Below are 59492 nucleotides of genomic sequence, written 5' to 3'. Positions count from 1 at the left end.
TTTAATCAATTTTTTCTTTCCTTTTATGCTTTTGTTGTCAAGTTGAAGAACTCTTTGCCTAACCCTAAACCCAAAGATGTTATCCTGTTTTCTTCTAAGAATGTTTATAGTTTCAAGTTTTACATTTAATTCTGTGATCTATTTTGAGTTAATTATTGCATAAGGTATGAGACTTATATCAGAGTTTTGTTTGTTTGTGTTTGCCAGTGGATGTCCTTTTGCTCCATCACCATTTGTTGAAAAGGATATTTTTCCTCCAATGAATTACTTTTGCACCTTTTGTCAAAAATTGGTTGGGTATATTTATGTTGGTCATATTTATGTTGGTCTATTTCTAGGTTTTTAAATTCTGTTCTATCAGTCTTTGCATCTATCCCTCCACCAATACCACACAGTCTTTATTACTGTAGCTATGTAATAAGTCTTAAAATCAGGTAATCTGATTCATCCCACTTTATCCTCCTTTTACAAAATTATTTTAGCTATTCTGGTTTCTATGCCTTTCCATATAAATTCTAAAATAATTTTGTCTATATCTACAAAAAAGCTTTGCTTAGATTTCAATAAAAATTGCATTAAACCTGTGTATCAGTTTAGGACAAATTGACAACTTTACAATGCTGAATCTTCCAATCCATGAACATAGTATGTCTCTCCATTTATTTAGATCTTCATTGATTTCTTTCATCAACCTTGCGTAGTTAATATAGTTTGGATATTTGTCCTCTTCAAATCTCATGTCACCTTAATGTTAGAGATGGGGCTTAGTGGGAGGTGTTTGGGTCCTGGGGGTGGATACCTCAAGAATGGGTTGGTGCCATCCTCATGGTAATGAGTGAGTTCTCACTTTATTAGTTACCACAAGATCTGGTTTTTAAACAGTGTGGCACCTCCCCACCCCCTTGTTTTCTCTCTCACCTTATGACACTCCTGCTCCTCCCTCACCTTCCACTATGATGGTAAGGTACCTGAGGGCTTCACCAGAAGCAGATGCTGGCACATGCTTGTTGCACAGGCTGCAGCATCATGAGCCAAACAAACCTCTTTTCTTTATAAATTATCCAGTTTCAGGTATTTCTTTATAGCAACACAAAATAGACTAATACAGAAGTTTTCAGCATATAGATTCTGTAAATTTTTATTAGATTTATAAAAAAGTATTTCATTTTTGAGTGGGCTGCATATGGTATTGTACTGTTAATTTTGGTGTACATGTGTTTACTGCTAATATATAGAAATGCAATTGATTTTTGCATATTTATCTTGTATCCTATGATTCTTATTGAACTAAATCACTTGTTCCACAAGTTTTTTTGTTTTGTTTTCATTTTTATAGATTTCTTAGGATTTTCTATGTAGACAGTTATGTTATCTGCAAACAGGGACGATTTTTTTTCTGACCTGTATGTCTTTTGTTTCTTTTACTTGCGTGTTGCACTAGCTAGAACTTCCAGCACTGGATTGAATAAGAGTGGTAAGAGAGGATATCCTTACCTTGTTCCCAGTCTTAGGGGAAGTGCATTCAATCTCTCACCATTAAGTACAATATTAGCTGTAGATTTTGTGTAGACACCCTTTGTCAAGTTGAGGAAACCCCCCTCCACTTCTATTTTCCTAAGAGTTATTAACGTAAATGGATGTTGAATTTTGTCAGATGCATTTTCTGTGTCAATTGATAGGATCATGTGATTTTTTTAACTTGTTGACATGGTGGATTACCATAATTGATTTTTAAATACTGAAACAGCTTTTCATCTCTAATAAATTCCACATGATCATGATATATAATTTTTTCTATATTGATGAATTATATTTGCTAATATTTTGTTAAAGATTTCTTGCATCTATATTCAGGAGAGATGCTAGTCTTTAGATTTTTGGGGAGGGAATTATTTTTGTCTGGTCTTGATATCACAGGAATACTAGCTTCATAAAGTTCATTAGGAAGTATTCCCTCCTCTTCTATTTCTGGAAAAGGTTGTGTAAAATTGGTAGCAATTCTTATTTAAATATTTAGTAAAATTCTTCAGTCAAACCATCTCGGCCTGGAAATTTGGGGGCAGGGTAGGTGAGGAGGAGTTTTAAATTAAGAAATTAGCTTTCGTAATCATTATAGGGCTATTCAAATTGTCTCTTTTTTTTTTAAGAAACAGGGTCTCACTCTGTCACCCAGACTGGAGTGCAGTGGCTTGATCACAGCTCACTGCAGCCTTAAACTCCTAGACTTCCTAGACTGCAGTGATCCTCCCATCTCAGCCTCCTGAGCGGCAGAGATTACAGGCACAAGCCATGGTGCCCAGCTTCAAATTAGCTCTTTTATATAGAGTGAGTTGTGGTCATTTGTGGTTTTTTGAGAAATGGTCTATTTCATCTAGGTTGCCAAATTTATGTGTGCAAACTTATTCATAGTATTCACTTATCAGTCTTTTGATATCTGCAATGTCTTTAGTGATATCCCATTTCTTTCTTTTTTTTTTTTTTTTTTGAGACGGAGTCTCACTCTGTCACTGAAACCTCTGTGTCCCAGGTTTAAGGAATTCTTGTGCCTCAGCCTCCCAAGTAGCTGGGATTACAGGCATGTACTACTATGCCCAGCTAATTTTTGTATTGTTAGTAGAGATGGGGTTTCACCACATTGGCCAGGCTGGTCTCAAACTCCTAACCTCAGGTGATCCACCTGCCTTGGCCTCCCAAAGTGCTGGGATTACAGGCATGAGCCACTGCAGCCGGCCTGTTTCATTCTTGATGTTGGCAATATGTGTCTTCCTTTTTGTCAGTCTTGCTAGAGATTTGTCAGTTTTATTGACCTTTTCAAAGAACAAATTCTTTGTTTCATTGATTTTCTCTATTGTTTTTCTGTTTTCAATTTTGCTCATATCTACTCTTATCTTTATTATTTCCTTCCTTCCATTCACTTTGGGCTTAGTTTGCTTATCTTTTCTAGGTTCTTGAGGTGGGAGCTTAGATTATTAGTTTGAAACTTCTCCTCTTTTCTAATGTACACATTTAATGCTATATATTTCCCTCTCAGCATTGCTTTGGCTGTGTCCCACAAATTTTGATGTGCTATATTTTAGTTTTCATGTAGTTCAATAATTTTTTTTTTTTTTTGAGACGGAGTCTCGCTCTGTCTCCCAGGCTGGAGTGCAGTGGCGCAATCTCGGCTCACTGCAAGCTCCGCCTCCCGGGTTCACGCCATTCTCCTGCCTCAGCCTCTCCGAGTAGCTGGGACTACAGGCGCCCGCCACCACACCTGGCTAATTTTTTGTATTTTTTAGTAGAGACGGGGTTTCACCATAGTCTCGACCTCCTGACCTCGTGATCCACCCGCCTCGGCCTCCCAAAGTGCTGGGATTACAAGCGTGAGCCACCGCGCCCAGCCGTAGTTCAATAATTTTTTAAATTTTCCTTGAGTCTTCCCTTTTGAATCATTAATTACTTAAAATATGTTGGTTTAGTTTCCAAGTGTTTGGAGATTTTCCTATTGTTTTTCTGTTATTCTAGTTTAATTCCATTGTGGTCAGAAAACTCTATATTATGTTAATTCTCTTAAGTTTGTTGCAATTTGTTTTATAGCCCAGAATAGGGTCTATCTTGGTATATGTCCCATGACCATGCAAAAAGAACGTGTATTCTGATGGTTTAGCCTTAGTGTTCTATAAATGTCAATTAAATCCTCTCAGTTGACGTTGAGTTCTTCTATATCCTTGCCGACTTTAGCTATCAATTGTTCTAGCAATTGTTGAGAGAGGGGTGTTGAAGTCTCCAGTTACAATTGTGATTTGTCTGTTTCTCCTTTCAGTTCAACTGATTTTTGCTTCTCCTATTTTGCAGCTCTGTTGTTTGGTACATGTACATTTAGGATTGATTGCTATGTCTTCTTGGTGAATTGACTATTTTATCGTTATATAGCGTCCCTCTATGTCTCTTACTGCTGAATGATTACAAAGGTTCAGACTCCCCACTAGGCATCCTCTGACACCATCCAGTGGTGCTGAGACCAGCTCGGTGGGGGAGACCCTAACCCAGTGGCGCTAGAGGAATTAAAGACACACACACAGAAATATAGAAGTGTGAAGTGGGAAATCAGGGGTCTCACAGCCTTCAGAGCTGAGAGCCCTGAACAGTGATTTACCCACGTATTTATTAACAGCAAACCAGTCATTAGCATTGTTTCTATAGATACTAAATTAACTAAAAGTATCCCTTATGGGAAACAAAGGGATGGGCGGAATTAATTGCAGCAGGAACACACCTTAAGACACAGATCCCTCATGCTTTTGTTTGTGGCTTAAGAATGCCTTTAAGCGGTTTTCCGCCCTGGGTGGGCCAGGTGTTCCTTGCCCTCATTCCCGTAAACCCACAACCTTCCAGCTTGGGCGTTAGGGCCATTATGGACATGTTACAGTGCTGCAGAGATTTTATTTATGGCCAGTTTTGGGGCCAGTTTATGGCCAGATTTTGGGGGGTTTGCTCCCAAACAGTGGGAAGGAGGAAGGGTGCCTTATTACTGTGAGGTGGGGCTGGAAGTCCAGGCTCTACTTGGTCTCCTATGACATCACTTCATCATGAGTATTGAGGTGCCTTGACAGTGTCTCAAGGTTGGAAGTATAAGCTGCCAATTTAGCCTTTGTTAGCCTGAGTTGGGATGGGGAGATCACAGATTTTTCTGCTGCATTTGGCTATTAGTGTCTGAAAGTTTTCTGTCTTGCTCTGTTTCTTCTTTCCTACCCCTTTGACTAGAGAGAGCAGACTTTGGTTGGGGCTTTTTGCCTACACCTATTGGCATTTCTGCATTGCCAGCTTCTTCAGTTCCAAGTCTGGGATATATGACACAAAAAGAAAATACAAGGAACTCAGTAATGTATTATTCCTTGGGTCCCAAGGTCCCTAGCTGGTCTGCCTTCTTCTTGCCTCCATTCAGAGTCTCATATTTCTTTTATACTTTGTGAGAGGAATAGAGACAGTATATCTACTATAATTTACTTTTTAATAATGACTATGTTTAACAACCAGTTCACAAGTCCCTGAAATTTTTACAAGCAGCTCTTGTAAACTAGCTCCAACACATCGCTACTGAGTGTCAGAGCCAGAGCTGCCTCCCACCACAGAAGCTGAAATGCCACAAGCCTCTTTCCCAGCCTTCTAGCAACTTGGACACAGGCACATGACATAAGCCAGTCAGGAACATCCACCTGAGACCTTGTGATGGATGCAGGTATTAGTGATGGATGCAGAGAAGAGGGACAGTGCAGAATCCTCCTAGTGGCCATTCCAGGGGTGATATCCCCAACCAGGGGCTCAACTGTGGCATCTCATGTTCCACAGCAACAGCTGCATGGCCACCGGATGTTTTCTGTGGCATGTCTGTGACCATGGTTCTGACCAACACTGCTTCTGAGTTGGAGTCTCCTACCTTCCCAGTGATTCTGTGAATGGCTTTTTAACAGCCCTGTTTCTGCTTAAATCAGATGGAGCTGGCTTCTGTTTGGTGCAAATAAGAATTTTGACTGATACACATTCCCACTGGCTCTCAGCAGCAAACCCCCTGGGAAACAAAAACCTCAGCCTCTACCACAGAATGTCTTTATTCTCGCTCAGGGGAAATTATCTGAGGAATAATTAACAGCAAATAAAACAGTAGAATGTAACTTAGAAGGGCTTACTGAGAGGGACTGCGAAGACCCCAAAGCCATCACGACTTAACCTGCTTTCTTAGTTGCTAAATACCCTCCTCAGCAATTCTGATCCCCCGCACAGTGAACGTGTGTTTAATTACAGTCTCCTGTGAGATGAGCAATTTGGCATGGTGCAGAATATACCATCTAGCCTGACCTTGGGAACAAGACAATCCAAAGACACTAAAATCTTACTTTCCTTTCTCCCTTTCCCATTCCGCTCTCTCCTCCTGCACTGCTGAAGACTCACTGGTTAGGAAAGTATTTTACGTCCTTGAGGGTGGCTTTTGTGCACTGAAAAGACCACTCTGAGATTTACTTGGGTTTTGAAAATCAGTATTCGATTTATTAAATTTATAGATTTAGAAATTTATAGCTCTTCCTTACGCTTTTAAAATCACCTTAGGAATCTTATTATCCTATTTATAAGTCTAGCAAATATTAACAATCACTTTAAGAGGGTTTTGATTAATGCTTAGCCCCATTTACACACTTAGTTAATTAAGTGTCTTTAACATTTTAAATGGCACTTAATAAATTTAATAAATTCAATTCCTTTTTAAGTATTTCATCTGACTGACAAACCTTCCCAAGTACAAAAGTAATTCTTACAGATTTAATAAATTCAGCATACAAGACAGAGTGAACCTTAAATTCTCTTAAATGTCCAAACTGTATGCAAACTTGGAAATATTTCAACTTATCACAAATTTCAATCAATTATTCAAGTACATATATTAAAATGAAATGTTGAAGGTGGTCTAATATTCCAATAGGCCAAATTCTCTAAAATTATGCCTACACAAATATTATATATGCACAAATTCTTTAACTTGAAAATATGAAAACTATAGTTTTGATTCCCCTAAATATTTGTGTGCTTAATTTTAAATTTTCCCAGGGCTAAAAAAATTAAATGAGATGAAAATAAATTTTCCCAGGGCTACTAAAATGTCTATCCACAAGAGAGGTATTCCCTTCTCAGCCACCTGAGGTTGCTAATCAACCAGAGATTCTGGGTGGGATGCTGACTGCATCCTAGCTGCTGACTCTATGGACCTATCAAGCCCTATTTCCAGTTTCTAACTTTCTAACTTAAAGATGGAGGTGGCTGAGTAGACTAGTCCCTTGATTACAAGTGATCAGTTACTAAAGGTCAAGCCAGAGTGGAGTCCATAACTCCCTATCCAGGTTCTATACCTGACTGTGTATTTATGTGGCCATTAAGGCTTATAACTATATATTTGTCCATCTATCTCTACAGAATCCTGCATCCTTTTCATGTGCTTCTTATCTCATAGGACCACACACCTCTTACAGATGTTTAAACGTCACCTAATTGAATTCTAGTGATCTCTCACAGCTTTGTCCAATATCCTGAGATCATTCTCCAAGTCACTGCTCACCCCCACCCCCTCACCCTGCCCATCCCACCCTCTGTGGTCTCTGAGTTTCTGATTCCCCTAGGAATGCAAAAATGGACTCCCCCAGGATCTACACACCTTTTGACCTGGCGAAACTAAAGGAGAAATTTCCTAAGCCTAGTAACTCTGCTGAGAGATTATGTGGGGATTCCTATAGCACTACGGCCACTGTTTCCCCGCTCCTGAACCCCCTGCTTCCTGAGCAAGCACTGCAGTGATCAGGGTCTGTTGAAAGAACACGGTCTATGAAGGAGGTGCTGGAGCCAAATTCCTAATCTCTCAGAAAGATGAGGCAACTTAACCAAAGTCCAGCTAGTGCCTGAGGTGAGGCCAGAACCGAGGATTCCCGACTGCCAGTCCCCATGTTCTGGCCACTCAACTGCAATGCCATCAACAACAGCAAAGCCAGCAGAGCAAGAGAGGTGCTCACAGATCACAGCCCCAACCAAGCAGCCTAAACATTAGAATGTGCTACGTTCAGCCCTTTCTTTTTTTTTTTTTTTTTAACTTTAAGTTTCAGAATACATGTGCAGAATATGCAGGTTTTTTACATAGGTATACATGTGTCATGGTGGTCTGCTGCACCTGTCAACCCGTCACCTAATGCATTAGCTATTTGTCCTGATGCTCTCCCTCCCCTCACCCACCACCAGCCCAACAGGCCCCGGTGTGTATTGTTCCCATTCCTGAGACCATGCATTTATGTGCAGCCCTTTCTGTTGCTTGATAAACAGAATAGAAATAGGCATGGGTCCTGCCCTCAAGCTTACTTTCTAAAATAAATATTCATATTGTGTATTTGCATTTCCATACCAAGGAGAAGCAATAATAAGAAATAACTTTCAACCACAGTGGAAAGTGTAGTGGAAATCAACCATAGGAAAGAATATACTGGTTTAGGACAATGGTTCTCAAACCTGACTCCATATTAGAATCTCTGGGGTTTTGAGGGGATGTCAGGGGGAGGGGAATGTTTAATAAAATACCAGTGTGAGCCTGACATGGTGGCTCACACCTGTAATCCCTGCACTTTGGGAGGCCAAGGCTGGAGAATCAGTTGAGCTCAGTTCAAGACCAGCCTGGACAACATAGCGAGACCCTATTTCTACAAAAAATAAAAATTAATTAATGTAATTTAATGCCAGTGTGAACCTGTAGAGATGAGGTTCAGACACTGATATGTTTTGAAACACTCCAGGTGATTCCAGCGCTTAACCAGAGCTAAGATCCTCTGGCTTGAAGCAATGATTTCTGACATTTTAGTCCTTTCCCTGGCATTGTCACAATTTCTTGCTGTGTATGCTGTATTAGTCCATTTTTGCAAGGCTATAAAGAAATACCTGAAACTGGGGCCAGGTGCAGTGGCTCATGCCTGTAATCCTAGCACTTTGGGAGGCCAAGGTGGGTGGATCACTTGAGGTCAGGAGTTCAAAACCAGCCTGGCCAACATGGCGAAACCCCATCTCTACTAAAAGTACAAAAATTAGCCCGGCGTGGTGGTGCACAGCTGTAATCCCAGCTACTCTGGAGGCTGAGACATGAGAATTGCTTGAATCCAGGAGGTAGAGGTTGCAGTGAGCCAAGGTGGCACCACTGCACTCCAGCCTGGGTGACAGAGTGAGACTCTGTCTTGAAAAAAAAAAAAGAAAAGAGAAGAAAAGAAAAAAAAGAAAGAAATACCTGGAACTGGGTAATTTATAAAGAAAAGAGGTTTAATTGGCTCATGGTTCTGCAGGTTGTACAGGAAACACAGTGGCTTTTCTTCTGGGGAGACCTCAGGAAACTTACAATCATAGCAGAAGGTGAAGGAGAAGCAGACACGTCTTAGATGGCCAGAGCAGGGGCAGGAGAGAGAGGGGGGAGGTGCAACACACTTTTAAATGACCAGATCTCATGAAACCTCACTCACTATCACAAGAGCACCAAGGGGGAATCTGTCCCCATCATCCAATCACCTCTCACTAGGCCCCACCTCCAACACTGGGGATTGCAATTCAACATGAGATTTGGGCAGGAACACAGATCCAAACCATATCATATGCCTACTAACTGTACAGTTATAAACTTAGCACTTTTCCTTTAAATCAATTCACTGTTTTTAACATATGTATTTAGACTTATCCTACACAATACTGTCTGCAAAATTATGGGGCTCAAGTACTCATTGTATTTTTTTCTAAAACACATGAAAATATATAACTGTGACAGCTAAACTATCAAAACCACATCTAAAATCATCTCACGCGCCACTACTGGTATCCTTCCCCACTTGGGGAAACATTGCCTAAGGACTCCTCTGATCTCAGAGAAATGTTCCCCACTTCTGGGCTCTTTTCAGTAGTTTTGAGGACTTGCTGCTTTGTATTCGTTGACACAACTTGGTTATTTTAAAATGTTGTTTGCTGATTGGGTACAGTGTATACTGCTCGGGTGATGGGTGCACCAAAAGCTCAGGAATCACACTCAAGAAGTTATCCATGTAACCAAACACCACCTGTTCCCCCAAAACCTATTGCAATAAAAATAATTTTTAAAATTAAATTTAAAATGTTGTTTGCTGTGTGGGCCACATTCGCAGAAAAAATCCACTATCTCAAGAGCCTGATATCCTGACCAGCTGCTCCGGACCTTATAGTCTAGGCTGGTTGTCCCTGGAAGAGACACCACTTCCTGAGAGTGTGTCCTTCCTAAGCTCCCCCGACCCACCTTCTCTCTCCCAAGCCTGGAAAAGCTGCATGAGCTCCCTGGTGGCCCTGGAGCCAAGGACCGCTATGGTCTCTCTTATGATAACCAGTTAACACAGACAAGGATGTACTGCTCACTGGATCTAAATGTGGTGGAGTCTGTGACCTCTTAGTCCTTCTTTCTCTGCCACCTGCTCACCCCCTTACCCTCCATGCACCCCTGTGGCCAGGCACTGTGGGAGGCATTAGGAGTACAAAGGAGACTCAGGCCAGGTCTCTGCCCATCTCACAGCCTATAGGAGACAGACAAGAACACGCAATGCGTGTACAGTGAGAAAGGAGGCGTGGCAGGGGATGCTTAGGGACTCACAAATGAAAGTCCAGTTTTGCACCCTCCTCCATGCTCCCCTCACTCCCACCTTCCCACCAGCTCTGAGCCCTTGCTCCCAGCCCCTTTCTCATCTCCAGCTGTGCCCCACCCCCTGTTTGTCCCTCCTCTCCCATGGTCCTAAGCCCTGTCCCTGGAATTGCAGGCATTAAAGAGCTCTCTGCTCCTCACCTCATCTCCCAAACCCAACTGTGACTCATCCACCATCCAGAGAACAACCCAGTGGCTGTCCGCTTAGTCAGCACTTAATAAAGCATTGTTCAGTAAAAAGAAGCAGTTCCAACAAAATTAAAAATAATCTCAGCAGCAGGCTCAAATATTAAATCTTCCTTCCAGAACATAAATCCTACAAACACTGGAGTCTGCTCTTTGCACAAGTGGTGAATCACAATTATATAATTTATTTATCTGGAAACCACATTCCTCACTTTGTATTTCCTTTTTTGCCACACTGGATTCAATCCACCATTCCCTGCTTGCCCAAAATCTGTTTTATTGTTGTTTTCGGCAATGGCTTAATCACCAGCTGCATGGGCAGCGCTCAGCGCAAGTGCCCTTGAGTTCTGTGTCACCTTTCCTTTGCTGCTCAGAATTCCCTTTGAGAGCTCCAAGTGTCAACAGGCATGATCATTATTTGAGTCACCTGATAAGATACAAGAAGAAATGTCACACAGGCTGCCAAATGGGACACATTATTGCCACGTTCTGTGCCCTAAAGGAGGGGCCTAGGGCAATCCCAGCAGATGGTCTACGAGCTCTGACAGCCAGACGCTGTCACAAGGGCATCAGATATCTTGAGCGAGCTGAATCCTCACCATGAACAAGAAAGTGACAGCCGCCCTCTTTGCCCAAAGTAAAAGAATGAGCTAGCACTCCTCAGGGCCTGAAGTGGGCCTGAACTTGTCCAGGGATAATGAAAGCTTTGGGCAGCTGCCCAAGATGTGGCCATAACCCCACTCAGAAAGCAGGAAGGGGCGGGGGAAATGGCGACAGGCCGGATGTCCTTACTGAAGGGCCAGTGCACGTGCACGTTCCCAAAGCCGCTTCCAGTCCAGAGCAGATGGCAGAGAGGCCGGATGTTCAAAAATACAATGGTCTTTGTCCCCTTTTTAGTAACTGTCCTGTCCTACCCCCCAGAGCTGGGCCATCAGGGCCGGCTGGGGCTCCCCTCCACTAACTCTCCTCTGCACCTTGAAGAGGACCTGAGTTGAGGGCCCCAGCACTCCAAGAGGAGAAGGTCAGAAGCCCAGTGAAGAGAAAGTCAGAGGAAACACTGGGGCTACAAAGGGCTTCAGGACAAACTCTGAATGTCCCCAAATGACATGCTGTCTGACCAGCCAGGCCCCAGGCCAGGCCTGGTTGCCTTTCTATGGGTTTGCCGTGTATCTTGTCATCCGCTGTGTCACACACCCAAGCTGAGTCTCTCTTTCCTCTCCTATCCCCCTGGGTCTCCATCCCTGGCAGCCATTTTGGTTGCTGCAGCGTCCTGGGTCTTCTCAACCCTCCATGGTCCCCCTGAATGTGTTGGGTGTGTTGGGTGAGCTCAGAATGTTAGCTAACCCTGGCCTCCTGCCCTTCCTAAACTACGGCTGCCCTCCCTTGGCATGGATGGGGTCGTCTTTAAATGAGTAAGGCTGCCAGGGTGACAAGCGGTTATCACTGGCTGTCACTGAAGCTTTTTCGCCTACTGCTCTGAGGCCTCAAGGCCTAGCTTTGCTGGAGTCCACCCTGACCCACCAACCGCGACCAGGACTCATTCCCCATGTCAGAAGGCCCCGCCCCTCTTTTCATTTTGCAGTGGAGGAACACCCACAGTTCGCAGCTATTTGCCAAGCAGAGATGACTGACACCAACTGTGTCCAATGAGGAATCCACCTTTCTGGGCCCAAACTGGCATTTCCTTGCAGGGGCTGGAAAAAGTGCAGTTCCTTCCTGTGGGGTCTAGGAATCCCCAAGACCAAACAGGGGAGCCTGCCCGCATCCAGGCCCGCAAGGAGAAGCAGGACTCTAGGAAGGAACCAGGGTTTTCATGTGCAAAGCCTCTCAACCAAACTTGTCTGAGTGGCCCCTGCCATCTGTGTTTGGAAGCTCCTCTGCACATGTCCCTTCTAGGTTTTGCGTTTGACCTTGACTTTGTTCCTTGGCAAAGTTCTTTTGAAATTCCACCCAGCCTTGGCCAATCTAAAGGAAAAGGAATCTTGTCCTCACATACACATACAAAGGAGAGGCTAAATGTAGTTAGAGGCCACATGGCACCAGAGACCCAGGGAGCCGAGGTGGACTGGAATAAAATGCTTACACCTGGACAATAATCCAGGGCAGCTGGAGGGCTCTTCTCTTCTTTAGGAACACAACAAACAGCCTCACGGTGGCCTGTCCCTTCTCTCCTGACCAGTTTCGGGGCACCAGCTGTTGGCCTGAACACCTGGGAGTGTATGGTAACTGCACCTGATCGTAGGAACTTAAGCACAGGCTGAGAATGGCCATGTGTGGCAGGCACACCTGAATGTATCTTCCAAGCTAGGGAAGCCAGGAGTCGCCAACCTGGAGAGTCCTTCCTTGTCTATGAGAAACATCTGAGCCCCCAGGCTGTGAAACACGGGCCATAAAGGGAAAGGTCCAGGCCCAAGTCTGGGTTAAATGAAGATCCCCAGGTGGAGGGTGTTAGGGGGAAGGTGCTAAGTGGAAATGCTATAGAAACTGCTTTTTGCAAGCGGTTGTGGTTTCTCCTGCTGCCGCTCACCACCACTGGACTCTCTCCCCTGTATGTAAGCCCCAGTAAAACCCCATGTCTCGTTTGCTAGTCTGGGTCTCTTCTTCCACCTCTTGAGTCTGGTGCCTTCCCCACTGGAGTTGATAGGAGTTAGGCACATCGGGGAGCAAAATTGGAAAAGGAGAAGAAAGCAGCAGCACCAGCTCCGGAGGAAACTGCTAATGTGGGGCTGAGGGATCCCCAGCCTCAGAAGCTCTGAGCTGCCCAGAGCTGCAGAACACGGAACCTGCCTGACCGGGCTTGGTCTCCCCGGGAAGAACTGAATGGGCTCGCTGAGCGCCGCGGATCCACCAGGTGGCAGTGCTGCTATTCCTCAGTCAGGACAGAGCCTGCAGCATGCGAGAGCGGCCACCGGAGGGCAACGGGGGACGATGCGCTCCTTTAGGCTGGGGGTTGCCTAGCAACTATGACGCAATGGGCTCCCGCTCCCCTCAAGTCCCCCAGGTTATTTCTGGCAAAACTGAGACGGTTGCACAAGGAGTGGCCTCAGGAATCCCAGAACTGCCTCTCTAAGCCAGCAGAATCTAAAATGGTCCAGGGTCCCCAAATCCGGCATCACCCTGGCGTCTAAGGGATTGGGTTGCTATCTCTGCTCCTCGGAAGGCCAGAGATCAAGAAAAGAAGAGAGACATTTTCCATTCCCTCTGTGGCCCCACAGCCTCTGATTTCTTCAGTGGCTACAATGGAGCAACTTTCTCCCTCTCCCCTCCCCTGTTCTCCGTCCTGCTAAGCAGGGGCTGGATTCATGGGCATGTGACCTTGAGCAGACCTTGAGTGCCCCCACCCCCACCGCCCGCTCCTCGGCTGCACTTGAGGGGGCCTGGGGGATGATGATAAGGCCCAGCTCTGGCCTTCTGTAGTCTTGATTCTCTCTTTTTCTCCCAAGGACTCTCCTTGACTCAAACCTCTCCCTGGTTTTGATGACCCTGAAAATAGAATTCTTCCAATTCCAAATGGATAAGTATGACCTGAGAAACCAAAGATGGAACCAAGAAAGTGAGGCAGACATGAGACAAGGAGTGTGGTTATAATGAGCTCAAGGCCTGTGCCGGTCTGGTCTGTGAAAGGTGAGGTGAGGTCAACACCCCGGGCAGAAGTCATGGGGGCCACTCTAGTCATGGCATCAGGAGTGGTTCCAGGCACATCTCTGGGTCCTGAGGAGCCCCCCAGCCCAGGGCTGGGCTCTGCCTGAGGCCCAGGTGTCAATCCCTAAGGTCCTGGGGTCTCTGAGGGGCACTGTCTTCAAGGGTCACACTGGCATGTGCAGCTCATTGTACTCATCCTGGCCATCCTCATCGAAGTTTGGTTCAGCATCTTCCGAGTCCAGCTGCAGAGGGAACAGAAGGTTGGGGAAGGCAGGGAAGCAGGCTCATCCCCTCCCATTCTCCAACTCCTCCTCCAACCTGCAGCCCTCCCTGCTCCCTGACCTTTCCTGAGCCTCTCTGCAAGTACCATGACCCTGGGTAGCAGCATTACCCTTGGCCAAAGCCTTAGGTCACCTCCCAGACCAGATACCTGGCCCCTCCTGGTGATAATAATAATGATTATTATTAGGAAGCTCTTTCCTGAGGCCACTTCTAGTTGCTGTGGTACCTTTGTACACCACGTTTGAGTATGGATAAATTGCAAAAAGATGTCTTTTCCTCTAGTTGACAAAAACAGGGCTCAGGGTGGACACCAGTGCCACATCAACCCTGTAGCCTCTCAGCTGGATGTTTTTGGTCAGGCACCACCTGCACAGCTGTGTGCAGCAGCCCCGTGCCAACTCCCTTACAAAACCACCATCCTAAGGCCTTTACCTGGACTTGCACTTGACCCTCCCAACAGTCCTATAAGGTAGGGTCTATGATTACCCCTATTATACAGGTGAAAATAAGATTTTGGAAGGTGAGATAACTTGCAACACAAGTTACACAAGTTTCACAACTAACACAACTAGTGGGTGGCCAGAGATTGGAACCCAGTGCCCATTTGCCCTAATACTGTTTCCCCAGACCACCACCCCCTTACCGCCTGCAGCTCCCTGTCCTGGAAGAGCCGGGGCAGAAGGCAATGCCTCAGAGGCACCGTGAGCAGCAGCAGGAAGGGAAAGGCGAGTGAGGCCGCCGTGGACTTGACCACCCAGAGCAGTGCGATGCAGCCCAGCTGGATGCAGGTGAACAGATGCATCCGCCACGTCTTTACCTAGGGGAGCAGCCAGTGGGCCTCAGTGCACAGCGTCCCGGCCTGCTCCCACCCACATCGTGGGGAATTTGGCTCCCAGGTCCCAGCTTCTCCTTCATATTCATCCCGTCCATCGATGCTCCCAGATCCCTCTGGATCCCCTTCCCGTCACCCCACTGCCCTACTCCCATGCTTCCCGGCCCTACCTTGGTCACATAGGGCTGCTCAGGATGGTGTTTTGCCGGCATGAGGATGAGCAACAAACGCTGGGACAGCTGGATACCAGACAGGGACGTGACCCCCATGTACAGGAAGATCCCAAAGAGCACAGCCAATGGGATCCGACGCAGCACAGCCCCCATGACGATGGACAGGCCTGGAGGAGGTGACACAGACCAGCCTGACCCTCAGACAGCCCCCGGGAGGATGGACAGGCCTGGGGGGAGGCGACATGGACCCACAGGACCAATCAGCTTGGCCTTATCACCATGAACAAGAGAAGGGGGGGGCGGGCGCATTGGCTCACGCCTGTAATCCCAGCACTTTGGGAGGCCGAGGTGGGTGGATCCCGAGGTCAGGAGATAAGACCATCATGGCTAACATGGTGAAACCCAGAGAAGAGGGGGCAGGACAGAGAGCCAGGAAAGGACTCCGGGAGTAAGGGGTAAGGGGCTAGAGGAGTGTTGGGAAGCAGGTTTGGGGGTCAGATCGAGGGCAACACACAGCACATTGGGAGATTCAGGGTCAAGCCTGGGATAGTGAAGATGTAAGGCCATGGGGCCCAAGGAAGGGGGTGTGCAGGGTGGAGGCGGGCTCTCACCCACGAGGCTGGCGATGAGCACACCAGTGACCCGCTGCTCCCGCACCTCCTGGATCTGGGGCTTGTCACCAGGCGCGATGGCAGTACGCATCACTGTCAACGCATTGACATGGGTGACAGAGCGGACTGTGGCAGCTGTGAGCCAGGGCAACCCAAACAGCCCACAGAGCCCCCCTAAGGAGCCAATGAGGAGCAGGTCCAGGTGGAAACCGGAGCCCTTGAGCAGCCTCCGCGCCTTCTGGCTGACGATAAGCCTGCAGGGAGAAGGTGGGGAGTGGGGTGTGGCTGGCCTGGCAGGGGCAGGGGACAAAGACAGGCATGCACACAGAGACGAGATGGTGGGGGGAGGACGTGCAGACAACAGTTCTCCCCAGGACTGCCAGCTTCTTCTTTCAAGTTCCCAAATTGAAGTTCTCACATTGAAGCAAATGTGAGCCAAATTCTCATACTGTGAATATTTAAAACACCACAAAAGCCAGATGCCAGATCTTACCACGTTATTGTGGTTTAACCAAAATTAGATACATGTGAGCATCTCTGGGTGCAAGCTTAGACTGCTAGAGTGTTCTGAGCACTGTCAAGTGCCACCCTGCAAACAGTGGTGGCAACAGATGTCATGTCAAACCATCACGGGGAAACCATGCCCCTGCCCCGGATGCCACTGCTCTCTGCTCCTCCCCCACCTCCTCCCCACCCCTGCCAGCTCCTCCACACACACTCTCTTCCTCAAGACTTGCCACCAGCTCCCACTCACCCAGCACCCCAATACTGATAATGATGTCCCTGCCATAACCCTGAAACCAAGCCAAGGAGCCAAGGAGCTTGGCCTCGTCCCTCCCACCTCCTCCTCCCATCTCTCTCACGCCGTGATCTGTGTCTCCATGAAGATCAGGATGAGGACGAGGAGGGCGGGGACAGCGGCTGCCACCATCATCCAGGGCGGGAAAGGACGGGCACTGCCCAGGGGTGGAATGAACCAGGAGCGCTTATCGGGAGAGGTCACTGAGAGCCCTGTAGGCACCGTCAGCTTCTGCATGGCAGGAAAACAGGGTTCAGGGACACAACCTCCCCATGCTAGGAAGCCCACCAAGCTGCGTCCCCATTTCAGGACTTCAGGGAGCTGGGGTGTGAACAGGTTAGGGGGAAATTAGTTTTGCATCCTCCAAAAGTCACTGTCCTTTCAAGGATCCAATAGAGGGCAGGGAAATGAAGCGACTCCTCCCTGAGCCCCAGAGCTTCAGGGGACCTGTGTGGGATACCTGTCATTCTGCTCCCAGCCCCACACCTGCTTCTCTCGGATTCATCACTCAGGCTCCCTGGGGAAGGCCCTCAGCCCCCAGGGCGGCCACTCCACTGGGAAAGCTGAGTTCAGGCCTGATCCCAATCCCAGGGCCCATGGAGGTGTGTCGTGGGCTCCCTCTCCTGGCCTGGGGGTGAGAGCAGCTGCCACAGGCTGGGGCTCCCTCACCTGCGTGTAGGTGTCTGTGATGGAGTAATCCACCAGGACCATCACCAGGATGGAGATGGGGATGCCAAAGTCCCCGATGATTCGACGAGCCTTGAGAGGGGCAGGTCGGGGAAGGGAGCAAAAGGTGGAGGCAAGGTCAGCAGGCTAACACGGGGCTTGCCATCTCTGGCCCTGCCTGGGTCCAAGCTGGAGCCAGAAGGCCCCCCCAACTGCCTCTCAACCCCACAAGTGCCAGCGCGGCCTGGGAGGCTGTTGTCTTGATTAGACTTCTCTGAGCAAAGGGCAAAGAAGACACCCAGGGAAGAGGCTTCCGAAGGGGTGAGGGGCTGCCCGGGCTGGGTTTTGGTCCATGGGCTGATCGGGGAAGGGGTGCAGCCTCTCTGGGGAGCTCCCACAACAGGAATTGTGGGACTCTTGGGGGCTCCACACCCAGCAGCCATGCACCTTGCCCCCCAGGAAGCGGCTGTTCCTGAACTTGCGCAGGAAGAAGGCGATGAAGAAGGTCCCGAGCATGAGGATGAGTGAGAGCAGTGCCGTATTGGGCTGGTTCCTCGGGCTGGGTGGGCCCTCGGTGGGGGGCAGTGCACTGCCATTCGGCTCCAGACCAGAATCCAGGGCCCCCTCAGGGGGGTAGAACGGCAGCAGTGGGTGCTCTGTGAATACCTGTGTGTGGATAACAAGGAGGCCTTGTCACTCACCTGGCAGGTGACCTGATTTCATCGTCATCAGCACACCTGTGAGAGAGAGGGTGGCCCCTCAATACCTGGTCAGACAACAGTAATGCACAGACATCCAGCTGCACCACACACACAACACACAACACACATACAACACACACAACACATACACACACAACACGCACAACACAAAAAAACAACATACCACATACACACCACACACACAACATACATCCACACAACACACACAACATGCACACACACGCACACACGTGCACACACACACCACACACAACATACAACACACACATCACACACACAACACACAACACACCATACTCACAACACACACACACACACACACACTCCTCTACAAAAGGTGACCCAAGGACACCCAGCCCCTTAGCACTGACAGCTCCCTCCCCATCACATACCTGTGCAGGAGAGTCCTTATTACTAAGCCTCCAACCAGGTGTAACCTGGCACCCACCCCCTGGGTCTGACTCCCTCCCCTTCAGCTCAGACCTAGCCTAGGGTGTCCCTAGAACCCCTCACTCCCAACACAGTCCCTCTCCTTGTCTCCCAGTTCTCCATACCTCCCCCTCCCATGCTGTCCTCCCCAGGGCAATGTCCACCTCCATCTCTGCCACCCCCAAGACCTCTCTGGACCTCCACCTTGTAGAGCTTGTAGAAGGTCTCATAGATGAAAATGAGTGAGATGAGAAAGGCAAAGATCTCCTGGGTGAAAGGCGAGATGTAGCGGACCAGGAAGCTGCCTTCGGCGGCCACCAGGGCAAGGACGAAGACCACCAGCCAGAGGCCAACCCATACCCGGCCAGTGAGGTACTCCAGGTCCTGGGCTCGGCAGAACTAGGCGGGGGTGGGAGCAGTCATTACCCACAGGTTGCCTGCCCTGGGTGTCAGTGCCCCCTGGAATAGGCAGTGGATGAACTCCGAGGAAGAGGGAGAATGCAGGGACCCATCCCCTAGGTAAGGAAGAGTGTGGGGCAGGATGTAGGTAAGGAAGAGTGTGGGGCAGGATGTAGGTAAGGAAAAGTGTGGGGCAGGATGGATGGAGCAGGGCAAGGCTTCGCCTCACCTTGAAGAAGGCTTCCTCAAACACGAGCAGCGGCCCAGAGAAGCCAACCACGAGCAGCGGCTGAGCCCCCAGCAGAGAGAAGAGGACGCCGAGCACAGCAGTGGACACGATTAGCTCGGACACGCCCATCAGTCCCTCGGTCTTCTCTCCTGCGGCAGCACGGGCAGGATGGCCCTAGCCTGGCTCTGTCTATCTGCCCCCTTCCTCGTCTAGCTTGTCCTAAACTGGGGCCCCCAACAAAAGCAGAGCAGCCCCTTAGAGCGACACACAGGGTCGCTTCCATACCCCATTGCTCCCAGACCCTCCCCACTAGCCCCCAATGGTGATCACAGGATCCCCCATCCCTTACACCTCTCCCACACCCTCACTTTATAGCCCCCCAAAGGTGATCTCTGGGATTCCCTGATCCAGCATCTCTGTAAGGTGCTTACACCTTTGCTAGCACGTCTAACCATTGGCCCCCTAATGTGATCACACCCAGACCCAGAATCCTGCAAGTGACACTGGGACCAGAAGTGACTAGAGGAGCCCCTCAACTCCCCAAGCCCCAGGCCCTTACCCAGCAGTCCCCCAAAGGTGATGGCAGGGCTGAGGGCTGCGAAGTAGATGAAGAGCACAGCGGCCACACACTGGGAGTGCAGCGCATCTCGCAGGTCACTGGGGTAGTGCGGGTACCGGCGCCTCACATCCCGCACAAGCCCCCCAAATACCAAGCCCGTCCGCAGCAAGGGGTCATCTTCAGGGGTTGCCTCAGAGCCCCCCAACTCCAAAGACAGTTCTGGGGGAACAAGGGGCTGCTGGGGCACAGACCACTCCCTCTGGCTTGGAGGCCCCGGGCTTTTGGGATCAGGGATGCAAAGGACTCCAGGAGTCAGGACGGGGCTGGGGTCACAGCCTTAGGGCCCTGGGATGGGGGAGTGTGTATTGCGGGCACTCAGCCCCCAAGGGTCTGACCTTTCCCAGGGGCCGTGTAGCCACCCCGTGTGGTCATCTCGACTTTGGTCTGTTCACGCTCTCGCCGCTTCCTAAGCAGCTCTCGCTGGAAAGCAGCCACGGAGCGCAGCAGGTCACGGCCCTCCACCTCGGACGGGGGGATCACAATGCTGCCATCCAGGAACTCGCTGATGGCGCTCAGGAGGTCTTGCCGGTCATCTGCCTGGTAGGCAGCCTCATGAAACAGCTGGGGGCAATGAGAGGGCCAGGACCCTCAGGGACGGCCAAGGGAACCTCCAGGAGGGAGACTTGAGGCGGGTGTTGGGTCACTGAGCTACAGGCAGGGTGGACATTCAGTCGTAGATATTGGGCCAGTCCAACAGTGTTGGCTGTTGGAACACTGACACCCATCCCTGCAGGCCAGCAAGCCACTGCCCCAAAGCCCCAGGTGCCCTCCATTCCCCCAGGAGATGCCAGACTTCCACATGCAGCAACTAAAGGGATAACGCCTGGCAGAGCAGGGGCTTCCAGAGCCATTCCAATTGGACCAGCTACACCTTACAGGCTGATAAATATTGTGAATGTTGCCCCTGGCTAAAGGACGCTCCTATCTAATCCCAGGAGAAGCCACAGCAAAGACCAGCGCATCCAGCCCTCCTGATCAAGTCTCACGTCACATCCAAAGCTCTGGGGTCTGGGCTTTTCCCATTATGTCACCATCCCCTCCCACAGCCACAGCCCAGGGCTCTCTCTTCTCCCCTGAGCCAACAGCTCCCCCCACCACCCTCCAGGGCACGGCCTCCACCCAGGGGCCTCTAGCACCCTTGCCTCTATGGGCACCACTGTGGACAACGAGAGGGACAGGGGTAAGCAGGGCCTAGGAGAAGAGGCCTTGAGAGCCAGCATGCGCCCAACCTTGTCAGACATAAGGGTGGCAATGGAGCGCCCAAGCTCGTGGTAGTCAGTGCTGGTGTGGCTGGGCCCCAGCATCACGAAGAGGAAGCGGACTGGGACAGGGACCTCAAGCACAGACTCCAGGAGTACAGCCTCATTCAGCCGCACAAAGGCTGCTGCAGGCTGCTCCAAGAAAGGCACACAACCTAGGGCAAGAGGAAAGCACAGGGCGCTGGGCAAAGAGGAGCAGTCAAGGCGAGCCCTGGGGCAGCTATCTAGGGCTATCATGGACAGTTGAGCAGGTTGTAAACTGTGCAAAGAAACCCCAGTCTAAAAGGGCACTATTCGCTTATGTGTCTACACATTGAGTACAATTCGCCAACAGATGGAAACTCAGGGTATTAAAGAAGTGTTGCTTTTTTTTCTAACTCCAACTCCAAGATAGCAGAAAACTGGACAGGAAGCAGGCAGGGGACTATAAAAGAAAGGGCTGGGCTAAGACAGGTTGTGAGGAAGAGTAGGGACCAGGTGGGAGCCTGGAGGGAGATGGAAGAGGTGGCCTCCAGGCCAGAGCTCAGACAAGCAGGCCCCCAGGAGAGGCACACACATGCTGCAGACCCTGCCCCCAGCGCCCGGCCCTCCTCACCCACAAGCACAACAGTGGCCTCAGCATCTTCAGGGATCTTCTCCAGCAGCTTCAGGCTTTTCCCCCGATGACCATCTCCCCCAGCCATGTGGAGGGGCTTCTGAGGACGCAGAACTGGAATAGGGCTGGGACCCAGACCGGAGGCCATGGCAGGCCCTCCCAGCCCTGGCTCCAGCCCTGGCTCTGAGACCTCCCTCTCCCTCCCAGAGTAGGCAGGTACTGCACTGTGGCCCCACCAGCTGGGATGTGGACCCTGCCTCGACGTCCCTAACTACCACCTCAGCCTTATCTTGTTTAAACAGCTCCTGTGGGTCTGCCACATCATCACATTCAAACCTCCTGCGTCTCAGGGCAGGGACCCCTCATGCGGGTCTCCTCTAGGTCCCCCAATGCCCAGCATGATGCCAGCAATCCAACCTTCCCAACCCGCTCAGTGAAGTCGTCGATGACCTCGACTGAAACTAGATACCCTCTCAGTCCCCTGGCCCAAGCCAAAGCAAGGACACTGACCTCCTTGGCGTCAGGGTCATGTGGCCAGAGTGGGGCTGGCTCCCCCAGGTCATCAGCCATGGTAGGCACCGCCCCATCAGGGCCATGGCTGGGAGTTGGGTGATGATTCCCCAGAACTGAGTTCATGCTGGAGCTCGATGGGTTTCGGGGAAAGAAGCCACTGTCCTTGTCATCGTTGGGATGGCTGGAAGGGGCAGGGTGAGGCAGGTGAGGAGGAGAGGCTCATGGTAGACTGAGGTCATGAAGTGAGTAGTGGAGGGTCAGGGCCTCCATCCCTCTGCCTCAGTGTAAAAAGAAACTTTCTAATGATTGAAAGTGTCAAAAGATAGAAATGAGCTCTCTGTCACTTGTGGTATTCAAGCAGAGGCTGGGAGCCACTCGGAAGAGGCTGTGCTCCCAGAAGGGCAGCTGAGCCGGACAGGCCCCTCCCAGGGACCCACCCCGGCACCTGTGCTTCAGTAGCAGGGTACGTAGGACGCTGGCCCTGTCCTCCGGCCGGATCTGGTCGGACACAATCATGGTCTCCACCACGAGGTGCGCAATGCCTGGCAGGGTGGTTTGCTCCAGGTCCAGGAGGGCAGCTCCTAGGGGGACAGTCAGGCACAGAGAGGGCACAGTCCCATCAGACAGGAGAAATCTCCTCCCACTCTGCCTTGCCCCCCAAAAGCATGCAAATGTGCTGGAGGGGCCCAATGTACCCAGGTAGATACACAGCTCCATATTGCCACAGGCCAGTCAGAGAGGGGCCGTGAAAATGGAGCATGGAAACGAGGGCAAGGCCCCTCCCCACCAAGGAAGGGGAAGCCATTTGTTGACTGACCGCATGCACCAGATACAGCCCTGCCCCTCGGGGCTCACGGGCCACCCAGGCAAATGGACCCCATAGTCCTAGGTGGCAGCTGATCTTGCCTGTGCCCAGGACTCTGGAGAGTGTTCCTGGGAGCTGAGCAGCCTGGCACAGACTGAAGAGGACATGCAGCCTCAGGCCAGGCCTGGGGGTCCCTACCATGGGCGATGGTCCTTCTGAGCTCCAGAAGGCTACGGAAGGAGAGCGAGGCAACATGGGGCTTCCCCCAGCGCTCCGTCTCCTCCTCCACGTCCTCCTCAAACTTGATCCAGCGGGCCGTCTCCCGCCAGTGGGGCTCCTGGCTGCGGTCCAGCATCAGCTCGTTCAGCTCCACAAACACCTGGGGGTGTGCCAAAGGTAAGGGCCCGGGGGCCAACAGGTGTGGGGAACACCGCGATGGGGCAAGACGGGGGGGCAAAGAGAGGAGGGCTCCAGGGCCGAGGGGCATGAGGAAGCCACAGGCCCACCCACTCAGCATTCCGACCTCATGAGGCCTCCGGTCCAGCTTTTTCTTCTTCTTCTTCCTTCGAAGGATGGGGGCCAGGCCGCTGGGACTGCCCCTCCCGCCCTGCGTCCGGGACGGCTTTTTCACTAAGTGTCGCCGCACACCAGGGTTGTCCTCCAGTCGGTGACCTGCAGAGAAGATGGGCTTGGGGGTCCCACAGGTCCAGCTGGGGGCCTCGGGGTCACGGCCCAGCTCCTTCTGCCCAACCCATCTACTTGGTAAGCTCTAGAGTCACCAATAGGCCATGCCGACGGAAACCACATAATCCCATGTGGCCATTTCATTGATAAGAAGACTGAAGCTCAGAAAGAGGGAAGGACCTCCCCATGGTCACCTGGGACCACCGGCCAAGGTGCAATCCAAAGGTAGACCCAGCTCAGTCCACAGCCCCAGCCAGACCCTCCAGCCCCTGCCATGGCCACTGCCCCTCCCTCTCCGTCTGGGTCCCATGACAGGCACTGAGTCAGAGTCCCCAGGCACTGAGCCCCCAACACTTTCCGTGCACTCTATCTCAACACCCGCGTCTCCTCCCCGAAGGTACACAGCCCAGTAGACTCAGGCAGGGCTTCGCTCCCTTCCTCCTGTCTGCCCCACCCAGGCCAGCAGCAGTCGGGGAAAGGCCAGCAGCCCCGTTACTCACAAGTTGGTGGCCCTGCCATGGGGCCCAGCTGGCCCCTGATGGACTCCCACAGGTCACCATCCTCAAAGTCCAGCACAAACATCTCTAAGTCTTCTGGGGCCAGTGAGTCTCGAGGACTGGGGGCTGGATCCCTCCCAAAGCCCCAGCTATTGGTATCCCCAGACCCAGGGCTCAGTGCCCCATTGGGCTCAGGGTCCTCCTCCAGTGGGCTCGTCATTCTCCCGGTGGCCGAGACCTCGGCCCCCGCTCCCTACCAGACCCCTCGGCTCTCCTACAAGGTGGGAGCCTGGACAGGGTGGCTTCTGTCCAACCAGAGCTGAAGGTGGCACAGCCTCCCGACCCCAACTCCCCACGTCCACAAGCCTGCTCCCTGCGGCATCCAGCCCCCACCCTGGGTCTGTAAATACGCCCTCCCCCACCCCCCATCCTGCTGCTACTGCTGCCATCGGATTGTTCCTGTCCCTGTCCTCAGGCCCTGGCAACTTTCCATGACGTATTGAGCTCAAAGCCCTACCCTTCCCCCCACCCCGCCCACACACTGTGGCTCAGAGGAGGGGGAGGGATCAGTGATGCCCCTGGCCTGGGCACAGAGCCCCATGGGTGATGACAGGTGGCACAGAAACCAGGGCACTGATAAGATGGAAGGAATGTGCCGAGATCACAGCCAGGCCCCCCCACCAAGGGTAGTGGGATGGGAGTGAGGGGTCCTGACACAGGGAGAGGCAGGGGTCTGGGGCAATGGCTCAGACTCAGGGCCTGGTTTGGAGGGGATCAAAGAGCTAGGAGACAAAGAGTTCACCCTGAGAAGAGGGGCCTTGGGGAGGGATACAATGATGTGAAAAAGAGAGCTGCCTTTTTCTAGGGGTGACTCAGAGGACAGAATCAGGACTGAGGCGTGAGGTGTCAGGAAAGGAAATCTCAGCTCTGGCCATCAGAGAGGGTGGCTGGGTGAGGTAGTGAGGTCCCCATCACTGGCCACATCCCAGCAGACAGGGATTCAGAGAGGACTCAGCCCTGAGCAGGGGACAGCTCAGAACCTCTCCAAGGTCACTCGCAGGCTGGGAGTACATCGCAGTGGACCATGGGGGCTGCCACAAGGTCTCACTCACTCTTCATGTCGTCCAGGTCTGCAGAACCCAGCATCTGGGCCTCCGCCTCATCTGTGGGCACCTGCTGCTCTGGACCACCTGGGTTTCCCAGGGCACTGCCTGGGCACAGTCGCTCCCGCAGGTCATAACTGGCTGATGGGCTCCAGGGCCGGCTTTTCTCCCCAGTGAGTCGGGAGGCCCGGGCCAGGGGGCTGGGGGAGCTGGGGAGGCAACACAGCAGCCTTGGACTTGACAGGGCCAGGTCGGTGGTTCCATCACCGTCCCTCAGCTCACAGCAGGGCCTGGAGTAGACCCTGAGCATGAGATCCAGGCCCCTCCTGGGCAGAAAAGGATGCTGACCCAGGCCCCCTTCCCCATCGCGTGGCTCCCCCTTTCCTCCACCTTTCTCCTCACCCTCTCTACTCTGTCACTCTCTCCCGGGGAACTCCTAACCTCTTCACTCTGCTCTTCTCTGTTTTTCTCCCTCCTTGTTCTCTCCTCCTTGTAAATCACGAGGACAGAGAAGGATCCCCACCCCCCTCCCACACCCTGCTCCTCTTTTCTCAGGGTCAGAGCTGGGGACACTCCCCAGGGTCAGGAAGGAGGTGACTGCCAGGAGCTCTGGACCCTGCGGCTCTGGGCTGGGCCCTGCTGAGTAGAGGCTGCAGCCAGTACCTGCTGGAGTGCTGGGGGCTCTTGTCAGTGTGTGGGCCCACCGAGGGCAGGGGCTTGGTGACAGCAGCCCTCCCTCGGAGGCCTGGACTGTCATCCTCGTCACTTCCAATGGAGAACTGCAGACATAGAATGTGCCCTGGGGCCTTGCCCCGACCTACCATGCAGCCCCCAACCCCACCCAGCTTCACACAGGCCCCCAACACGCGCTCATCTCCTCCTCTCTGCACCCCTCCCTGACCCCTGACCTGCCACCCCTCCAAAGGGAAGCCCCTACCTTTGCCTTCTGTGGGGTCCCTGAGGGTGGGGGTTCCACAGGTTCTGCCTCAGATTCTCCTTCCTCTTCCTCCTCTTCCTCCTCTTCCTCATCCACTCCGGCTCCCCCCTCCTCCTGGATGGGAGGGGTCCCCTCGGAGGGGGGAGCAGAGGTTTTCTCCTTCTTCCTCTTTCTCCTGGTGTGCCGGGCAGAGGTGGGGGGCAGCCGCCGCAGCTTGTGGGGTGGAGGCAGGCGCGCTGAGAGCGGGTGGTGGGTGTGGTGGGATGTGTGCCGGTGAACTGGGGGTGCAGGAGATCCAGTTGAGGCCCCCACAGCAGAAACAGGGGCCCTCCCCACCCGAGGGCACACACCTTCCAGCTCAAGGCCGCAAACAAGGGCACCCTAGTCCTTCCTCCAGGGCCATGACCCCCCAACACCTGTGTCCACGTGCCTGTCATTGATGAGGTCTGGTGGTGTGGGAGGAGAGGGTGGATGGACAGGGAAGGTCATGAAGGGGGCTGGGAGGGGAGACGTGATACAGCAAGGAGGGGAAAGGCGGAGTTGGACTAGCCGAGGTGGGACAAGGAGGGAGTGAGTGGGGACGAAGGGGAAGGGGAAGGTCACCGTGGAAGGGCCCAGGCCCAGCTCCCTAGATCTCCCCTGGTCTGGGGCCCACCTCCCCTGGCAGGCGGACAGGCGATGGGTGGGGGAGGCAGGATGACTGAACACGGCATGTGGCCCAGCACAGAGTCCAGCACAGTGTCCGGCACAGGATGGCACTGGGTGACCAAGCCGGAGGTGAGCGCGGTGATGGTGGCGATGAAGGTGATGGTGGCGAGGGCGGCCGCACTAGGGGTCCCCAGGCTACCCACACTCAAAGTCCCGCTCGCTGTAGCTGCGGCTGGGCTTCTCGGGGTCCCAGGCCGGGGGCTTGCTGATGAGGTCCCCAAACCTGCTCACAGCCAAGGTCTTGCCCAAGTCATCGTCCTCCTCCTCCACGTCTGGACTTAGAGGGGGCTCCTCCAAGGGCACCCGAACCTGCAGGCCCAGACAGCCTCTGCTAAGGACCCCTGACCCATGAAGGCCCCACACCCACCCCAACTCCAAGCCCTAGTTTGGAGAGCTCAGCAGGCTCTCGCACCATCGGGCCCCCTCCCCTTGCTCCCAGGCCTGTGTCAGCATCCCAGAAACCACCCTCTCTGGGCTCCCAGAGCTTGTAAAGAGAGAGGGCTATGGATCTGGAAAATACCAAAAACCCCCCTCTTTCTCCATAACCCCCAGCCCAGCTCATCCCTGGATCTGGGGGGTCCCGAGGTCGGCCAGAGGACTCCTCTGCCCACCCTAAAGTCCCTCCCCTCTCCTCCCCCATCTCTCCACCGCCCCCGCGCGCGCCGATCACCTGGGGTAGGGGGGAGGCGCCCCCGGGCGGCGGGATCACTCCGTTGGCCATCGCCAGGTAGGCGGCTGGGGACGCTCTCTCTCATTAAGGGACCCGAGAACCGGGTGAGAAGGAGGGACCACTGAGGAGGCCTAGCGGGGAGCCCTGGGGGAGGAGGGCGGGGTCAGGTTCCTTGCGCTGGCGCCCCCCACCCGGGAGCCGGATTCACGCTCCCGGCCCAAGCTCCCCTCCGAGGCCCAGCCACGCCCGGGACAGCCCGGGTCCCCCGCCCTGCCCGGCGCGCCCCGCCCCGCGGTACCTCGGGGCTCCGGAGCCTGCGAGGCCCAGGCGGGCCGCCGCGCCCCATGTCCCCCGCGCTCGCTCCGGAGCGCAGCCGCGACTGCAGTCCGGCCTCTCGCAGCGCAGAGCCGGGCTGGCCGGGCGGACGCAGGCGCCGGAGCCCGCAGCCCGCGGCTCCACCTCCTCGCGCTCCGCTCCGCACCTCCGCCGCCGCCGCCGCCGCCGGGCCGCACAATGGGAGCGGGCGGGCCGTGACTCACCCCGCCCCGGCCGGCGCGGCCCCCACGCGCGGGCCCCGCAGCACCCCACCTGCCCGTGCGCCTTCTCCAGGTGCCCCACGCATGGCTGGGGGCGGGGGCGCGGCCCGAAATTCCCACAACCCCCCAGATTCGCTCCCCCACCCTGCTTTTAGCCTCCCCTACCCTCCAGAGCCCAGGAAGCAACCCCCTCCGCAGACACAGGCCCCTCCAGTCTTGGGAACAGAGCTCACAGACCCCTGGAAGCACCCACCACCTCCCCTTTCATGTCCACCACAGCCTTGCCCCTCAAAGGCCTGGCTTCTGTCGCCTGGCACCACCCAACGTTTGACCTTGACACAGTACCTCCCCTCCTCCCGCCTCAGCTTCCCCAGCTGTAGCGAGAGGGGCCTGCAATAGGGGTGTTCCAAAGTTCTATCCAACTCTAAGACTGTGTGGCTCCGCTTCCACATTTCCTCCCTTCTCCCCCTATCCCTTCGGTCACATCTCATTTTCCAAGGGCAAAAGGTCTTTCGAAGGAGCTACCGGACCCCAATCGGCCCCTATCCCGAGATCAATGAAACTGGACTTCTACACAGTGCGATGCCCATAACAGCCCTGTGACCTTGGTACTTCACCCTGTCTGACCCCTGGCCTCATCTAGATCTCAGCTCAACCCAAGGAAAGATTTTCTGTGTGCATAGCCTTCCAAGGGGAAGGGAACTAGGATCTGTTGGACGCCCACATTATCTTGTGTGTGCTCACAGTCCTGTGCTAGGTAGGCCCTCTCCAGACTGGCTGCCTCGTCTCAGGCATAATAATAAGAGGAGATGTTATGATTCCCATTTGGTCAGCAGAGGACAGTGGAGACTCAGGGAGGCTCGTTACCTGCCATGGTCACAGCTGGAAAGCAGGCTGCCGACAGGTTTGGGCATCATTATCCATGTATTGAAGTGACTTTCCAAGCCACAAACAAAATTTTTAACTGAAAGAGATGTGCCGTTCTCCTAAGTCTCACAGGGTGAGTCCCAAGGTGGGAATTCCTAGAGTATCACAAGACTTGTCCCTCTGAGGTTCTACCCACCCCAGAGAGGATGCTGAGCACAGGTCCTCAACTTTTGGGAGCCCCAGACCCCCATCCTTTCAGTTGGAGACCCACATCCCACCCAGAGTCTGAAGCTTCGTTCTCTACCCTTACAGACCTTCCTGTCTCCTCCATCCCTCTGAGATGATGGAGTAAAATCTCCCCTTGAAGAGCCTCTAGACGCCCATGTTTATCTCTTTCTTTCCAGGCTGGGGGGAGTAAGATGATGCTGACACCCACCAACTCATTTGATGAGTTGGTATTTCGTACCAACTCATCCTATTCGACATAAACGCATGCTTTCATTAGGCCCGCTCTCGTCTTTGACATCCTGCCTGCGGCGCACCTGTAATTGTCAGTCCCCTACAGTGCGTTCCCGATAGGGTCTTCATTTCTGTGACAAAAGAGCACTCCTTGCATGCACAAAGGATGGCCACTCTGGGTATGTGTCAGCGTCTAGCTTACAGCCTGTAGACATTGAAATGGTGACAGGAAAGGTGACAGCAAAGGCTGAAGCCAGCGACAGGCCAGCTCAGAGCATTAGCCAACTGTCACACCCTTCCCCACAGTCCAGTCTCACAGGAACGTCCCCACGCTGCATGCTGGCACCCCAGGACACTTGCCTGCACATGCAGCAGCACCACAGCCTGTCCCTTAAGTCCGAGGGAGCAGGAGCCATCCCGCCACGCCACCCAGATTTGGAGGCAAAGCACACCGTTCTCTGGGCTCCCCATGAATGGGCCAGAAGCCCTCGGGTGGATTCCTCTCATGCTATTCCCTGAAATCACTCTGTGGGTCCAGCATGCTGGGAACTAGACCAGTATGGCAGATATTTGTCATCTGTGGCCACCCAAATCTTTGAAAACCCACTTTTACATTTTGATCATTTCTCATAAGTCCTCTCTTGCCAAGATAGAAGCCAGAAAACCCTCGCAGCCAGGGCGCAGATACTGACCTCAGTTCCACCAGTCAGACTCACCTGTGTAAGACCTGAATTTAGAAGTGAGCAATGTGCACAGGAGACTCAGACTTCTGCAGGCATGGAAGGCAGAGAAGTTCTCATGTTGTAGCTGGTCATTAGTCCTTGCTCTCTATTCCTCCCGAGAATACACTCTAATCCTCATTATTTTTTAGTAAATTCCTTTTCAGCTTAAACTGGCTGTTATTTGCAACTTAACATCCTGACTGCTAGAATCAGGGGAATGGGCTCTAAGTCTAGGTCATGGGATGAGCAGGCACCAGACATTAGCGATGCCAACATCAAGGAGATGGCAGAGAGGATGTGAGGGAATGGCCCTCCTGTTAACAGGCCTGGGTAGCCCCTGCCTGTCTTATGATTACTATGTCATTCGCCATCATCTCCATCCAGTACTCTTAAGGATAACCACGATGATAACTTCATTATTTTAAATGCAGGTAGTGCTTTCCGGCTTACAAGCCACTTTAATATTCATATTCTCATTGGTTCCTCACAACAACTCTCTGTGGTAGAGCATCTTAACCCCATTTGACAAGTGAGAAAAATGAGGCTTGGTAAGTTTAATTGGCTTGCCCAAGGTCTAAGGCTTACAGGCAACATGGCCAGAAGCAGATGCGAGGGCTTCTGGCTTTATGTCTTGTATTTATCCTCCTATATCACATACCACAGTACCTCCCCGCACCATGTCTTTTTTTTTTTTTTTTTTTTTTTTGAGACAGAGTATCACTCTGTCACCCAGGCTGGAGTGCAATGGCACTGCAACCTCCGCCTCCCGGGCTCAAGCGATTCTCCTGCCTCAGCCTCCCGAGGATCTGGGACTACAGACGGGCACCACACCCAGCTAATTTTTGCAATTTTAGTAGAGATGGGGTTTCACCATGTTGGCCAGGCTGGTCTCGAGCTCCTGACCTCAAGTGATCCACCCATCTCGACCTCCCAGAGTGCTGTGATTACAGGCATGAGCCACCATGCCCAGCCTCCCCCACCACGTCTTGATGCCCTCCCACAACTGTTAGACCTTCCATGCCATGGGCACAAACTGAAATAGATCACTAACTTCCCAGATCGACTTTTCAAGGAGACTGCATCTATGTGACTAGTGTCTGTATAGGGGAATAGTTAAATGTGAGACCTCTAGAGCCAAGCTGCCTAAGTTCATAGCACAGTTCTGCCACCTGACAGTTGTGTGACTTTGATCAAGTTATTTGCCCTCTCTGGGACTGAGATTGCCTATCTGTCAAATGGCTATAATAACAGGGTTCTCGAGAGGATGAAATGAGTTCATTTGTATAAAAGGGTGACTGGCCTATAGTAAGTGCTCAACACTGTTAGCTAGTTTCAATACTACTACAAATCTAAGAGACAAAAGTACCAAAAAGTCCTCAAATAACTTGCATTGTGAAAAATGGTGACATGTACACATGTAAAATAAGCAAAAGCTTGTCCTTACCAGAGTAATAATTCTAAGGGCCATATTAAAGATGACAGTTGCAAACTCTAAGAAGGTGGGGAGACCCAGAATGACTTTTATCCCCACCAGGGTAGATTGTGACACTCTTTGGTCATGGACCAATCTTTGCCTTGGAAACCCTAACTTGGCAGGCTGGAGAGTTTCTGGAATAGAGCAGGGTATGGGTTGAGCTAGCCCCAGTTTCACTTAGACTCTTGCCAAAAGTATCTCCCCGCTCACCAGAGCACAGCACCCAGTACCATTTGCTGCTGACTGGCCTGGTGGTGAGTAAGATCTTATTTTTACACAAGAAATAACATGGCATTGAGAAAGAGCCCAGACTCTGGAGTTACAGATGCTATATATAAAATGCCAGTTCAATGCTTGGCACAAAGTAGGTGCTCAGTAAATGACATTCTTATTATTTACTATTGTTGTTACTCTGCGGTGGTTTATCCCATCATAATTCATGGGTTGCTTGGTAAATTTGGACTCAGCTTTGAAATAAACCCAATCTCAGGACAGCACCAATGTCCCTGAAGTTTCTCCCACCCCTGCAGAATCCACCTTCCAGCTCTCGTCTTCACTGATGTATTTGGCTAACATAGAATTTTGAAATATGGATCTATGTCCTTGCATGCTCCTCTTCTGCCCCTACCCAAGCAGGTAACCTGTTTTAAGTTTTGTTATTTGGGGCGAATGGGTGGGACAGAAAGCAGAAATCGCCTATGAGCCCTTCTGCCTTTTGTTCTTCCAGGGCCAATGCTTTAGGGAACCAAGGGAGGTTTGTGAAGGAAGAAAGAGGAAGAGGGTTAGCAAGAGAGACAGTGTCTTGGCTGGAAGATGGGGAAGGAGTGGAGGAGCAGACCCTTTGACCTCCCCCATCAGCAAAGCAGGAGGGTCCCCAAGATGCAGAGAGGGGAGAAAGTGAAGTTGGTGTGTCCTGCTAACCCTGTGGGATGGGGGCTTGAAATAAAATTAGGCTGTTTTGCAAATGTTGTAAAGTAACATTTCACGCACCCAGTGTGTAAACTGAAGCTCACACACTCACTCAGAACTCCATGCCATGTTGCGTATATATTGGTGAAAAAATCCTGGTCCCTGTTCTTGGGCACCTTAAAGACAACAAACAAGCAAACACAATTTATAATTAAGAAACATGGCAAAGGCCATGAAGGGAAAGGCCAGTTACAGTGAACATTCAGGAAGTAGGATTAGGGACATCCTCTGTAAGAAGGTGACAAGGAGGAAAAACCTGAAGGGAATGAAAGAACTGGCCATGCTATGAAGGGTGAGTTGGAGAAGTGGGGAGAGAAGAACATTCTAGGCAGAAGGAAGAGCCCGGAAAGGCCCTATGGCAGGAAAGAACAGTCTGCCTGGATATTTAGATGATCTGGTTTGTGTTTTCCTGGAAGAATGTGGTTTCCCTGGAAGTTGGTGCCACAAGGAGATGAATAGAAAAGGACTGAAGGTCAGGTACGGTGGCTCACGCCTATAATCCCACCACTTTGGCAGGCCAAGGCAGGTGGATCACCTGAGGTCAGGAATTCAAGACCAGCCTGACCAACATGGTGAGACCCCATCTCTACTAAAAATACAAAAATTAGCTGGGCCTGGGGCACACGCCTATAATTCCAGCTACTCGGGAGGCTGAGGCAGGAGAATCTCTTGAACCCGGGAAGCGGAGATTGCAGTGAGCCAAGGTTGTGCCGCTACACTCCAGCCTGGGCAACAGAATGAGACTCCAGTCAAAAAAAAGGAAAGGGACTGAAGGGTGAAGTAGGGTGGGCACTCTGGAAGGCCTGAGAGGACACAGTTGAGAGGAAAGGGCACAGATTCCAGACAGATGGCCCAAGCTTGACATCTAGTATCCCCTTGGTGAGATTCCCTGTATTTAACCTGAGCCTCAGCTTCCTCACCTGTGAAATAGAGATCACACTTTTCATTCCGGGTGGTCATACTGAGTGAAATAACGTGAACAAAATTATTAGAGCAGGTGATCAGCAACAGTCACTATCACAGTATTCTCCTATTGTAACCTTACCCAGCCTTCGCGACCACCTCCAGGGCACCTTTCCCCATTCTCTCCCTGGACCATAAGCTCCTTGAAGGCAGGAGCATGTCTGATTCATCCTTGGATCCCTGCCCCCATCTTTTCACATACAGCCTGGCACATTTTTTTTTTTTTTTTTTTTTTTTTTTTTTTTGAGACGGAGTCTCGCTCTGTCGCCCAGGCTGGAGTGCAGTGGCGCAATCTTGGCTCACTGCAAGCTCTGCCTCCCGGGTTCACGCCATTCTCCTGCCTCAGCCTCTCCGAGTAGCTGGGACTACAGGCGCCCGCCACCACGCCCGGCTAATTTTTTTTGTATTTTTAGTAGAGACGGGGTTTCACCGTGGTCTCGATCTCCTGACCTCGTGATCCGCCCGCCTCGGCCTCCCAAAGTGCTGGGATTACAAATGTGAGCCACCGCGCCCAGCCCAGCCTGGCACATTTTAAGAGCTCAATAAACGTCTGTGGAATTGAAAGCAAGTGTACAAGTAATTATAGTAACTAATAAACTGAAGAATGTTTTTGTGGAGAATGGAGAAGTCACTGAGTCCAAAACAATCAAATGACAAAGATGGGCCAAAAGAACAACAACTATGCTATGGTTCACTCCTGTCCCCAGAAGCGTCTGAAGACATATCTACTTAGAAACACATGGGCAATAAAATGCAGGCTTTTTTTTTTTTTTTTTTGAGACAGAGTCTTGCTCTATTGCCCAGGCTGGAGTGCAATGGCATAATCTCAGCTCACTGCAACCCACTTTCCAGGTTCAAGCAATTCTCCTGCCTCAGCCTCTTGAGTAGCTGGGATTTCAGGCACCCGCCACCATGCCCGGCTAATTTTTGTATTTTTAGAGATGGGGTTTCACCATCTTGGTCAGGCTGGTCTCAAACTCCTGACCTCAGGTGATTCACCCGCCTCAGCCTCCCAAAGTGCTGGGATTACAGGCATGAGCCACCGTGCCTGGCCCTTCCCTCTTTTGATTACAAATAGTATTTCCAGGCAACAAAGCAGCTTGTGATAAGTAATAGGCAGGTTTTTGTTTGTTTCTTTGTTTTTTGAGACGGAGTCTCGCTCTGTTGTCCATGTTGGAGCGCAATGGCGCGATCTCAGCTTGCTGCAACCTCTGCCTCCCAGGTTCAAGCAATTCTCCCTGCCTCAGCCTCCCAAGTAGCTGGGATTACAGGCACCCATCACCATGCCCAGCTAATTTTTTGTATTTTTAGTAGAGACAGGGTTTCACCATGTTGGCCAGGCTGGTCTTGAACTCCTGACCTCAGGCAATCCACCCGCCTCACCATCCCAAAGTGCTGGGATTACAGGCATGAGCCACCGCGCCCCGCCTAGGCAGGTTTTTAACCAGCACTTATTTCATGTTTTATGGACCACATAGTACTTCCATATACATGATTACACACAACAATTTTGTGAACTAGGTAAGTTACTGATCAGTCTCATCCCCATGCAGTAGATGAGGGAACAAGAGTGAGCACTTTTGTGATTAAATATGGAGCCACAAAACTAAGGCATAACCCTGGATGTTTTAGAGCTAAATCCACCATGTCTTTTCCTATACCACAACCACACCACACCACCCCTTGAGTAGATGAATAGATAGATGTGAAATAGTGCGTGTACTCAGTGATGGGCAAAACATAACACAGAACCATGGCTGAATTTTCAACCACAGCCAAGCAATCTGGGTAGGGTCTCTTCAGAAGCTACCGCAGCATCTTGACAAGGGTGGAGGATGTCACCTCCACGTGGCAAAGACGGACCATCTCCTACAGAGAAAAAGAGACGGGTCTGTCGAGCTGGCCTGCTCCCTGCTTCTGAAGTCTTAATCATTGATTTTTCTATCACTTAGTTAAGTCACTAACCCCCATAGGGTCTTATATAAATTTTTAAATATAATTTTTGAATTTGTAATGCAGAGGGTTTTTAATTTTTCTAAGTACAAAAAAAAAACCCTCAATACCACCTCTGTGCCCCTCCCTCCTCATCCTCATCTTCATTCACCACCACTGATTTCCTGCTTCTCCTTTGGATTTAGTTTCAGGTGAGAGGATCCCTTCTCTCGACTGCTTTCCAGGAGCCAAAGGTCTGTGTCCTTCATGCCAGCAAGCCCAAGGCCAAACAGAGGCCAGGCGATCAATAAGCACTTGCTGGAGGGAAAAGGCCAGACTGAATGGAGGAATCGATCTCTGGGAGTTGTCCAGGGTGGAGGGCCTCCTACTGACACCTGTGCTGAGCGCCAGTGGGAAAGCAGTCACCTTTGCTCAGAAGGCGGAAGGGTCAGAGGGGCAGGTGCACCTGGGGCACCTGCTCCTAGTGAGGTGCAGAACTAAAGGGATAGACACCTCCAGGAGTGGTGATGACCTCACCCTTTACCTCTGTCTTCTGCGTCACCGAAAAAAGAACACTTTTGCATAAAGACTGCAGAAGACTCCACTGCACTGTTCTAGAAAACAAGGTGTTCACAGAGATGGTAAGCACAAAAAAATGGAAGGAACTCCTCTTCCAACTCCCTGCCTCGCACTTCTCTACCAATCACCCTGAATGACTGGAGATTATTCTGCCCCATCTGCACCATGGCCTGATTTGACCCGGCTTCTGGGGAAGTGCCTGCCAACAGGCCTGGTGTGAAGGGCAGCCTCTGGCCAGGGAAAGGCCTTCCTCAGGACCAGTACCAGCTCCTGTTTGCAGATGGTCCAAAATCACTGACCGAGAAGGGGGTGTGCATGTTGCCAAGAAAGTGGACTAATATTTTTGGGAAGTTTTAATTTGTTTCAATTAAAAATTGAGGGCAGTTCTGAGCAAAACAGAAGTAGGTGAATTTATTTTCTGGGCCTCTGCACAGATCTCTCTGGGCCCTCAGCCTCTGCAGGTGTTTCCAAGGGGTCTCTACCCCAGCCACCATTTCCCAACTAGCTGGTTCCATAACTCCTACCATTTCCCCCCCACTCTCCCGCCAAAGCAGGCCAGACCTGCCAGGGAGAAACTAATCTTAGAAATCATCTTTTTTTTTTTCTTTGAGACGGAGTCTTGCTCTATCGCCCAGGCTGGAGTGCAGTGGCACGATCTCGGCTCACTGCAAGCTCTGCCTCCCGGGTTCACACCATTCTCCTGCCTTAGCCTCCAGAGTAGCTGGAACTACAGGCGCCCGCCACCACCACTAATTTTCTGTATTTTTAGTAGAGGCGAAGTTTTGCCGTGTTAGCCAGGAAGGTCTCGATCTCCTGACCTCGTGATCCGCCCGCCTCGGCCTCCCAAAGTGCTGGGATTACAGGCGTGAGCCACCGCGCCTGGCCAATCTTTTTTTTTTTTTTTTAATGGAATTGAGTGGCTTAATTACCCTTTTCTGGGGAAAATTGTGTACATGCATTGAGATTTCTGAGCAGACACACAAAAAATAGGTAAGAATGCTTGAATCTAGAGTTAGGGGGTCAGGCATATATGAGAGCAACTCACTTTACGTTCTTAAGTACAGTGTACATTTTTTTCCTGTATACATTCTTTTAAATAAATTTTAAATAATTTTAAATAAATGTAAAAGTACAGGATTTTCAATGACCCTTTTTCATTTTTAAAAAGTTTGCCCCATGGGTTTAGAGATGTAGTGGGCTGGTTAGGCCAGGCAACCCTTCCCACATCCTTTCCAGGTGGAAGGCCCCAGTGATACAGCCCCAGTCCTGCTGTCCCACCAAGCAGTCGGGTCACAAAGTGGTCAAGGCCATAGGCCTGACACAAAAAGTGAGCTGGATTAATCATTCTGCCTCACTTCAGAATCAGAACCAAGAACCAGGGCCTCTCTGCACAACTGCGTGGCTGTAATGATTTCCATGTGTTCATTCTTGGGTACAAGAAACAGATCTCAGGCCAGCTCAAGTTGGAGTCGGGGTTTGTTTAGTTGGGACTCTTGGTAGCTCATACTTGCTTTGAATTAGCTTAAGCCATAGAAACAGGGAGGGGAGGGCTTCCTTTTTAGATCATGTTACCTAAAGTCACAGGGGTTTCTGTCTTCGGGCACTAGACCCCGGGGCTCCAAAGATATCCCCAGGGTCTGGCCCTGCTCTCTCCACCCGGGCCATCTTCTTCTCTCTCATGGTTCCACTTTAGGAAAGCGCCTCCCCACAGCCAGCAGCTCCAGGCTTATCCTCTCAGCAACCCTGAGAGGAAACTTGCCTCTTTCTTGGTTGCTCTAGTCAAATGCCTGCGCTGGGCCTTCATAAGCCAAACCAATTCACATGAGGATTCCTGAACCAATCACTGGGGCCAGACTTGGAGGCTAGAGGTGAGGGAGTGGGGCTGACCATCCAGGCCTCCAGGCTGAGTGAGGCGGTGCTGAGAAGGCAATGGCAGGAAGCATCAGAGGTCACCACTCAACTCCACACACCCTCTCCCCAGACACCCTCTGCGACGGCCTGAAGTCCTCACTACTTCCCATGTAAAGTTCAAGAGAGCAGGACCATATCTGGCCCAGCTATTTGTTTGGCAGCAGTTCCATGCCAGGCCACATGACAAGTCACTGCCAGCTTGGGGCTGTGTGCCTGTGGGTCAGGAGCGCTACTTGATCCCCCACGCTGGGACCACAGTTGGGTTGGAGATGGGGTCTCATGGCGCAAACAAGGCTGCTTGGAGCTGCCCATTCAGGAAAGGTGATGGGTGGGATAGCTTCTGTCAGAAGAGGTTAGGGGAACTGCAGACCTTACAAGTGACTCTAAGTACCACACATGAGCTATGAGTTGGAAACAACTTTATTGATACCTGAGAAAAAGTGCAGGAAAAATATTCCTCCTGACCAGGTGGCCTGTCCCCTGAGGCCAGATCATTCTCTCGCCTCTCCCTTAAGCCCTGGGTCATTTGGGGCCTCACTGGCCAGCACCCAGAGGCTGAAGATGTCCACAGCCAGAGCCTGGAAGCCAGACCCAGAGACCAGGAGAGGGAACGTCTACAGAGTGGCTCCTGAGGTCAGGGCCAAGGTCAGCGTGGGACCCTCATCGGTCAAGGGCCAGCGCCTCTTGGATCACCGTCCGGAGTCCGATGGAAAACAGCTCCTCCCACGGTTCCCGGATCCAGGCAAGCAGGGCTGTCAGCTGCTCCTGACACACCACACGGAGTGCCCAAAAGCTCTCCAGCCGGGACACCTGGCAGACCGAGCAGTTAGCAAGGCAAGGCTCATGGGGACCACGCCAAGGTGGGTACAGGGGAGGTCTCCGGGAAGGCCTCACTGTCTCCACCTTGGCTCAGTGCCTCTCCCCTTCTCCAGGCCCGTGTCACTCCCCATAAAAGATCCTGACTCTGAGCTTTGTAAACAGAATCCAGTCAACATTTACTGAAAGCCTCCAGAGGACCTGTCTTTTTCATCTTCCCTGTTGTACAGAAAATGCGGACTCAATTTCAGGGAACTGTGGATTCAACTCCCGGCTCCACCACTTAGGCCTGGGCAAACTGACGAACATCCCCAAGCCTCAGCTTCCTCACCTGTAAATGGGACCAGTAACAGTATCTCCTCAGGTGGTGGTCACAAAGGCCAAACGACTGGCATATAACCGGCCCAATCCTGCCAACTCAAAGCTGCCGGAAACCTCACTGAAAGCCTTGTGGCCCAGGTAAATGCCTGGGCTCCCAGTCCAGGTGTCTCCCCGGCCTACAGCTGCCTCCCTCTCTGACTTGGTACTCATCCAAGCCTAGAGTCCCCCAGTTTCTCCAACCCTAGTTCTCTCATCTGTAAATGCCATCCTGCCACCAATGCCCAGGGTTCCTAGACCCATTTCCCACCCTGCCCTCATGGCCCCAACCTGTGCTCACCATCTCCTCTCCCCCCTCTCACTGGAGACACACACACACACCTCATCGTAGAAGAGCAGCCGCAAGTCCTCAGGGGCTGAGCGGTAGAGCAGCACGGAGCTCAGGCTGCTGAGTGGCTGCTGCTCCCTGACACGCACAGCAGGGCCCGGCCCTGAGGGAGGCACCTTCTCAGAGGCTTCACCAGATGCTGCTGGAGGAGGGGGCTCTGCCGGGGACCCCGCAGCATCCTCCTCTAACAGGAACAGGGTGGATGGAGTCAGCAACAGGGATACGAGGCAGGTGGAAGGGCCTGTAGGGAAAGAGGCACCCAGTGTGGAAGGTCGTGGAAGGGCCCAGATTCCTGGGGCCAGCATCCCAGTGCTGCTGGGGAGAAGAGGTGTGAACCACACTCTGAGGTGGGTCACAAAGCAGCCTGTGCCCCTGGGGCCAAGACCCTCCCTTTCCCAAGCTCCAGGAATCTCTAGTCTGGAACACCTCCGAGGCCTACTGCCCCCCACTGCCCCACACCCACCCTACTCAGAAACAAGGCTCCACCCTCTCCTTCTCTGACTGATGAGGCAGGGCCCACTCAGCCACGCTGTTCCACTTCATAGAAAGCCCAGGCCTGAGAGCAAAGGCTCTGGGTAACTGAGGATCCTGGGTGCCTCGTGACCCCACCCAGAGGGTCAGGGCACACTGAGGCTGTTACTCAGCTATGCCCTCGAGTGAGAGGTTCTCCAGGTTCCAGGAACTGACAGTTGCTACAAGGGTACTGTACAGGTGCTGGGCGTGGGCCAGTGCCTGTGACAAGGTGGGGTACAGAGACCAGGGAAGCATCAGCTGCACAGAGGCCTCACCTTCAACCAGGAATGCCCGAAGGTAGAAGAACTGGGGAGCCTCCAAGGATGAGTCTTTTTCCAGCAATGGCCTAGGAGGAACATGGCAGGCATAGGAAGATCAGCTAGGGGATGGGAAGGACTTGGAGAGAGGGGAGTGGGAAGAAAGCCCTGCAGGGGGTTGGGAGGAGACACTAGGGGCCCATAAGGGGCATGGCATGAGGACAGGTGGCTGCCCAGGACCTACTCAGCACAGGGCCATGTCTGGGGCTCTGTGGAAAGAGGACTGGGCAGCAACCCCAGCCTCTGCCTCCTATCGACTCACCAGAGCCGGTGCTGGGGGGTGACCTCCTCCTCTGTGGCACTGACACAGTTCCTCCAGGCAGGGGGCAGAGACTGCAGGACATCTAGACAGAGCCAGTCCAGGGAACTTTAGAAGGCTCTGCTCTCCTCCAGCCTAAACTCACCACCTCTCAATCCCTTCCTATTCTCCACATTTCTGGATTTCAGAAACTTCTACAAGGGACAAGTCGTGTTACCTCTCTGTCTCCGCTACTGGGTACCAGGTGGGGAGCTCGGCCCCAGGGCCCTGCCCACCCTCCTGCCTTCCCCTCCCCTCTCACCAAGGAGCTCCTCTAGGAAGGCCCGGCAACGCCTGGCATCTCGGGGCAGCAGCACACAGCGGCCCGCCCCAGCTGCCCACTCTAGCCGCAGGCTCTGGCCTGCCAGGCCTAGCTCTATGCCACTCAGATCCTGCAGGGGAACGGCCAGGGTCAGCTGCAGCCAGCTAGCTGGAGGCTCACTGTGGAGAGAGAGGACAGAGCGATGGAGAAGCGTGAGGGTGGAGTGAGAATCCCAGAGAGGCCCTGCCCCAGCTGCACCTGCCTCACTCACTGCATCACCCCCGTGTGCTCACCGCACCCCATCTTCCCCCTCATTCCATCTCCTCACTCACCCCATCTCTCCACCTCATTCACTCGATCTCCCCCCTCACCCCATCTCCCCCCTCACTCATCTCCCCCCATCACTCACCCCATCCCCCCCACTCACCCCATCTCCCCCCTCACTCCATCTCCCCCCAATCACCCCATCTCCCCCCTCACTCCATCTCCCCCCACTCACCTCATCTCCCCACCTGACTCACCCCATCTCCCCACCTCACTCACCCCATCTCCCCCCTCACTCACCCCATCTCCCCCCTCACTCACCCCATCTCCCCCCTCACTCACCCCATCTCCCCACCTCACTCACCCCATCTCCCCCCTCACTCACCCCATCTCCACCCTCACTCACCCCATCTCCCCCCTCACCCCATCTCCCCCCTAATTACCCCATCTCCCCCCTCACTCACCCCATCTCCCCCCACTCACCTCATCTCCCCACGTCACTCACCCCATCTCCCCCCTCACTCACCCCATCTCCCCCCTCACTCACCCCATCTCCCCCCTCAACACCCCATCTCCCCCCTCACTCACCCCATCTCCCCCCTCACTCCCCCATCTCCCCGCTCACTCCATCTCCCAACTCACCCCATTTCTCCCCTCACTCACCCCATCTCCCCCCTCACTCACCCCATCTCCCCCCACTCACCCCATCTCCCCCCTCACTCATCCCATCTCCCCCCACTCACCCCATCTCCCCCCTCACTCACCCCATCTCCCCCCACTCACCCCATCTCCCCACCTCACTCACCCCATCTCCCCCCTCACTCACCCCATCTCCCCCCTCACTCCATCTCCCCCCACTCACCCCATCTCCCCCCTCACTCACCCCATCTCCCCCCTCACTCACCCCATCTCCCCCCTCACTCACCCCATCTCCCCCCTCACTCATCCCATCTCCCCCCTCAATCACCCCATCTCCCCCCTCACTCACCCCATCTCCCCCCACTCACCCCATCTCCCCACCTCACTCACCCCATCTCCCCCCTCACTCACCCCATCTCCCCCCTCACTCCATCTCCCCCCACTCACCCCATCTCCCCCCTCACTCACCCCATCTCCCCCCTCACTCACCCCATCTCCCCCCTCACTCCATCTCCCCCCACTCACCCCATCTCCCCCCTCACTCACCCCATCTCCCCCCTAATCACCCCATCTCCCCCCTCACTCACCCCATCTCCCCCCTCACTCCATCTCCCCCACTCACTCCATCTCCCCACCTCACTCACCCCATCTCCCCCCTCACTCACCCCATCTCCCCCCTCACTCACCCCATCTCCCCCCTCACTCACCCCATCTCCCCCCTCAATACCCCATCTCCCCCCTCACTCCCCCATCTCCCCGCTCACTCCCCCATCTCCCCCCAACCCACCCCATCTCCCCCTCACTCACCCCATCTCCCCCCCTCACCCCATCTCCCCACCTCACCCCATCTCCCCCCTCACTCACCCCATCTCCCCCCTCACTCACCCCATCTCCCCCCTCACCCCATCTCCCCTCTTACTCACCCCATCTCCCCCCTCACTCACCCCATCTCCCCCCTCACTCCCCCATCTGCCCCCTCACTCCCCCATCTCCCCCCAACTCACCCCATCTCCCCACTCACTCACTCCATCTCCCCTCTCACTCACCGCATCTCCCCAGTCACCTTCAACAGGTACAGCCTGTGGTCAGACACAACCACAAGGCACATGAACTCCCCAGTGTGGCCTGCCAATGCCACTGGCACCTGGGGGAAGAGGAAGTTGGTGAGAAACCTGATGAGAGGCCTGGGGAGGTGGGGCCAGTCTGAAAGCCGAGTTCCTGGTGACAACACCCTCGGCCTGACCCTCCCGCTGCCCACCCACCAGTCTATGGAGCTTCCCTCACACTCGACAGCCTCTTCATCCACCACTGCTCTCTGCCTTGCAGCCCCTGCCCACTCAGAGCCTCGGCAGCTGGCTTCCCTGCCTGTCGCCTCACCCCCTCCACACTCCACCAGACTAACTGTTCTAAGGCACAAAACTGACCGTCACTGCCCCATTTCAAATCCTTCAGTGGCTCCCGGTGGCCCTCAGAACCAAGTCCAAACTCCTTGGCAGACACAGGAGGCAGCTCCTGACCTGGCCCCTGCCGGCCCCCCAGAGTCCTCTCAGGACTGCTGCCCCTCGCCCTGCACGTCCAGGTGCCCTCATCCTGAGCAGTTCTCCCCACCAGCGACACTCTCGGGACTCCATGCATTTGCTGCTTCCTTTACCTAAGACATTCTTTTCCTCTCTACTCCTTAACTTATCCTTCAAGACTTAGCTTAGACATCACCTCCCAGGAAGGCTCCTTGACCCACTCAAGCTGGACTAGACACCCCTTCAAGGGCCTTAGCCCGATTACAGCATTTGCATATTGCACAATCATTGTCAATTTCTCACACCAGACCGTAAGGGATCAAGGGCAAGATTGATCTGTAGATCCTCAGTGTCTAGCACAACAGGTGCTCAACAAAGGCCTCACAACATCATGTGTTTATAATAATGCTAGGAGGCCCCATTGATGAGTGCCAGGTGCTGGGCTGGGCAGCTTCAACATGAGCTCTGACGCACACCACTGTGTAAGGGAGGCATCGTTATCTCCATTGCAGACAGGCAACAACTGGGACTCAAATACCAGGGAATGTGTTCCCGGCCACACAGCAAGAAGCTGCTGGGGTTGAAACCAGAAGCCAGATCAGGTGACTCCAGAGTGCTTGATCTGACTCAGTTGGCTGTGATGGAAACGAGTGGGCACCCTGGCCAGCTGGGGGCATGGGCAGTGTCAGGGAGCACAGACCTTGAGGCAGCACTGGAACTCTTCCTGGGCATCGCTGAACACCTCAACATCCAGGAAGAGCCGGAGTCGGTGGTCCACAGAGCGGAGGCCACAGCGCTCAGGGGCTGAGGGCAATGAGGGGGCATCAGCCTGCCCGTGGCAGCCCCTGGGCTCCATCTCCACCTCCCCATCAGTGCCCCTTCCCTTCCCCAAACTCATCTATGTCTTGTTTTGCCTATACTCACGGGGACTGAGGCTCCAACTACTGTGGTCACGGGTGCTCGGTGCCTGAGGTGGGCTGTTCTTGGCCCTGTCAAGGTGGTCACCATGGCCAGGAGGGTCGCAGACAGGGCTGGCAGATGGACAGGGAGCCAGAGACTGCTCTCCCTGTTTCCGCTCCCTGTTGGGGGTTCCCCGAGACACAGCGAGGAGAACCACGTGGTCACTACCACAGTTAGGACACACAGCAGGAGATTCTGGAGGGAGGATGGACACGGTCCCCATGAGCCTCCCCCACACAGTGCCACAACTCCCACCATGCTCACAATGCTCCTTCCCCACGCTCAGGTCTCCCCTGAGCCCAAGTCTCCAGCTTCATACACAACCACCGCGCCCCAGCCCACCAGCTCCCTCTCCCAGCACAGCTGCCAACTGATCACTCCCCACCCCAGGGAGGGATGAGCTAACCCTGGCCCACAACCTCCTCAAAGTGCACTCTACCTTCTAACTCTAGGCCCTCTCAGACTGGACCAAACACAACCAGGACCTGCTCTTATGCCCTCCTACAGACTTGGGCTGATCAAGTACTTCAGGGCTCTCCTAGCAACGTCTGAAAGACCAAAATCAACAGGTCTGGAAAGGCAGAGAGAACTCTGTTGCCAAATTTGGGTCCAATTCCAGGCTCCATCAATTAATGGCTCCGTAATCATGGGCAAGTCATCTAAGCTCTGTGAGCCTGGTTCCTCGTCTACAAAATAGGGATGACAATAGCATCTATCTTATACTCATCCTTAGTGTCAGGAAGCTGGAATGGAATCAGGACATGGATCAGCAATGAGAGAGGCAGCACTCTGAGCAGCTATACTGTGCTGGGCATGTGCTACCTCCTATGCCAGTATGATCACATTTCATCACCAGAGAAACTCTCCCTATCCCATTTTGCAAAGAAGAAAGAAAAGATTAAATCATTTACACACACTGCCCAGGACCATATAGCTGGGGGCAACGGCAGCAGCTACCATTTACAGGGGACCTTTGTGTTGTACCAGGCCCTCTGCTTGGTGCCTTACTGTCACATTTAAATAGCGTAACAGCACCACGGGGTGAGTTCATTCCCTTCTTTGTTCAGAGGAGGTAACTGAGGTGCAAGTGAAAGGAGAACGGTTGGCCAGGCGTGGTGGCTCACGCCTGTAATCGCAGCACTTTGGGAGGCTGAAGCGGGCAGATCACGAGGTCAGGAGATTGAGACCATCCTGGCTAACATGGTGAAACCCCGTCTCTACTAAAAATACAAAAAATTAGCTGAGTGTGGTGGCAGGCGCCTGTAGTCCCAGCTACTTGGGAGGCTGAGGCAGGAGAATGGCGTGAACCCGGGAGGCAGAGCTTGCAGTGAGCCGAGGTTGTGCCACTGTACTCCAGCCTGGGCGACAGAGTGAGACTCCGTCTCAAAAAAAAAAAAAAAAAATTAAAGGAGAACAGAGCCCACAGTAATGTTCATTAATAACGCCACCATGGAATAGGCTCCAGAGGTCACAGCACCTCATGGTGTACAGCCAGGGTCCGGGAGGGGCTGGGGGCTGTTTCTGTTTGCACTGTGTCGCTAAGGCCGCATGCCCAGGCCAGTTCACAGTGGAGAATGCAGCATCCATTTTCTGAATAAAATATAAACCCCTGCTCCAGCTGCCGCCAAGAAGAGAAAACCGTCTAATAAAATTCTGGCATTTCCACAGAGCTGTTATCAAGAATATTTATTTCTTCTTCAATGTCTTCTTCAAAGGTAGTGCTGACTGGTCTACAATGGAAACAATTCTTGTTTTAAGGACTAGCGCATGAAGAAATGCCACAGGACATTATGCACCTTCCAAGGTCAGCCGGGAAGGATAAACCAAGCCAACTCCCCGAGCATCTCACTCAACAGCTACACTTGCTGGCAGAGGCAGCACCACAATCCAATACTGCAGTGAGGGCTCATTAGGTTTTATGTAGTGTCTGAAATATCAGCCAAAAAAACCCCAACACAACAAGCCTTCAAGTTATGAAAAAATAATGAGTATGTTTAAGCACAGTTACAGAGATTGCATTTCCTGACTTTTAGAGTTAAAAAAAAAAAAACAGGATATAGTTTCTTCTTTTTTTCTGTTTTCCTTTTTGTAAATGCAGCAGGCAGGCGGTTTTCTTTTTCCTCCAGGCAGAACAACTGGTCTCTACTCTAGCCCCTTCTCCCTGGGGCTCCCCCTTCACACTCCCCTACACAGAGCCACTTTCCCTGGAACAGGGGAGGCGCGTGGGCAGAGGTCAAGGGCAGGACTTGTACCTGTCTTTTGGAACAGAGGCCTCCAGCCTTCCTCACTGTCCAATCCCAGCCTGGGCTCCTCTGGCTTGAACTCATGGCCACAGCGTAGACACTGGAATCTACCCAGCAGGAGGTCCCTGGCCTCCCCAAGCTGTTCCCGAGCCACCTTGGTGACTGGGGTCAACACGGCAAGCAGCTCCTGACAGAGGGTGGATCAGAGGCAGCTGTGAACAGGCGGACCCCAGACAGACACCTCCCACAGGCCTCTGGCCCTCAGGCCTGCTGCCACTCCCCTCTGGCTCTCTTAATCCCCACAGCCTCCTGGGACCCCACTCTAGGCGCCATCACCTGGACAGCTGCGTGGGCATCAGGCTCCAGCACCAAATAGCGACGCAACTGCCGGTCAGGGCAGATGTAGGAGAAGCGCAGACTAAGGATGGGGGCTCCAGGGAGCAGATCTGAGCCCTGCGCAGGAAGAGGGGACCAGGTGAAAAACAGCAGGGGCGGTGATCAGAGGGATGAGGGGATGCCGAGAGCATGGAGGATGGCAGGAGCTCTGAAGACTGTCAAAGGCCTATGCTGACGTCCAGGCTCCAGCACAGAAACCCTGCTCCTCAGCCCAGCTTCCCGAGTGCTTGCAACCTCTGAGGCTCCCCTCCTCGGCTCCTAGTGCCAAGGAGAGACTGTAGGAAATGCCCAGCCCAGTGCAGGGCACACAACAGCCATGTTCCCATAACTGGCTCCTCCAGAGCCCCTGCCACCCCCAACTCACCGTGGGCCCAGGAGACCTCTGGGCCTGGGCCTCCGGCTCTATCTCAGCTGCCTCCAGACTCTGGAGCTCCAGTCGCTCCAAGGTGCGAGCTGCTTGGAGTTCCACCTCAAACACGTGGGCAGAAGTGACCCTGAGAAAGCATTCCCTGCCCAGCACGCCCTCAGGCCCCTCCAGGGGACACACCAACATGGGGCGACAGAGTTCCGCTGTGGAAAGACCAAGAGAGAAGGCCTGCAGGGAGGGAAAGTACCCACACTCCGCCCTCCCCCGAACTGGCCCTCCACCCGCTAGACCCCACCACTCACAAACATCCCAAGGGCCCCTGGCCTCAGCTCGCCCCAGCCCACAGAGGGCTCACCTTCCACTTCCTTCTGGTCCTGCTCCTCTTCTTCCTCCTCTCTTGCCTCCTCTTCTCCCTGTTCCACCATCTCCCCCTCCTCCTTCTCCTCCTCCCCCTCCTTCTTCTCCTCCTCCTCCTGTGGCTCCGCCCTGACCTCCTCTGACATTTTCTGTGGTGACTCCCGGGGGCCTCTGGCTTCCTCCTGCGGGGGTGAAGGTCTGGGTGCAGTGTCGGGGCCCTGGGAGCTGGCTGGAGGTGCACTGGGGGCAGGAGTGGTGGGGGTGGCCGGCAGAGGGTTTCCGGAGGGCTCCAGGTGACTCCTGTACTGCAGCCAGTTGCAGCCGAACCGTTCCCGGAAGCTGCTCATGAGCTCCAGCTCGCGGTGCTGCTGCACGAACCATCCTGGGCAGAAAGGGAACCCGGAAGTGAGCAAGCCCACCCCACACAGATGGCCCCAAATCCTTCAATGGTGCTCCTCAGTGATGAGGGGGCGATGGGCTGTGTATGGGGACGGGGCAAGGGAGGCTACAGGCGTCCCCTCCACGGCATGTACTAAAGCGTGTCCTATGGAACACTGTGGTCACATGCAATCCAAGCTGCGCATCCTATGCTACTTCTGAAAGCTCAGCATGCATGACAGCATCCTGAAGGGCCCGAGACAGCCGGCAGCTGACACACCTATTTCTCTTCAACCTCACATTTCCCAAACTTCTCTGGCCACAATCCTATTATTTTATATATACCCATATACTTTCTCTTGTTTTGGGGTTTTTTACTTTTTTTTTTAAGAGATAAGGTCTTATGCTGTCACCAGGTTAGAGTGCAGTGGCATGATCACAGCTCACTGCAACTTTGAACTATCAGGCTCTGGCGATCCTCCTGCCTCAGCCTCAAAGTAGCTAGGACTACAGGCGCACACCACCACGTCAGGCTAATTTAAAAATTTTTTTGTAGAAATGGACGTCTCTCTATGTTGCCCAGGCTGGTCTCAAACTCCTGGGCTCAGGCAATCCTCCCACCTCAGCCTCCCAAAGTGCTGGGATTACAGATGTAAGCCACTGCACCGGCCTACATGATCTCTTGACACCCCACAAAATTAACGTTCCTCGAAAAGTTTTCAAAATGCTCCCAGAAGCAGTCTTCTCCTTTCCCTAAACTAAAAGAAGAAAGACTAAGAAGCCCTCTATACTACTCTACCCCAACAAAAAATAACATTTCTTCCAGCAGATCTTCACTGTAACTTAAAAATTAGAGTGAGCTGGATGGGGACGAGAGAGGTTAGTGGGGTGAAGCTGACTTACCAGCCGGAGAGGGGTTCAGAGTTCGGGGCTCCGGGTCCGTATCACTGGGTTCAGAGATGCTTGCCCGCCTCACACGGACTCGGCTCTGAGGTTGGTGGAGGGAAGAAGTTCTGTGAAAGCCAAGCCTCCAGCCCTGCCATCCACGGCTGGCCATCCAACCTATCAAAGAAACCCCGACCACGTGCAAGCACAGTTCCTACCATTCCCTGCCCACTGTAGCCCAGAGTCCCCAGAGAGACACCCAACCCCAGGCACGAGGCAGCGGAGGACGCTGCTTACCTTAACCTTATGAAGCAGGGGCTGGGCCACAACACCCCCTGAGGAGAGGCTGTCACTCAGGTCAGGGCCACCTGAGGTTTCAGGAGTACTCCCCACTGGCCAGGGCAAAGGTGGGCCCATGGGGCTGAGCCCCAAGGATGTGTGAGTCTGGCACATGACGACAGGAAGGAGAGAGAGGCTGGAGCCTGGGAGCACCTCTGCCTTGCCCAAGCCAGCCAAAAGGCAGGACCCTACTTTCCACTGACCAGGAAGACCCTGTCACCAGCCAGCCCTCTGTTCTCTCCCCAGCGCCCTCCCTTCATGTCTTCCCCCAACAGTCCTCGCCCCCTGACCACACCGACCTGAAAATCTGTCAGCAACAAGACCTTGCCATCGAGAAGGAACTGAGCAAAGACAAAAAGTGGTGGGGGAGGGAGTATGTGGTGGGCCCATCATGCTGAGTTCCAGGTATTAACAACACAGTAAGCAGGGTCCAGGTCCTCCGCCCCCCACCCAGGGATGGCAAGAGGGTGCAAGGTGGGGGAGGACTGGGCAGGAAAGGGGAAGCAGAGTGGACACACGACGATCACTCACGCCAGTAGCAGCATCCCTGGCCCGGGGTGACAAGTACTGGGCAGTGGCTGCTCGGTGCTCAGGGTGGAACCAAAGAGGGTTCCCCTCCAGGTAGAGCTGAGGGGCAGGAAGGGGAGAATGAGGAGGGCCTAGGGCCCTGGCCCTCCCTGTGTGAAGAAGGCACTGACCAAACCAGCATGGTGGGTAGGCGCAAGGGTGGTTCCCAGGCCCCTAATGCACTCCCATCTCACCTTGCGGAGCTCAGCCAGCAGCCACAGTGGTGACAGCTCCCGGTGTCCTTCCAGCAGGTTGTATGCCAAATCCAGGTGCCGCAGATTCCTCAGCTGCTCCAGGCCTGGGGTGGAGGCAAGAAGGAAGGAAGAGCATGCGGATGAGTACACACAAGTGAATGTGGTGCGTACACTGGGGGAGGGTGCAGCAGAAAGACCGGCCGGAACACCCCTGCACTCCCCCTAAGCCCTCTCAAGGCTCTAGAGGCACATGGTCCCCAGGCCAGCCCCAGCCTCACTCTCCCCCTTCCCCTCCATGCTGGCCCCATCACACACCCCCACTCACCATGCAGGCTCCGAAGCTCGTTGCCTCGCAGTATCAGGACCCCCAGAGCAGCCCCTGAGGGTCCCATTCTTGGCACCAAATGCAGGCGATTATAGGAGATGTCCAGATGGTGGAGCTCACACAAATCCTGGCAGGGGTATGGGGGAGAAAAAGATTCTCTCGTTGACCAAACTCTAGCCAGGGTCCTCTGAGACCTCTTCTGGACTAGGCCTCGACCTTGGCCTATATAAAACTGCACACGCTCAGCACGAATGATTTCATCCACCCCTACTCCCACGTTAAAAGACTTGAACAACACCAGCACTGTTCCTAACAGTTCAAGGCCACACCCTGAGCATGGTGACTCCAACCCCCTTAAATTCCTGCCTGGGAAAAGTCAAAGCTGCCAAAAGAATTTCCCATTTGTTTCAGCCAACTCCTGAAGATAGGGCCCCGTCTCCCAGTGTCTGTGAAAGGGTAAGGGCCTTATTTTGGTAAGTGCCAGTTAGTTAGCAAACTCAGGTGGGTTTCATGTGGACCAATCTGATTTCCACTCCCCCAGCTCTGCTCAAGGCCCTACCATTCCCCTGCCCACTCCCCCCCAACTCCCCCCCGACCCCCTTTTAAAATGCCCAGCCAGCCAGGCACAGTGGCTCACGCCTGTAATCCTAGCACTCTGGGAGGCCAAAGAGGGCGGATCACTTGAGGCCAGGAGTTCGAGACTCACCTGGCCAACATGGTGAAACCCCATCTCTACTAAAAATACAAAAATTAGCTGGGCGTGGTGGCGCACACTTGTAATCCCAGCTACTTGGGAGGCTGAGGCAGGAGAATCGCTTGAATCCAGGAGGCAGAGGTTACGTGAGCCAAGATCATGCCATTGCACTCCAGCCTGGGCAACAAGAGAGAAACTCCGTCTCATTAAAAAAAAAAAAAAAAAAAAGGAAAAAAAGAAAGTGCACTGACACTTCTGTATCTTCCAGGCTCTGTTCAGGGAAATAACTGTGACTGCAACACTGTCTGTGCCGTCATCACAAACATTCAAACTACAAACCAAGAAAGCCATCAGTTGCCACTGCTATCCTCGTTCCACCATCTAAAGAAACATAGAGCTCGACACCTAGAAATCTCAACTGGCTGCCCTCTGGACTCGGAAAATGGATTTATAGTCTGCTCCAACCATTCATCTTTGTTTCCCTTTTTGTTTCCGTAGAAATGTCCCCTATTAAATGCCTGGTCACTCTCACCATCCAGCAAAACTCATCCACTACCAAGTCCCAATAAATGGCTCAGTTGGTTTTTAGTGAACAAAAGGTGATCAAGGAAGAAATTCAGGGGAAAGAGGAGTGTCTCTTCTTTCCCTGAATTAGGGGAGGTTCTCACCTTGATCAAACCCTACTCAGGCTCCTCTGGGCCTTCTTTTTGACTAGGCCTCAACTTTGGCCTGTTAAGAACTGCAGACTTGTTCAGCACAAGTTCAACAAAATTCAACACAAATTATTTTTGTTGACTCCTCCAACCCCCACAGTAAAAAACTTGAACAAAAACAGCAAAGTTCTAAGATCTCAAGGATGCATCCCTAGAATGGTGACTCTAGCTCCCTTAAGTTCCTGCCTGGGAAAAGTCAAGGCTGCCAAAAGAATTTCCCATTTGTTCCAGCCAACACCTGAAGACAGGGCTCCCGTCTCCCAGTCTCTGTGGGAAGGTAGGAGCCTGACTTTCAGCAAACCCAGAAGGGCTTCATGTGAACCAACCTCCACTTCTGCTTTTCGTACATTTCCACTTCCCTTACTCTGCTCAAGCCCTCACAGTTCCCCTTCCTATTCCCTTGCTCTCCTTTTAAAATGCCCAGTCACCTCTGCACAAATTGAAGTGGCGTTCAGTTCAGGTTGCACCCTCTTCCCCGCTGCAATAGTTTATCATTGATAAAAAATCTGTCCTTACTTGGTCGGGCACAGTGGCTCACGCCTGTAATCCCAGCACTTTGGGAGGCCGAGGTGGGTGGATCATGAGGTCAGGAGTTCAAGACCAGCCTGGCCAAGATGGTGAAATCCCATCTCTACTAAAAAATACAAAAATTAGCTGGGCACGGTGGCGGGCACCTGTAATCCCAGCTACTCAGGAGACTGAGGCAGGAGAATTGCTTGAACCCAGGAGGCGGAGTTTGCAGTGAGCCAAGATTGCGCCACTGCACTTTAGCCTGGGTGACAGAGCAAGACTCTGCCTCAAAAAAAAAAAAAAAAAAAAAAAGAAAAACAGAAAAAAAAAAATCTGTCCTTACCACTTTAACTAGTTTGGCTTTATCTCTGACAGGTAGATGGGAGGACCCAGAAGAAAGGTTCTTTGTCATGATCACAAAAGCTACCAGTTTCTGAGCTAGGCACTAGACTAAGCAACATTGGGTACTTCTTCACAATCATTTTAATACTATAAAAGCAGGTATTTGGCCGGGCGTGGTGGCTCACGCCTGTAATCTCAGCATTTTGGGGGGCCGAGGCAGGTGAATTGCTTGAGGTCAGCAGTTCAAGACCAGCCTGACCAACATGGTGAAATCCCGTCTCTAGTAAAAATACAAAAATTAGCCAGGTGTGTTGGCACATGCCTGTAATCCCAGCTACTTGGGAGGCTGAAGCAGGAGAATTGCTTGAACCTGGGAGGCAGAGGTTGCAGTGAGCTGAGATTGCGCCACTGCACTCCAGCCTGGGTGACAGAGCGAGACTCCGTCTCAAAAAAAAAAAAAAGCGGGTACTCTTGTGATTCCTACTTTACAGGTAAAGAAACCAAGAGGTAACTAACTTGCTCCAAGTTGCACAGGTATTAGAAGTTGAGATTTGAACTCTGGTTTGTCTGATGCTAGTGTCTAAGCAGTGCTATCTCCCAGAATGCAGCTCCACCCTCATGGCAAGAGCAAGGTGGGAGTAAAAGCTGGTCAAGGAGAGAGAGTGAAAGCAGAGCAATGAGAGACCCATGGTGTGCCAGCGGCCAAACTGCCCATACTCACCATCAGGAATCCCTGGCAGTCCTGGACTTGATTGTGGCTTAGGTTCAAGAAACGCAGAGCTGACAAGAGGCGCTGAGAGAGACGGGGAGGAGGCAGAGAATCGATGTTCACTACAGTACTATCTGGTCAACCAGCTGGCCCTCCTCCCCAAAGGCCTGGCCGTGCCCTTCCTTGAAACCCTCTTCCCTCTGGGGCACTCACCAGGGAGCTGTCTAAGGCGGTCAGTGCATTGTAGCTGAAGTTGGCAGAAAGCAGAGCCAGCCAAGGGAGGGCAGAGCAGAAGTCGCCGCCGCAGGCTGAGAGGAGCTCCTGAGTGGACAGATGGGTGCTTCATTACCCCACCCTCCCCTTCCTCCCCATGCCAAGGCCAAGCTCTACCGCCCAGTCACTCATTCATTTTTCATACGCTGAACTCCATCTGAAGATACAGGCTTAAAGCCCAGGTCCCTGACCCAAGAACTCACTGTGGGGACAGTGGGAAGATAGACACTAGAATATATAATACAATATGGTAGGCATGACTATAAATATATAGGCAGTTACAGAGTGCTGCGGGAACACAGAGAGGGAGTGAGGACACTGTCTAGAGGGAAGCAGGAGGCAGGGAGAGCTGCAGAGAGGGGAGAACATCAGAGCTTGGTCGTCTACATCTCTCAGGTTGAGGCGTCTGAGCTCACCCCTCACTCTCCTTACCTCTAATGCCTGGAGGCTCCTGCTGCAAATCAGGGTCTCCAGCTGGGAGTAGATAACTCGGAGGCCATGCAGACAGTGGAGGGGAACACCTCGGAGCTGGGACAAGGAAAGGGGAGGGAGGAAGGCAGAACCTCACGGAAGACAAAGACCTCATCCCCATCCCCTAGTTGGGAGGAGGGAGAAGACCAGAAAGCCCAGCTGTGGTTTAGGGAAGCAGTAAATGGAAAGACAGTGGATATCACATGACTGCAGAGCAATGGATATACTCAGGCCTGGACTCCTCACCAAAGAGGCCCTTGTCTTTCCCATCCCCAAGGGGCTGCCTCAAGTTGGGTGCTGTGCACCAACATCCCCCCATGTCCCCATACCTCCAGGTGCCGAAGGGATTTGAAGGGGAAAATCTTGATGGGCCCTGGGGGGCCAGGACCAGCAACATGGACAAGCTGGAAAAAAAAAAAATAACTCCATCTCCTGAAGCACAGCAGATCTCCCTGTCCTCAACATTCCTTCCTTAGCACAACCACTGGCACCTCTGACACCCTCTGGATCCTGGCACTGCAGACTTCTGCACCCCTACCCTACCCCCAACTTCCATCATTCTCTTGGGCTCCTTGCACATCCTGCCTCTTCCCCACACCCAGAACCTTGAGTGAAAGCGTTTTCTGCAGCACATCGAAGAGAAACTGAAGCTGAAGAATGACTGGGGAGTCGGCAGGATGGGAGGGCAGAGCCACAAAGCCTGTCTGGCCAGGGCCCCATGGCCCCAGGTGCAGCTCAAATACGTGGTTCAGCTGTTGCAGTGTGGGAGTCAGAAGGCTCAGGGTGCTACAGCCAGACAGGACCACATCCCCTGCAGAAAGAGGGGCAGACAGGAGGGAAGACACAGTGAAAAGATTTTTCTCTTTATTCTAAGGCTCTATTATGCCAAAATATACCCACTCCAATCCACATTGTAGATCTTCTATTGCAGGATCAAATTTTCTATCTCCTTCTCAGCTCAAAAGCATTCAGTGGCTCCCCTCATCTTCGAAAAAAGTCCTAACATTTCATTCAGCCTGATGAGACTGCTTGGCTACACAACTCCAACCAACTCTTCCAAATTTTCTTTCACCTTCTGCTCAAAAGAGCCTCATCTACTGACAGTGCTGGAAATACAGCCAGCTTGGTTCACAGTTCTCTCATGTTATGAGACACCCCCTTCCACCGCCCAGCTTGAGACCAGCCTCCTCCAGGAAGCCGCCTCAAGAAGTAATACTGCTGAATTTTCACATTGCAGTCACTCATTATTACATAAAAGTTAATTGGAAGTTTTATCTTTATTTCTTTTTCTGATTGCAAAGCACATCTGTAGAAACTTTCAAACAATACTAAAAAATATGTCATAGAATAAGTATTCGTTATAGCACTAAGGCATTGTTATTGCTGTCTGTTAAAACTGCTCTCTCTAATGAGACTTTCATCCTTGAGGGCATCTTTTGATCACTCTGGTATTCATCACTGCACCTAAAAGAGTGCAGCTACAAGCTAGGCATGAAGGAATGTTTTTTTGGCTTAAAAAATATAATAAGTATAGAGTCAAAGAATGTTGCAGAAATAGTACAGAAAGGTCCCCTATATCCTTTACTCAGTTTTCCCTAATCGTTACATTTTATATAGCTATAGTACAATATCAAAGTCAGGACACTGAGCTGGGCGCCGTGACTCAGGCCTGTAATCCCAGCACTTTGGGAGGCCAAGGCAGGTTAATCACTTGAGGTCAGGAGTTCAGGACCAACCTGGCCAACATGGTGAAACCCCGTCTCCACTAAAAACACAAAAAATTATTCTACGACTCTAACCTCGTCTCTACTAAAAATACAAATATTCTAACCTGGGCATGGTGACATGCGCGTGTAATCCCAGCTACTCGAGGGGGCTGAGGCAAGAGAACAACTGGAAGCCAGGAGGCAGAGGTTGCAGTGAGCCGAGATTGAGCCATCGCACTCCAGCCTGGGCGACAGAGGTAGACTCCGTCTCAAAAAAAAAAAAAAAAAAAAAAAACAAAGGGCAGGCGTGGCGGCTCACGCCTGTAATCCCAGCACTTTGGGAGGCCAAGGCAGGCGGATCACGAGGTCCGGAGTTAAAGACCAGCCTGGCCAATATGGTGAAACCCCGTCTCTACTAAACATACAAAAATTAGCAGGGCATGGTGGCGCACGCCTGTAGTCCCAGCTACTCGGGAGGCTGAGGCAGAAGAATCACTTGAACCTGGGAGGCGGGGGTTACAGTGAGCCGAGATCCTACCACTGCACTCCAGCCTGGGTGACAGAGCAAGACTCCGTCTCAAAAAAAAAAAAAAAAAAAAAAAAATCAGGACACTGATGTTGGTACAATATGTATATATAGCTATATGTTGTTTATATAAATGCCTGCAGCCACGCAATCAAGATACAAAACTATTCTGCTGCCACAAAGCTCTTCTCCTGCTACCTCCTTGTAGTCACACATTCACACACCCACTATTCATCACTGAATAAATTAACAAGTCCTACAACCTGACATGAAGGATTCTGTATGTACAGACATGGTTCAAGGACTCTTCCCACGCTCAAAGGGCCCCCTAGTTGTCTCCTCCCAGAGAAGGATATAAAACATTTGCAAAGTTATCAATCCAAGCCAGGAAATAAAACTGCTACTGGCCAGGTGCCGTGGCTCACGACTTTAATCCTAGCACTTTGGGAGGCCAAGGCAGGTTAATCACTTGAGGTCAGGAGTTCAAGACCAACCTGGCCGACATAGTGAAACCCCGTCTCTACTAAAAATACAAAAATTAGCCGGTCATGATGGTGCACACATGTAGTCCCAGCTACTCAGGAGGCTGAGGCAGAAGAATCACTTCGTCCCGGGAGGTGGAGGTTGCAGTGAGCTGAGATTGCGCCACTGCACTCCAGCCTGGGTGACACAGCAAGACTCTGTCTCAAAAAAAGGAAAAGAAAGAAAAGAAAACTGCTATAAAGAGAGCTTCCACAGATATCATCAGTAGGAGCATGGAGTGATGGAGGACAGCTAACATTAACTGTAGTATGTACCAGATGACTTTGATATCTCATTCAAACCTTCTCAGAATCTCTCAAAGAGAAGCACTATTAACCCCATCTTACAGATATGAAAATTGAGGTTCAAAAAAGTGAAAAATCTTGACTGAGCTCATATAATTGGTAGGAAGTTACTTCTCCTATCTGATCTCAAAGCCAAGGCTTTTTCTACCACAACTAATGCCAACCAAGTACTCAACAACTACTGTGGCTCCACTGTGCCCAGGCACAGTGCCAAGCATCAGGGAAATCATTACAATAACAATAGCTCCCAACTGTAAGCAGTTACTATACTTGCAGGCATTGTACTAAACACATGAATTAAAACGAATCCCCACAAATGTTAAGTACAATCATTATGCCAATCTGTGAGGAAAACTGAGCCTCAGGAAACAGTATGGCAAGTTTGAAAGAGGGTTTTTATTCCAACCCAAGTGGGTCCGACTCCAAATCTCGTGCTTCTATCTACTGTACTTAGTACCTTGCTACACAATAATGATTATGATGGAGATCAGTCCCTGGTCCTGAGGGGCTTTTAGTCAGGTAATGATCACTTCCTTCTGACAGTGTCAGAGAAGGCACGGAGGGAGGGATACCGGAGTTTGGCCTCAAAGGACGGCTAGAGTTTAGGCTATCACAGGCAAAGGACACTGTAAGGGCGTACAAACCTGGGAAAAGTAAAGAAATTGAACTCTGACACCTGATGACCCTACCAGTCGCAACTCCATGACTCTCAGGGCGTGTCTCCAGAAGGCACCATCCCCACCTCGTCCGAGGTCCGAGGCCCAGCCCAACCGGAAGTCCACTCACCAGACTCCCGCAGCAGCCCGGCGAGCTTGCACACCAGGGAATCCCGCTGAGCGGTCGTCATGGCCACGGGACGCTGGGGGGCGGAGCCTGGGGGGGAAAGAGGAAGCGGAAGAGCCTCAGGTGGGCGGTAGTGCCAAAAGCCCAGGGCGTCCGCGCAAACCGAGGCGTCATGTGGAGAAAAAGGCGAGAAAGAAGAGAGAGGAAGAGCATCCTCCTGGCCGCCCTTTCGAGGAACATAAGTCCTGGTCAGACATACCGACCCTCCCCCTCTGGTCCTCCTACCAGCTCAGCTGCCCGACGCCTATCAATGATGGAAAGGAAGTCCCGCCCCGGAAGAAAATCGAGCCAAGGGACGACCGGAAAACACGCCTCTGCCGCCGGAAACCGCGCCCTAGGTCATCCAAACGAATCGAAAAGGGGCGGTGCGGGGGCTGGCTCCTGATCGCGGTGGTGACTGCCTTGGTCCCCTGGGCTTCCTGGCCCGGAGCTGGGCTCTCATTATTCCCCCCGCGCTGCGCAGCCTGGGGCTCCCGCTTGGCTTTCAGCGAGCCTACAGCGCCAGTGAGGAAACTGACTGGTTTGCAAACTGGGCGGGGAAGCAAAGTTTAGAGAAATGGAGCTTTTTGTTAGAGAAAAATTCTTTCAAAGCAAACAGTCATTTTCCAGTGAAAGGAAAGCGCATCCGCCGTAGGATGGACTTAGATCGTGTAAAAGCTGAGGCTACCGAGGATATAACCTCTGGGGTCCTTTGCCTCCTTTTCCTTAGACTCCCTCCAAATTCATGTATTTTTCCTTCAGCAGTACTGGGCTCCACGCGAACCTAGTCCTTTGTCTTTACCCCATTACCTTTCATAACATCCTAGTTGAAAAGTAGTTATTCAACCGCGTTTGAAAATGAGAAAACAGGTTCACAGAGGCTAGGTTACTTGCGAAGGTCGTTCAATTAGTAACCAGTAGCGCCAGGACTGCCAGTTTCTTGCTTCCGAATTCTCATGGTAGCTTTCACCAGGCTCCCCGTCAAATGCTAACGTCAGCTACTGAACTAGATTAGCAAAAAGGTCTTTTAACATAATTTCTGGTTTTCACGGAGAGTTTCTTTCATGAAGTGCCCCATTTCTACAGAGGAAAATCAAAACGAATCATAAGCCAGTTGAGGAATAGGGTCATAGTCATCTTTATCCCAAGTTGCCAGATTTGAAAGATTTTATTTTCTAAAGACATAATATTTGAAATGGCAAATATTTTGAATATTTGAACCACACAATTTCGCATTCATGACATACTACTTGTGTTCTGAGCTGAAAGCCTCTTAGGTTAAATAAAGTAAGTGGAGATACATCCGAAGCAGTGTTGAGCTCAGAAAAACAATACCCCAAAATATGGCGCTTTGACATGCTGACTATTTTGAACTAAAAGACTGGAAGTCCTCAGGCACAGTCTCTCCGACCTTCTCCTGCCCTCCTGTCTCCCAGCCTTCTTTCTTCCCCAAGGCAAGCCATAGAAACCAGAATTCCTCTTCCCCAAGATAGTCACAGAAACTAGAAGCCCTCTCCCCCAAAGCCAGCCATAAAACCTAAACTTCCCCCACCTTTCTATGTAAGAGCTGGCCGTGGCCA

At 52.4% G+C, this 59492-nt stretch overlaps 2 protein-coding genes across 6 annotated transcripts; both read right to left on the bottom strand.

Annotated features, from left to right (window-relative positions):
* Positions 1-13953: 13953 nt before the first annotated feature.
* On the bottom strand, positions 13954-27981 carry SLC4A3 (solute carrier family 4 member 3). Of its 2 annotated transcripts, none has more exons than XM_055290769.2 (23): positions 27863-27981; positions 27565-27708; positions 27038-27203; positions 26187-26464; positions 25913-26028; positions 25259-25539; positions 23489-23637; positions 23164-23344; positions 22606-22741; positions 22158-22341; positions 21648-21747; positions 21023-21207; positions 20129-20354; positions 19734-19952; positions 19175-19323; positions 18751-18945; positions 17843-18061; positions 17399-17488; positions 16794-16960; positions 15931-16184; positions 15317-15486; positions 14958-15131; positions 13954-14274 (listed from the first exon to the last, which is right to left on the bottom strand). In XM_055290769.2, exons 2-23 carry the CDS (start codon positions 27613-27615, stop codon positions 14197-14199), a joined length of 3768 nt encoding a protein of 1255 aa, XP_055146744.1. In that variant the 5' UTR covers positions 27616-27708; positions 27863-27981; the 3' UTR covers positions 13954-14196. The 2 variants fall into 2 exon arrangements, with proteins under 2 accessions (XP_055146744.1, XP_055146745.1); XM_055290770.2 differs by having other exon boundaries at positions 25259-25458; positions 27863-27980.
* A 10397-nt stretch (positions 27982-38378) lies between these two features.
* STK11IP (serine/threonine kinase 11 interacting protein) lies at positions 38379-58200 on the bottom strand. 4 transcript variants are annotated; one of them, XM_055290765.2, is made up of 25 exons: positions 58159-58200; positions 57877-57963; positions 54637-54842; positions 54361-54435; positions 53993-54088; positions 53501-53608; positions 53300-53371; positions 50320-50446; positions 49995-50098; positions 49765-49860; positions 49533-49574; positions 49192-49338; positions 48913-48997; positions 47630-48013; positions 47272-47477; positions 46848-46964; positions 46521-46698; positions 44233-44463; positions 44009-44112; positions 42838-42935; positions 40889-41067; positions 40591-40672; positions 40287-40357; positions 39492-39739; positions 38379-38786 (listed from the first exon to the last, which is right to left on the bottom strand). In XM_055290765.2, exons 2-25 carry the CDS (start codon positions 57935-57937, stop codon positions 38637-38639), a joined length of 3267 nt encoding a protein of 1088 aa, XP_055146740.1. In that variant the 5' UTR covers positions 57938-57963; positions 58159-58200; the 3' UTR covers positions 38379-38636. The 4 variants fall into 4 exon arrangements, with proteins under 4 accessions (XP_055146740.1, XP_055146741.1, XP_063501794.1 ...); XM_055290766.2 differs by lacking the exon at positions 58159-58200 and adding an exon at positions 58133-58151; XM_063645724.1 differs by lacking the exons at positions 57877-57963; positions 58159-58200 and adding an exon at positions 56826-56946.
* Between the last annotated feature and the right edge of the window lie 1292 nt (positions 58201-59492).

This window comes from Symphalangus syndactylus, chromosome 8, assembly GCF_028878055.3.
Source record: "Symphalangus syndactylus isolate Jambi chromosome 8, NHGRI_mSymSyn1-v2.1_pri, whole genome shotgun sequence".
In the NCBI taxonomy this organism is placed as follows: Eukaryota; Metazoa; Chordata; class Mammalia; order Primates; family Hylobatidae; genus Symphalangus; species Symphalangus syndactylus.
Note: the sequence above shows the minus strand (reverse complement) of the source record. Positions and strands in the feature narration are given on the sequence as shown.

What these genes read in the sequence shown, in the direction of transcription:
- SLC4A3 (XM_055290769.2), bottom strand. Translation starts at nt 27,615, where the DNA reads ATGGCCAACGGAGTGATCCCGCCGCCCGGGGGCGCCTCCCCCCTACCC. An exon ending in TGGACCGGAGGCCTCATGAG is followed by an intron (nt 23,345 to 23,488) that starts GTCGGAATGCTG and finishes GCACACCCCCAG; the next exon opens with GTGTTTGTGGAGCTGAACGA. An exon ending in TTGAGGAAGCCTTCTTCAAG is followed by an intron (nt 18,946 to 19,174) that starts GTGAGGCGAAGC and finishes ACCCCCGCCTAG; the next exon opens with TTCTGCCGAGCCCAGGACCT.
- STK11IP (XM_055290765.2), bottom strand. Translation starts at nt 57,937, where the DNA reads ATGACGACCGCTCAGCGGGATTCCCTGGTGTGCAAGCTCGCCGGGCTG. An exon ending in TGTTGCTGACAGATTTTCAG is followed by an intron (nt 49,339 to 49,532) that starts GTCGGTGTGGTC and finishes GTCATGTGCCAG; the next exon opens with ACTCACACATCCTTGGGGCT. An exon ending in TCTGAACCCCTCTCCGGCTG is followed by an intron (nt 48,014 to 48,912) that starts GTAAGTCAGCTT and finishes CTTTCTGCCCAG; the next exon opens with GATGGTTCGTGCAGCAGCAC.